This window comes from Pagrus pagrus (assembly GCF_965226575.1).
Source record: "Pagrus pagrus genome assembly, chromosome: 5".
NCBI classification, from domain to species: domain Eukaryota; kingdom Metazoa; phylum Chordata; class Actinopteri; order Spariformes; family Sparidae; genus Pagrus; species Pagrus pagrus.
This window is the reverse complement of record NC_140189.1, coordinates 24735946-24805828: the sequence shown is the minus strand read 5'-3', so window position 1 is coordinate 24805828 and position 69883 is coordinate 24735946. Positions and strand designations below refer to the sequence as shown.

Here is a 69883-nt window from a genome sequence, read left to right as displayed (position 1 = left end):
TTATTGTCTAAAGTAGTAAGTAAGTGTTAAATGTAACTGTAATGACTGTTAGAGTGGTTGGTCAGTAACCCATGTCTCCCTTCCTCCTCCTGCACATGTTGTAAAAGAGAAAAGACATTTTTTCTGGTATCCCTGCCCACTTTATCCAATCAGGACAGAGGAGGTATATACGAGGCAAAGAGAGCTGCCTCGAAAGAAATCAAGGAGTCATGCAAGTGTGGTGACATAGAGAAGAGGGAGGGGATTGCTGACTGCAAAACGGACAGGAAGTTAGCTAATATGACGCCATCTTTAACAGTGGACATCATCTTCTTGAGAGAAGTGGACGTCACAGTGTGGCAGACAAAGACATGCATTTGCTTTTATCCTGGCAATAATAAGATCAATATTTCCTTGTTTTGTAAGAGAGGGTGTAACTGCACCATTATTGGACGTAGAAACAGCGTCACCATCTGACATTACACCTCATAACCACGTTGTGTGACCCATGTTTGCTGCGATACCTCTGTGACCATTACTCTTCTACAAAATTCAAAGATTGTCTTGTGTTTACTATTGAAAAAGGATGGATGTGGCTCTCTTTAGGAGCTGTAGGCAAAAATACAAAGGTCACAACATGATGAATCTACTTCTGTAAAGGCCAAAGTACAATAGTTTCACTCCAAATATGAAATGCGAACCCTCCCTTCAGAGTTCATGTGTTATTAATTTTAAGTAAAACATTTCGATGAATGCTTCCATCTAAACATCCATCTATCTGTCTATTCAATAGCGCAGCTACCAAATCCTTTTCTTCAGTAAGACGCTGACATAAAAGGGCAAACAGGGCCAGTTCTCTCTGTAGCCGACAGGCTTGGCTGCCTTTTTCACACTTCACTGTAAGTTACTGACAGCTTTTCTTTTTTCAGATGACCTTTAACAGTCAGAGTTTTAGGACAGTTTAAGAGCTACAGTGATAAATTATGGTGGAAGAATAGTTTTCTTACTTCTCCTCTCAGTAGCAACAGGAGCCTTATACAGGCCCTGCATGAGCACTGACGGAGAAAATACTGAGGCTGTGTGTGTTCAGTGTGCTGCAAATACAGGTATAATCAACAGATTCAGCTCTTTGTAGAACGACTACCAGAGCAGCATTGACCTCTGCTGGTAGAGCTGAGAAAATACAGATTAACAGACAAAAAAAACCAAACACATTATGCAAACCTGATGAGTGGCATTTGTAACTGCCAAGCTTTAGAAGTAAAGTTAACAAAAAGTCAAGGATGGTGACTTTGAAATTCAAAACACATGTTGTGTTTTCTAATCTGCTCAGAAACATGTAGAAAGATAGATAGAAAGAAGAAAGTACAGAGGATGAAGATTAAAGTGAATCTTTTCGTCACATCTTCTTGAATATCTGACCTTTACATCTCAACAGGCAGCTCAGCAGAATCCAGGCTGATGTGGAAACGATCCATTATGTGCCTCAATCAGACTGGTGTTACGTGTAGCCGCTTAACTAGTTTAAAAAAACTAAATGATCATAGCCATAAAGATAAGATCGATAAGATAAGACTTTATTAATCTCTCACTGGGAAAATCCACGTGTTATAGCAGCTTACAGGAAGATAAGAAAAGTGAAACAAGATAAAAGCGAAGCAAAGATTGAATACACGATAGAATAATAGAAATATAGAATAAAATACTACTGTTAATGAAAGACAGAAAGACAGTGAACGCTCTATTCACTTTTCACATACAAATATGACCAAGGTGGACAGTTTGTACAGAGAAATGAGATTTCACAGGAAGCAAACAAAAATAGCTTGGGATAGTTTCACAGTGCAAAATGTGATGGATGAACTGCATGAGCTGTATATATGATTATGTTCTATTATATTTATTTAGTTATGAGCCAAAGCTGTAAGACCTGTAAACAAAACTCTTTAAAAACTCTTTAAAAATCAGTTTCAAAAATCAGGTTGAAGAAACCTCAAGAGGTTGTTCCGCTTAGAGACTTTAAAACATAACCGTGATGCTTCCTGTTTCATTGTAGTCAGAACATTTAATCCTCCATGTTCCCTGTTTATCTCTACCGACGATGTGTTAAAGAAAAATGTCAGCCTCAGTAAATAATCTTACGCACACTAGCTGAATTTCTGATTTGTTTTCTTCTTGGTTCACCGAAATCTCAGGCTGGAGTTTCCATCCCTCTTCTAGGCCCTGCTCACTTTCTCCTCTCTGCAGACTGATTAAACCAAATCCCTTTCATCACTTTGGTTTCCCTCTTAGTTCCTCTCTGACTGTCTGTCACTTTCCGCGCTGCCTTCGCCCTAAACTTCCCCTCAGCCTCCTGTCATCTCTGAAAACCCTGTAAACATCCTGTCAAGCTGTGCCAGGCTCTAAACAGCCTGCATGATTTCACTTATCCTGTCCATGCAGCCTGCCCTCAGGTGCTTCCCACTGGCATACAAATCCAACCTGCCTGGATGCAGAGCTGTGCGCTCTGTGGTGGTCTGGGCACAGGTGATGGCACCTGATGGCAGCTATCAACAAACAAAACAGTCTTTGGCTGGAAAATACCAGTGAAGCCCTTCTTTTCCAACTCATCACCTGGATTGTTTGTCTGTTTTATCACCTCACACTACTTTAAAATGACTTCAAATCTACTTAATGTCCAAAAATGCTTTTCTTCTTTGCTCCTACAGTTTTAACTCGCTAACTATAACTTTTTTCTTCAAAAAACCTTCCTTAATACATGTGTGGAGGGGATGTTTACACTTTTCTGAGTTGGCCCCTGGAGGTTCTTTAGTAATCAAAGAACAAACTCCCTTCAGAGGAAACTTTCCTGGACGAACAAAACAAGAAAGTTAAAGTGCTGACTCCTGTCAGTCTTCAAAGCGCTCTTCTGTTGGGAATAGGAGGAACATGCAATCTTAATCACCCTCCTCCTTCTTCCTGTCTGTTTACCGGCTCAAGGAAGAGTTTACAAAAGGCAAAAAAAAAACATTCAAATTTAATGTGGCTCATGATATTTGAGTATTAACTTCTGTAGTTTTTAACAGAACTTATTTACCAAAAATCAGTATTTTCTGCTTCTTTTCTTTCCATTTGTGAGTTTGTCTGGCTGCCCAGCAGAGGGCGTCAGATTCCTCTCCCTTACTCTTCATAATTACCGTAATCCCACGTTGTCAGGGCCAATCAGAACAAAAGTGAAGTCGAGTCTTAACCAAACGAAACATTAAATATTCACTGTATCAAAGTGCCTGCTGATGAAGCAGCTCTTCCTCTGATGTTTGATGAATGATGAGGTGGATTTTTCAAACTGAGGGTTTCGCCGACGTTGGCCACGAGGACTCACATGCACACACTGTCGGTCATAAGTGCTTAATGAAATATTCAGCAGCTACTTTTTTTCCTCTCCATCAGATATTCTCTTCAGGTCGCCCCTCTTTGAGTCAGGGGGACTTGACTGCACTTTTGTATTCAGCGTAGGAGAGAGAGTAGGATGCATGAGCAAATGAGAACAGAGAGCAGGGAAGAAAGAAAAATGAGAGGATTGGTGTGTGTGTGTGTGTGTGTGTGTGTGTGTGTGTGTGTGTGTGTGTGTGTGTGTGTGTGTGTGTGTGTGCATGGCTTCACACATGTGAAGAAAGCACACGGGTAAAGCACACAGGCTTTGATGTGGATACTAGTGTGTGTGTGCTTTCCTTTCCACACCTACTGCTGCTTAGCCTCCAAAATGCTGTCACTTCACTTTTAATGCGCCGTAGGGGACACAGTGCATGTTTAATACAAAATATAATGCATAATAAGTCATATGGAAAAGGCTCTCAGGGGAGGAGACACCGTTCTTCCCCCACCAACGCTGTAATCAATCCCCGAGCTGCATACAATTAACACTTCCATCAGTCTCATCTGCTGCTGAGGGAGGAAACAGGAGACTCAGAGCGAGAGAGTCAATAGAGGTGTTTGTATTCAGCTCACAGAAGCCACCGGGGTACTTAAGGTATAGAAATAAGACTTTTGCTGCAGTTAACAAAAATGTAAATTTAATTTCCATTTGTACTTTTAAAGAAACAAACACCCTGGTGTGTCGTGTGCTATATTTTCTGTATCCAGGAATAGTCGAGGGCGAGAGAGCTCAAGTACAGTCACACCCACAGGCAAGGTGATGCCGTCTGTAAAACATTTATGTAAAAAAAACAAAAAAAACAGTAAATATTTCAACCAGGCTGAAAAAATAAATAGATAAAAAGCCTCGTGTTAGTGTGTTTCTCACTGGTTCATGTCCTGTGCAAGCTGGTTTTTAAAGAGCACCGCCGCCAAATGTGTCATCTGTGTATCGACCAGAGGGAGCAGGCTGGATGGTGGCTGCAAACGGGAGTTTTTCACATCTTGACAGGTGACATAAAGTATGTGGATGGCGTACAACAGTGAATCTTTACGAGAGATTGCCTGTGGGAACAGAAAAACAGCAGCCGTGGCCTTGAAGAGAGAAATAGACTGCTGTTACGGAGATAGAGCTCGAGACAGCACAGACTCACCGACACAGGACGCTGTTCTTCTCAGTGTAACATTGTTAGCACCGATCAGTCTGTTAGACCTGAGCAGCAATACAAGAAAGTCACCAGTCATCTTGTTTTAATTCAGCTCAACAGAAGGCTCACACGAGTTGCTGTATCAAAAAGCACATTTTCGCTCTCCTTTAATGTAGCCAGACACAAAGTTGTGGTTTAATTCATCCCGATTTTGATATATCTGTGATCTGTGATCTATGTGGAGGGAATTTAGCTCTTGGCACTTATTACATTAACAAGGGGCTTAACGGACCAGTGTGTAGGATGAAGTGGCATCTAGTGGTGAGGTTGCAAATTGCAACCAACTGAATACCCCTCGCCTCACCCTGCTGTGCGATGGCTTCTAAAAACATGAATGAAAAGAAAAGGCCCTCTAGCGTCCGCTCCAAACATGCTGTTCAAAAATGAAGCTCAGCGTTTGTTCATGCAGGACACAGAAGTCATCAGCCCCAGCTGTAACCAGCTGACAGCCTGCCAATCGGTAACGATGATTCAAGTCAGTGTCACACTAATCACAGCTATTCTCACCACATTTAAATATGGCTCCCTCCTCACTAATAACCGCTCCTACTCAAAAACTGCCACACACCACTGCTGCTGGAAAGCTTGCCGCCTCCACCTTTTTTTAATTTAGTAAAGTCATATCAGGGCTCAAGATTATAAAACTGTACTCATTGTCTTCCTCTGGGCCCTCTCTTGTATACCCTGAGGTTTTTTTCCTGAATTTCGGTCCCTGCTTTGGCTTAGAAGGCTGCTTAGTCAATTCAGGGAGCATCCTTACAGCTGTGCCATCAGCGACAAGCATAACTGTATTTCATTTGTTGCAATAAATGACTAAACCCATGACGAGAGTGTTCCTGACTGAGATATAGCACACGATGCATTATTATTCATTCAACCATTCAGCATTACATTAGACTGATACAGTAGCTAGCCACTGCTAGCGGCAGTGAATGTTGTATATTTAACCCTTTAGTGAACGTAGGTAAAGTTAAAGTGAACTGAGGTGGCAAAGTTCATAACAGGTGTATTAGTCACTCGCATCGACGGTTATGAAGTAGAGCGGTTATAACGAGTGGTTTACAGATCCAGTCTCAACCCTCCTGAACTGCTCACAGTCATCAGGACCACCCCAATAATATTAAACATGTTTGATATTTACGTGTAAAATCTAGATGATTACATTTGTATTTTCTGAGGCGGAAGCAAAACTACCCCAGACTATCTGCATGGTGATACTAATAGATGCCATTTATTTTGTCAAAATTGAGTGAAATGATCCTTTAAGTGGTGATGATATGAATCAGCATTTGTTGCATCAAACCGTTCTAGAGGCAAAATGATCTTATTGGTGTTTACTCACTGGCTGCACATTGACTGCAGTCAGGCCTTGTTGCACAGCCTGGACTGTGTCTGGAGGTCTACGGTGGAGCAGCTGACACATGTTTGGCTTTCTGAGACGAAAACCGACATGTGATTGCCTTTTTTTTGCGGCAGGGATCGGCTGATCTCAGCAGCGTTACACCTCATTCCCACGTCTGTCCGGATCGTTGAGCTCGTCTCCTCCACTCCTCACTCCATTAAATAAAACTGTTAGCTCTGATGAGTCAGACGACACTGAGCCGTTTGAGCCAGTTAATGGCCAGGTGCAGTTTTGTGCCTCCCTCCCTCCCTCTCTTCTGTCCCGCCATCTTGTTTCTGTCTTTTTTTTTAACTCCCTCACTCCCTCCTTCCATCTACCCCCTCCCTCGTCACCTATGTCCCCTCCATCTACTCTGTCCTCCCAATTCTCTGCTCTCATTCGATTCGCCCTCGCCTCCCCCCCGTTTATCTCACCCTCCAAATTCTCCACTCTCATCTGCTCTCTTCCCTTCCTACAGTTATTGCACCCATGTCTCATTTCTTTCACTCCCTCCATGCTTTCCTCCCAATTCTCTCCTCACATTGCCCTCATCTCCTCTGCATGGTCATCACTATGACAGTTTCCATGCAGCCTTCGTCTGATAAGAGCGGGCAGCAACTAACCGACGATTTATTATTCACCATTTTCTCGCCACACGTCCTGCGCTTGTCAACACCTTCTCTCTCTGCTATCAACTTTTTTTGCTTTTGACTACTGCACAGTCGTCTAACCCCCATCCTTTCCTTTCCATAACCCTCCATCCATTCATCCAGGCCGCCACCTCAATCTAGTAAAAGGTCCGTTGTGTAATGGTTAATAAATGATGAGAGCGAGGTAGGCTGGCACTCAGAATGATCCACAGCACCCCGGACAGGAATGAGTAGCAGCACAGACGATGTCAGGCTTAATGTCTTGGAAGAGTTTGGCGCTCGGCCTAATGTGATGAACCTGTTGCTGTTTAGTGTTATTGCAGTGCGAGCGCAGGCCTGCGAAGCTATTTTGGTTTCCTCCGTCCAAACCACAGAGACGTTAATGCTTCAATTACTTTGTCTGTTTGCGTTTGTCGGCTGGGTAGCTCAAAGACTTACGAATAACATCCCTTAAAGAGATTACTGTAGATGTTGGTGATGTGTTTTTTTTACAGCAGATGTGGATATATGTGATGAAATGTCCCAAACTCACTCTCTTTCCTCTGCGATGCTTGATTCCACCGATCCATAAAAAATGCCTAATAAGTTTCCAGGAAAGAAGCATGTAATTTGGTTTTAATTAAAAGTGAAACAGAGAGTGATCAGTCAGTGCACTTTCAATTAATTCCAAATCCTAAGCTAGCATAAACTTGAGTCTTTAGCTCCAAGTAGGTTTTCACATGCAAGGAATTTGGTGCATAACGGTCACAATGAACACAGTGAGAAGAGAAAAGAAAAATAAACAGGTTTTGTAATCTAAGAATGAAAAATGTATGTTCATTAAATATTTACCTGGGTTAACAGAACAGTCCTTTCAAGGAAATCCCTCTTGAAATCAACAATTGAGTCATCACAACTCCCGGAAATAACTTAATAAGCCATCTCAGAGTGTAATCAGTACCGAATCACAATGTTCTTCCAAGAAAATTCCCCCAAACAACATTTGTAACTGTTAAAGAGACAGAGCCCTCCTGTGAGAACTGAATTCATGACTCTATACTGTCTGGGAGCAAAGGAGGACGTTACATGATGTTGTGAAGTCCACAGACAGATGAGGTCAGGTCCGTTTTTGACACATGAGAAAACTGTTAAACATCTACAGACAGTCAGTGTTGATGATCCGGATCATTCCTTAACCTTAATCTAGTGGTTGTTATTTTCTCCATGACGGTCCCCTAACCTTGAAAGAGTAGTCATGTTGATACAAACCATGATCCAATAATGCCAACTGTTTCGGAAAGCAGTGCTCTAGGGTCAGACAACATTAACGTGTCATTCCCAGCATACAGAACATGTATCTAAAGTAAGGAAATTCGGTGATGTTGTGTCAGATTGTGAACACTGTCTCTGTTAAACGACGGTCCCTGACCTTGAATGTAAATTACCTCCTTGATCTTTCTCCACCCGTCCACTGACTCCTGGTCGATAACTTTGAGCCCTTCCTGGCTGATGCTGTGACCTCATTTTGTCTGATGTTCACAGACAGCTGATGTAGTCTTTCACTCTGTTACCCCGGGTTTTTTCCCATTTCATTGAAGTGGTCTCAGCAGACGTTATTGCAAGTGATTCTACCAGCCAAGTCTTCTTCTCAAGGGCTGTAATATCTTTAGGATCTGAGCAGAGATGCAACTTACTATCACTGACGGAAGTGCCAGTAGCCTTGAATCTAAGAAACACGGACTTAACTGAGGATCCAACTATCTGTTTATCCTAAAAATAAAGTGATATGAGTGATATCTTGTAGTTAAGCTCAAGAGCCACTTTGAGCGTCTGCTTGGTTCTGGGATTCGGTACTTTTGAGTAACTTTAATGGAAATCTGTTCGATTCTGTTCTATAGATCGAATAACTGTGCCGTTCCACTGACAGCATCAGTCACTTGGAGGTGGACAACTGGTGATTTGCATCACTGAGTTACAAGAAATTGGCAAACTTGTTCATTTCCAGCTGTAACCTTTGAATGTCCAATTTGTAAGACGTCCCAACTCGTCAGATACTGTCACTTTAGGATGGCAGCCGACCCGACTAACAGTCCCAAAGTGTCACTGTTTGACGAGATGGGAAACTCTAAGCGTCAGTATTTGACAAGTTGGGAATGAGACTCAAAAATCAACTCAATGAACTCAATGCCTCTATGAAGCAAACTGCAGATGGAAGGCAGGGAGTGATTTGTGATACATGGTGATATGTAAAGTGATACACAGCGTCCCTTGGTGATACATAGGAAGCCTTATCACAAACTCATAGCTGGAAAATGCTCATTTGTGCAGTGACCACTTCTTCAAAGGTAACTTCATAACTTTGTGGGGACCTTTTTCCTTACTTTGTAACATAAGTTATCGTTTTTCTTGTCTTTCCTTTGTTGGAGTTTGTACCTGCGACTGAACAATATGTAGGAACGATAACAACACAAATTTCCTCCATCTCGCCCAGTCTGCTTTTCACGTCCGTTATCACAAACACATGACTGCAAACAACCTATAATCTATTTTGTTCCAGTTCTCAGCACGAGCCTCATTAAGTCGCTGTTCTGGAGCTTTTCTCCCCGCAGAAGATTGTGTTAATGTTTCCTCTTTCTGAAGGACTCCTTATCAATGTTGGATGAAAAAAAGAGCGTTATTCTAGTTTAGCAGCTGTTCTGAACTACCGTTATCAAGGTCATTATATTTTATTCTATAGTACTTAGTCACTGATTGATTTCTGCTCCCTTCATATGAGTTCATTCAATGCTGTTTGAAACCTTGGTATTTAGAAAATGTCAACTTTGCTGAGGCTGATCAAAACAGCCTGCTTTTCAGCTTCTCCACCGTGAGGTTTTTTCCTCTCAGTTTATTCAGTGTTTGATCAACCAAAGGCTTTCTCTCCACTGATAGATGTGTATGTAACCTCTCCACTGAAGTTAAACATCATCGCTACAGCAAATCACGCTCTCTTATCTCGTCTATTCAGCCGAGCTTTCAGAGTTTAATCAGCATGTCTTGTGTGTCGCTGGCTGCTGTGGTGTGTATTCAAAAACCTGTTTCTGTCTGCTGATATATTACCACTCTCGCTTGTGTGCGTTTGTGCCTGTGTGTGTGTGTGTGTGTGGAGTGTGTTTGTTAGATTTTGATTAGAGGCTGCTGTTAGATCTGTCTGCAGAGCTAGAAAAGGAGTGAGAGGAGGTGTGTGTGTCGAGGTGAGCTCTTGCATACTCAAAAAAATGTCCCTCACCTTTAAACACACATACGCACGCCTTCCCTGCAGTGCTGCTTTCTCTCACTTTCTTTGTCTATCTTCCTCTCTTCTCTTCTTCGTTTTCTTCCTCTTGTCCACTCCACACCTCAGCGTCACACACCTCCTCCTCCCCTCTCTTGTTTTTACTCTGCATCGATCCTCAGACTTCTGCAGCCAGTAGCTTTTAATGAATGCCGTGGCCTAATGGCTTTATCATTGGCCTTGATGGCCGGAGCTCAGCCACGGCGATGGCTCGGCTGTAAATTGTTTTCTTAACTAAAGCCACGTGAGGAATCTCAATAAGGGGGCTGCGGTCGATGGCGTCCGTGCAGCCTGCCAATCTCGACAGCGGGGCGTTACATGGAGGGCAGCGAGGGGTTAAGCGTGACTGACAAGAGGAGCACACGTATGAGGTGGACTCTGTTATGTGTGGCCTTGTCGTGTGTGTGTGTGTGAGCGTAGCTAGGCTCGAGTGCAAAAACATGTCCGAATACACCGCGTTGACGTCGGCGCTGACATATGCGAGGCGGCGTTCCTGCAAACGTAGTGGTGTCAGATGTTCAGAGCTTTGTCCATGACCCACCCGCCAGCAGAGTAATTACACGCACACGCAGGCACAGACACAAGCTACCTGTCAGATTCGTGCGTGTAGAGATAAAGCAGCAAATACACTCTGCACAGTCGGAGCGTTTGCCTCCTGAATAGCAAAGGGGTACTGATCAGTCTAGCCCTCCCTTATCTCCCCTCACCTCTTGCACCCTTCTTCTCTCTCTATCTCCTCGCCTCCCCTGCCGTTTGTGAATCCTCCTAATTTGTCTCTGTCCCTTCTCTCTCCCTCTTCTCGTCATTTTCTCATTCCCCCTTCCTCTTCTCCCTCGCCCTCCCTTGGGCTTTGTCCTCCTCTCTCCCTCACACCCCTCTCCCTCTCTCCGTCTCTGTCTTTTCCTGTGCAACAGTGTGCAATCCCTCTTTCCCCACCAGACAGACAAAGCGAAAGAGCGACTGAGACGAATAGGAGCAGAAAGAGGGAGCAGAGACAGAGAGAGGCAGATACGTAAAGAGGCACAGAGGAATTGATGGAATGACAGTCTGGTGGCAGGGGACAGAGAGAGAGAGAGAGAGAGGCAGGAAACAGAGAGGAAGGAGGGCGGGAGTGTGTGCGGTGGAGAGGGAGATAGATGGGATGTAAAATAGGCAGCTCCGGTGACAGCGTAGACAAAGGTAGCTTCAGAGTGCATGTGCGCCCTCTATTCATTCACACTCTCTCTCTCTCACACACACACGCACACATCCTCTCTCTCTCTCTCTCTCTCACTCACTCACTCACTCACTCACTCACTCACACACACCCTCGAGCAGAAGCGGCAGAGCTGTGTGGGTGTGAGGCAGCATGAGAAGTGATATCTGTACTTCCACACATACAGCTGGCTGATGGACTAACTTAATTGCATCACACACACCTACTGTACGCACTCACCAGCACACCTTGATTAGAGGCAGGGCAGACACACACACACGCACACAAGAGTACGCAAGCAACCTGTCAGCAGCCAGAAGTCAACATGGGTCTTGTGATGGGAACCTTTTCGATGCAAACCAAGCAGGTGTCCTACCACAAAGGTAAGAATTTATTATTTTTGTTTCTTATGATTTAGACATTTTTACCTCAAGATCACTTTGTGTGTGTGTGTGTTTTTTGTTGTTGTTGTTGCATGTGGCTGTCTGTGCATATGAGAGAGGCACCTGTCATGTTGTGTGTTGGTGCCTTGACGATGGAGTCATGTATGTTTGCTCTCAGAGTCATGAATATTGCACAGGAAGTGCATTATGGGAATGAGCTAAAACGTATACAGAGTAACGATGTGAAGTTGAAAAATGTCATTCATCACCGGTTCGTGATGCAATCTCCAGGCCATCTGTCCTTGATTGAGGAAGAGAAAGAGGAAATTTGTGCGTGCATGTGTATGTGTGTGTATATATATGTGTGTGTGTGCAGCCATGCCATTGGGGATGTCTATAAAAGGTGATGGTATTTACTCCTGTCTGCTCCCCAAACCACCCTGCTTCCTGTCTGCCCTGCCTCTGTTTGACAGGAGGAAACTGGCACTGACACTTGACGCATGCATCCAAATGTGACACAAACGTCCGTGTAGATATTTATTCATGTATTTCACCCCTAAATATGTAGCGTAAGTGTAAGGGGGGCGTGCATTCTGAGTGTGCCGTGGCAGCTGTGTGTGCGAGCGCGCTGTAAATCAGTGTGGTGTAATCCGTCAGCCTCTGGCCGTGGTCTGTCCTGCGTCTGTTGACCTCAAACCCGATGGTTATCGCCAGCAGACACGGAGCTGCATCGCACAGACTGAGGAGACAGAAAACAGGAGTCGGATCGCGTTTCAACACTGTCACATGCAGGAAAAGATGCAGGAATTCCTCACTGGACCATTAAGTCTCAGTGTAAAACAGGCTGTGTGTTACATATTCTTTGACAAACACTGTGGAGGCGATGTAAGTGATGTAAATTATGTGCTGTAAGCCCCTCGGGAGAATGCCTGTCAGCTTTCTGTATTTCCTGTCCTGTCAAACACTACAGTCAGACCACACAGAGTATTTGAAATGGCTGTAAAACACTTTAGAGACCCTACAAATGGTTTGCTGAAATACAGGCATATATAGCATCCTGCGTGGGTTGTTTATTTTAATTCCCGACCTGCGCCTCATTTCATTGCATGGCAACAGCTCTCAGCTGAGACTTGAGATCTGTGCTGAACAGATACTTGAGGCATATTTTCAAGGTGAATGTTTTCTGTCGCCCTAAAATATGAAACCTATGGTGAGAGTACAGAGGCAACAGAGAAAACACATGTCTCGTTCATGCTGTTTTGAGCGCAACCCATTTACAAGAAGGCAACAGTGCTTACGAGGCAACTACGGTGTATTTATAGCCGATGTTGTGCGCAAAATGCTCGCCTCTAGTTAGAGTCACCTCTAAATAACAGCCACTTTGAAGTTCCCACTGTTGTGGTGTGAGGAAGGGGGCGATAGATGAGTAAAAAGTGGGGGAGAAAATTGAGAAAAGTTGAGAGAGAAGGCGAGGTTGCTCCTCAGGGGGCTGCAGTGTGAGTATCAGCGAGTGTGTGTCTGTGTGTGTGTGTGTGTGTGTGTATTCCACCATCTGCTGCAGTGTTATAAAAAGTGGCCTAATGAAAGCAGGGCAGGATACATTTTGCATGGAAGGTTGGCTCATCCTTGATGGCAGCCCAACATGAGGCAACAACCAGCTGGGATGGACCCAAAGTTAACTGGCAGAACTTTCTGGGATAATAAATGTCTTCTTGGATACAATCTGACTTTCTGCAAGGCTGAGTGTGTGGACTGTGACAGACTCGAGCAAAACTCGTGGATCTGATGATTGTATGTCAATTGATAGATTCTGTCTATTGGTGTAGAACAAGGAATCCAAGGGATAACATGTTAAAGTGAGAACACAGGACAGACAATAACACAGTACACTGATAGGTCACCTGAAATAAACAACAAAGATCCAAAAAGAGATTAAAATAAAAAAAACAGGCTTGAAACTTCAATCCCTGTCCTTATGTGTTCCTTTTCAGTCACAATCTTTACATCATGAAAGCATTTCACATGTATAAAAAAGCATGATATGAACCCAAGGATGAGCCTGGACCTGACCTCTAAAAACCCCTCTAGATGGACAATATCAAACTCAGCTATAAGTTGTGACTTCCAGATGAAAGATGAAAAAAACATGTTAAAAAAGGTGCAGCCAGTCAATATGTTTTGACCAAGATATGTTTAGCAGTTCTGACCAGCCGATTAAATATACTAGTGTGCATACTGACTCGATTAGGACTCAAAACAGAAACAAAAGTTAAGGATTTGCACTAGTTAGTTCAAGACTCGGGACTTCACAGCTTCACATACCGTATGAACCCTGGAGAATCAGATCCGGACGTTGATCAGAGGGGCCCTTTCACACATGCAGCACGCAACAGGAGATTATCCGTGTGATAACAATTGTCACCCACTGACACCCACTTGGTTTAGGCGAGGGGTGGCGCCTGAGTAGAGCCTGCAGCAGGAGGAGGAGGACTCATCCGTAGTCCATGTATTTGGACATATCTGCATTATCAATGAAAGAGTGGAAAGAAATATCAAGGACGGCAGAAAATAGTACAAAGGAGCTACACTCCTCTCGATCGCTGTGAATTCTCCAGAAAATGACATGCTCTATTCACACATGGGATCAATTGGACACTACGGAGACTTTCTACTCGAGAGTTGGCAGGGTAAAGTCCTTTAATGCCCGGACATTTGTGTTCACACATACAGCTCGTCTGTCGTGACAATTTTAATGGAGCACTGCACGTGTGAAGGGACCGAAGGCTTGAGACTTGTCACGTGCGAAACAATGACAGGGTAGTTTTTAGACAATCACATTTAAGGTTTGGAAGCCCCTCTGCCTGCATATAACGGAGTGCAGTAATTAAACCATAATGATGGAACTATTTATTGCAGAGCTCCTCGGGTCTTTTCATTCTTAGTCTGACGCAGCGCTGGACTATTGTGGAGCTTCAGATCTGTAGGAGGGTGTTTTCTACTGCACAAGACGACCTGATAAATGGAATTAGCAAACCAGTACACTTTTAAAAGAAGCAGGAGCTTTCCCCCAACGTGCGGAAAATGGGTCTCAAGATAAATCTGAGGTCCATAAAATGATTAATGGGATAGAAGAGGATCACAAACATATTTTACTACACAGAGTGAAATTGATTTAGATTTATGTTTTTTTCTATTTTAGCCTTTATTAATAGTAGAGACAGGCAGGAGACATAGAAGGAGAGAGTGGGGAGCCTCGTAATCAGCGCTTTTATTGTAAAATAGTGAATAGTTTTTATCTCGTTAGCCTTCAAAAAATTATTCAAATTCACAAAAAAAAAATTGAGAAAGGAAAATCACTTGCTGGTTGATTAACGCTATATTAAAGCTAGCACAAAAGGTCACAAGTAGACAAAAATGTGCTAATGAAGGCCGGTACGCAGCGTATGATTTAACCCCCTTGTTGCTCTGGAGGTAGAGCAGGTCAGGTATCAGTAGCAGGGTTGGTAGTTTGATCCCCAGCTGCCACGTCCCGTCTACATTTCAGAGTATCCTTAAGCAAGACACTAAACCCCAGTTGCTCTCCGTGCATACTGAATGAGAGGCACACCATACAGTGCATTTCCAGTCAAAGCATTTTAGAGTGATGAATTGACTCAAACAAACGGTATTTGAGTTGCAATACAAACTGAAGCAGGTGTTTTTGTTTTTGCTCTCTGAATGTAGCTGACCTGATGCTGTGGCCTTCATCAACTCCTCCAGAAAGCAGAGATATAAGCCAGCGTCCTGACCAGCCACATATGGTCATAGGTTGCCGTTAAGGGATTTATCTCAAAGCCTGTCATCACCTGGGGCCAAAAAATACATTTATCCACTGTCACTGTGCACAAACTACTCTGGTCCGATGAAATATTTCCCAGTGGGTGTGTTATAAAGTACAAAACCTGCATCACGCCGACACATTCATCTCCCTGTCCGTTCGCTCCATTTGTTTTCGCCTCCACTTTCATTTCTCTGTACGCTCTCGCTCTGTCAAGTGAATTTTCCCTCTCCCTGCCTTTGTCTTGCTCGCCCTCACCTCATTTCACCTCCTCATTTTGTCTTTTATGTGCTTCTCCCTTCAAGTTTTTCTTCTCGCACTCCCCGAGCCCCTCTTTTCTTGATCTATGGCTACTCGTCTGCCTTTGCTGTTTATCTCAGGGTTTTCTGTCTGTCTCTTTCGCTCTCGCCAACCCTCACATCTCTTTGTGAGTTTTGCACAGAAGATAGCCTTGTTCTGTTCTTAAAGATCACTCCGACTGCTTGAAGCTTTCATGTGGAGTTTTAGTTTGGGGTCGGCAGAATATGTAAATAGAGGAGGGTGTGCGGGTCTTCTGGAGAACAAGCGCGCGTTTGGCTCGATGTTTCCATCTGCTGCAGGGCTACATAGCTGAGGCAAGAGGAGCCCTATTTCTTTAATAGGCTTTACAGTTTCCACCCCTCTCTCTCATCCCTGTACATCAAAAGAAGTGCACCAAAAGGACCAATTAGGACGGCAAAAGAGCTTTATTAAGCACATGGAAACATGAAAATGTGTTTCTGCTAATCCCATGCCCGAAGCATGTGTGTGTGTGTTTGTGTGTGAGCGTGTAATGATGAAATTGTGATATTACAACCTCACATCTCATATTTCTATACACTGAATTCTGTAGTCTGATTATCGCAGGAAGCTTCATTTCTATTTAAAAAAAAGCTGCCCGTCATTTAAGATCCTCTGTCAGCGTTTGATCTCTCAGTGTTGCAAATTAAACCCACATTCAAGCATTTTATTAGATAAAAAAAAATCAATATACTGTTTAAATAAAGATTCTTTATTTGCATAATATTTGCACGCAAATGCTTTGCTCAGTTCTTCAAAGATAAACAACATTTTCCGTGCAATTTATCTCCGCAGACAGCTCAGCCCTGCGCTTGCCTGCAGGCCTTTGTAATACTGGAGCCAATGAGAGAAATGCAGATGATGAATATAGATAGCTACTTAGCTCTGAGTGTTTGGTGTAAGGACTGAATGCACGGTTATGTCAGCAGTGACGCACATCAGGTGACCTAAATTAATGTGACGGCTGAAATGAGACACATGTAAAGTGTAGATGTTGTCAGTGTAGCATTTGACACCACATTACGTAAAGAGTACATGTGGATCGAGCATATGGTTAGTATAGTTTTAGTAATACATGCAGTTAAACAAAAATACCCCATGAAACACTGATTCATAGGTTTGTCATGGTTTTCGTTTCATTTCCTGTTTTTATTTTGAAGGTTGTATCCTTGTGATTCACGTTTTACTTTACACTTCCGGTCTTTGTCTTTTTCCTGCCTGTTTTTCCTGCTCACCCATGTTTTGTTAGTCAATCAGCCCTTTTTTCGCTTTCCTCCTTGTGTTTGATCGGTGTTGCTAGCAATGTTCATCTCGGTTTTGTCTCTGTTTAGTTTCGCTCTTACTTTTTATTGCCTGCCTTGTTTATTTGGAAGCTAGCTATAGTTTATTAAAGCTTGCTTCAGTGTCTTGTGTTTGGGTCCTTTTTGATTGGAAAACGTAACACTTTTTCTTTATATGGTAAAAGTTGGAACATTTTTGCCTAAATGTTATATTAATTATAATTGTATTACGCTTGCATTCCTATCCCAATGTGTACAGTATCTGTGTAATAGAAGCATGAGTGGGTTGAGGTTATGCAGACGAAACAAATTAGTAGCTCTGTTTACATATTCCTTACACGTAATAAGCCCGAGAGGATAGTTTCATGCCTGATTAAAAGAAACTATATTTTTTACTTTAAGACTTGGCAGCAAAATAAAGAAAAATAATTAAAAAAAATAACCCACTATTGTCACACTGGCCAATATTTCTTTTTCCTTAATAACTAACAAACAAGCTTTTAATGAGGGGACCGTGTGTCAGCAAATAAATCTTCACCTCTGAGAAGTAAAAATATGTTTACGGGTTGGAAGGAAGAACAAGGGGAAGAAGAACAACTGCAGTTATTCACTGCATAAAAACACTCCAGTGAATCTGTAAGAAAAATAAGAAAACGGGAGACATGAATCATTGCTTTTACTGACAGTCAGCAGCGTGCAGTGTTTCTCTGTTTTACACTGCGCGCTGACCGTCCAACTGTAAAAAGTATGTAATCTGACTCGTAGGATGTGTGTGTGTTTTTGCATGTGTGTGTGTGTGTGTGTGTGCTCCTGGTTTTGCTGTAAATAATGCATGACGTATCCTTGTGCCCTCATAAGTGTCAGGTCAGTGACTCGCGGTTCACAGTTGTGTCACACACAGATATCTTCGTCTCTACATGTGTATAACAAAGCAACCAAGAAATACAGATGACAACCTTTTTGGGATTCAACACATATTTCTATTTACTATTGTAGCACTGTTTGGCTGCAGCTAATAATTATTTAATTATTGATTAATTGGACGACTGTTTTTGTCTTACACTAGATGTTTGACAGTTAAAGGGTTCCTTTTTGTTATTAATGCCAGTGAGCAGAGTGGAAAAAACCCATCATTTCCGTAGTGGCCAAGGCTTCAAATCCTCCCATATGAGACACTGGAACTGTGAATTTTTTGGCTTAAATTGCCAATAGACGAGTTTTCTGCTTAAACATATCATTAGGAAGTAAATGTTGATTGCAAATTTGCAACGCCTAATCACTCGGTCGATGTTTAGGTTCGTTCCTTATAAATCTCGCTCTCATTATGCAATTTTGTCTGCACCAGGCACAAAATCTCCTGGGAAAATGAAGGCCAACTGGTGATCTAGCCAAGCTGGCAGCCTGGTACATGAATGAATAAACACATGTTTTGTCCTGTGGTAGCTATTCTGAGAAAAACAGAAAGTGATCAAGCTGTGGCGCCAACAATACCCCTCAGAAAAACTACTTTTTAAAAATGAAACAGCCAAGCAATTGTCAAAATAAGATGCGATTAAACGACCAGTTGCTCTAACTTTGTGGACTGAAACACATGAACACGGATGGAGCTCGGCCCTATCAGGAGCTCCACATCTGATATCCTGTCTGTCACTCTGAGTTCTTTCTGTTCCTCTTCCAGTCCTGCAGGCTGATACCTCTTTAAACAACCTCCAGAATCCAGATGAGTATTTCCCTGCTGCTCCGTCCCTCTGCATACGTGTGTGTATCCTCAGGCATCACGTCCCCTGTCGAACTAGTTAGCCTCGAGAATAATGGCGCAGCAGAAACTGTGTCGAAGAGGAAGACGACTCTGTTCGCCTCGCTCACTTTCTCTCTTCAGCTCTTCTCATCGATTCCCTGTTTAAATCACCCTCCATCTCCCATTCGAACTTTATCTCCTGCCTTCTTTGTTCTTCTCTTCCCTCTTTCTTCCCCACCTTCTCTCCATCACCATTTCTCACTCCATCCATCTATCTCTGTCCCCATTTACCCCCCTCCATCCCTCTTCCTCTCCTTTCCTCCCCTCCCCAGATGATGACAGATCAATAGCAGAAGCTCCTTTAATTATTCCCTTTTTTCATAATGTGATGGGAGTCAGCATGAGGCTCAGCGTGCCTCCGCTAATAAAGATACAGAGGAGCGTCTGTGTGGACAGCGGTTGATATTAGTATTGATTTTTCTAATAGACATGTTCTTCCCTGTAGAAAACCACACTGCCCCTGATGAGTAATTGCTGAAGCCTTGTGCAGCGACAAGACAGTGGCACGCAGCAACACGATTGAATTTAATCAAACTGGAAGCTTTTAGGAGGAAAACGGTGAGTTTTCCTGTTCCAGGCCCGCAGCTTAGTTAGCGCCGAGGTTGGTCTGAATGTGCTGTCTTTGAAGGGCTGAGCTGATTCTCTCGAGCTTCTACCCGGCGGTTTAATCTTAGTCAAGATCTTCAGAGTTTCATTTTCTCCCACATATTTTCCTCTCGTTCTCTTTGTTCCTCCATCCTCTTCTCTGGAAATTTTAATGTTTGCGTGTCCCACTCGCTCTCTTCTCTGCCTTTTCTTCCTCTTGATGCCACTCGCCCACTCTCCTGGCTCTTGTTACCCACTTCTTTCTCTTTCTTTCGCACTCTAATCTTCGGCTTGGAAGCTTTACTGCTGTGTTTCCTCCTCCTCCTCCTCCTTCTTCTTCTCCCGCTTCTTCTTCATCTTTCATCGCCAAATATGTTTCCATCTGCGCCCTGGCTGCTGTTTTCCTTCCCCCATATGTGCTGCCATCCTACCTTTTTCCTACTCTTGCTGTTATCTCCTCTCTCTTCTCTTTCTTTTCCTAAAAGTGTGACAGGGGTCTTGTAAAACAGTCTTCAGCTGAAACCTTGCATGCCTGCAGGGAAGCACCCGGCTAATATTATACACACAAAAAACAAACACACTTGCACACGCACACTCTTTCCAAACTCTTGTGTTTTCTCTCTGCCACAGACAGACTTTGAAATGATTACTTGAAGGAGAAACATTTCTGTCAGCTTGTGGAAAAACGGCTGTCAGCGACCGGAGGGAGATAGTGGGGGGAAGGAGATTTGAGATTGGAACAAGCCGGGAACAGTGTTTGAAACGACAGGAACACTAGGCCGGTACGCTCGCAGAGATTTATAGCGCGAGATGGCCTGATAAAGGTGTATCTGCGGAAGGCCGAACGCCGGGAGACAAATTCGTAGATAAGAGAGCAGAGAGAGATGGATAGATATGGTTTAAGGCTAAAGATGAAGTAGGGCGCAGCGAAGATAGGGAGAAATCACTTTGATAGCCTGTAAATTCCTATAGGCACAATACAAAAGTGTTATATAGAAGAGCGAGCCCAGTGTGTGTGTGTGTGTGTGTGTGTGTGTGTGTGTGTGTGTGTAGCAGGAAGTGTTCATGCTCCATGGTGCTGCATGCTGTTAGGATGTCACTAGAGTCCACAGAGACCTCATTCTATGGTGAGCCATTCTTTGCACACACATTTGGTACATGTGCGAAATGTATGCGTGTGCATATGTGTGCTTCTCTGTGTGTAAGCACGCGTGTGTATGTGTGTGTGTGTGGTGAAAGCCTTACTCCCCACTGCTGTCCATTCTGTCTCTCTCGCTGCTGTGAAGAAAAAAAAAAAACAGTCACACATCCGAGCACATTTTCACAGAAGCAGATTGCAGATTTTTTACTCACCAAACTGAGTCTTTCCAGATAAATCTCCCCATATGGCTTCCCGACAATCGCGCCTCGTTCATTATTCACCATCAGCAGATAAAAAGTGCCCCATATTCTGAGCTGTTGCAACATTTTCAGAGGCTCCACTACGGATGGCAGGCTTGATATAAAAAGACAGCGTGTCTATTCTCCAAATCGACTACGGAAAACTTGGCTGTAAAACCTGACATATGCTTCATTTGCAAAGGCAACTGCAACTCTATTCGACATTATGTTTTGCTCATATTGGCAGAAAGCAGGAGCTGAAATGTTTTCATCTTCTCGAATCAAACTGTAACTTTAATCTGAGCTGACAATGACATTTTTTTATGTCGTGTCCTCAGGCTAGGAGCTTTAATGTTTGGAAGCTCGGGAAATCAGCCAGGCCAGTGATGAGTGGATGAGAGCAGAGCATTCAGCAAGTTGCTGTTAGTGTCGGTGTTATTATCTGACACTGGCATTGCTCTCTTCTCTACATTTCTGTGACAGGTTCTTTGTAGATTCAGATTTTACACACAAACATACACCGATCAGCCACAACATCAAAAGGACTGATAGGTGAAGGGAATAACACTGATCATCTTGACACTATGCAGTGTGGGGAAACCCCTGCGTGCCACTTGACACACACCACCCATCAAAACACTCCACGATGACAGTGCCAAAACTGCTCAGGAATGGCTCGAGCAATGTGTTAAAGAGCTCACGGGTCGACCTGGCCTCTAAATTCCCCGGATCCTAATCTGATCAAGCATCCGTAGGACGTGCCAGAACAAGTCCGATCCATCAAGGCCCACCTTGCGACCCACAGGACTCAAAGGATTAGCTGCCAACATGCTGGTGCCAGATGTCCTAGGACACCCCCAAAGGACCTGTGTCCATGCTTCAATGGATCAGAGTCAATTCCAATCCATGACGGGGCCTCCACGGATCATGACTCGTTCCTGCATGTCCCACTGATGCTCGAATCAATCAAAGGATTGCAATCTGGGAAATCTGGAAGCCAGGTCAACACCTTGAGCTCTTTGTTGCAGGCCATTTCTGAGCAGTCTCATTGTCTTGCTTCAGGGGGCACTACCGTCGGGGAGTGGCCGTTGCCATGAGGGGATGTACTTGGTCTGCAACAGTGTTTGTGTGGGCCTCTGCAGGCTCCTTTGTCAGAGGAAGTATTTGAAGGCACAGATGCCACTTATGTAAAGCAATTCTCTTGTGCACTACAGTTGAGCATTTCTTTTCTGAAGAAATCAACAGGCTATCTCTTTGTGCTCAGGATGTCTCGTCTCCAAGTGGTGTCTAAACTCGTTCAGCTTCATGCTGTCTGAAGCTCATATTTTGAGACACACAACACACCGCGGTCTCTCTTCACCGCCCACTGTTGGACTGGTGAAGTCTAGGGCGAGATATGCCTCGTCATATTTTCTTGTCTTTATTTTCATAGATGTTATGTTTGGTGTAGATTCATCCGCTGCTTTAAATTTACCTGGAAGTCCTGTCACAAAATTGTCCATGCTTTGCTGGCAGTGCTGAACCATGCCTCGTTCGTTTAGTATAACTGCGCCCCCTCTGTTGTATCTCCGGGCGCCACTTTGGAAACCGCTTGTGTGGGTGGTGCGTGTCAAGTGGCGTGAATGTCAGGACCCCATCTTTCCCAGTAATGCATTAATAGTTCTAATCCTAAAATATATTAATATCAGTGACCTCTTTATTAGGTAAACCTGTACAATCTGTTGCAGCTGGCCATTAATTCTACCTTTCAGAACTTTATGATTTTTTGTTCATGACGACATTGTTGGGAATGTGTAGATTCAGTTGTATGTTTATTATCAAGGTCGTAGTTAAAGATAAAATATGTAACATTTCTGAAATGATTAGGTCAGGTTTCCATTAGCAGCGGCAGTTGTTTAGCAATGAAGACAGCAGCTCCAATGATCCCACGCTCCTTATATCTTTTGTTTTTGTTTTGGTTGAGAGACCCTGAATACCATAGCGTGTGTTTAAAGGTGGTGTACTGGACTACATAACACTGCTCGGTCGGTCGGTCCACAAAAATGTCCACATCCTTTGCCGACCACAGGAGGCTGAACTGTGTGTGTGAAGGTGTGTTTTTTTATAGACATGCCAATAGGTTAAAAGGGGACCTTAAACAAAGAGGTGCATAACTTCTGTGTGGATTCATGGAACATAACCAAGCCAGTCGTGATATAGTGGTAATATATTGAGGGGCTTGTAAAATTTGAACATTCGCAAACCATTTTTGCACCCTTACAGCTATTGTGAATTTGTGCTTCGTTTGTCGATGTTTGCTCCTTTTTGTTTCTGTGATATGGACTTACACCAAGTTAAAAGTAAAACATCTGACTACTTCTTCCCCCACTAGATCCTTGAAGTACATGGTATCGCAGCGCAGCACATGTTGTTTATCATCTGCGCCCGTCTTCCAATTTGTCTCTTTGTGCTTTCATCATGTAAGAGCGCATACCTTGTTTGTATTGATCCGGCTTTAATTAAAATGTGATTACATCTATGTGTGTGTGTGTGTGTGTGTGTGTGTGTGTGTGCAGCTCTCACAGGCAAGAGCACACACTCCTGCAGTATTATCTGCCACTTGTCTTGATCCCTCTACTTCTCCGCTGTTAAATATCTCATTCCTCACACCCCTTGGCTTTTCCTGCTTTTAATCTCTCTCCCTTCTCACATCCTTGACTTTAAGCCTTCTCTCCTCTTTTCTGCTCTCTTGCTGCCTTCATGCCGGTCTCTCTTCCATCCTTTCTTCATGCCCTGGGAGACAATCTGCCACCGCACACACACACACACACACACACACACACACACACACACACACACACACACACACACACACACACACACACACACACACACACACACACACACACACACACACGCACACACTCTCCGTCCCTTTATCCATCCCCTGTCGGCATGTATGCAGGCGTATTATGGGTGGATGAACAGGAATGATGGATGGAGTGAATGGAGGTGTTGATGGATTGAAGTGGCCTTTTCATGAACAAACCGTGATGTGGAGGTAAAATAACGTGGCTCCCCTGTTTTTTTGTCATGCTCACGTGTTTTCCATCACTCCATAATTCATATTTACCTCTCCAGTCAATTATTTCAGCCTGTATCTATCTGCATATTTGTCCTCCATCAGAGGAAAACAGATGCGTTTAGGTGTGAAATGCAACAGGGCATGTTTGTTGTTTTTCTTCCAGAGTGACTCACAGAGTGTTATCATTTACAAATCAATGGGTACGCTCACATTAATTCATAATTTAGTGAATCAACATCCTGGCGATTTCATCCTGAATCACTGATGCTCTGCTCAGGCTCTTGGCTCGTGGGCGAAGGTGGGAGGGAGCAAAGGAGGGAGGCTACAACCCCCTAATGAAAAACAAGGATGTTGAGAGGGAGGGAGGGAGAGTGTGGGAGAGAAGAAAAAGGGGAGAGAGAGAGAGGAAGAGAGGAAGAGAGGAGGAGCGACATGAGAAGGAGTAGGAGAAAGCATGAAAGGAGGGATGGTCGGAGGAGGGTTTCTGCCAAAAGAGGAGGAGGAGAGTGGGAGAGAGGGAGAGAGAGAGAGAGAGGGGATGAGGGCAAGGGAGTGTGTGTGTGCGTTGTAACCGTCCAAACACGTGACAAAGAGATACAGACTTCAGCACACAGACGCGCTCGTTTCCACGACGGCAAACATGGGGGCTGTGGTGGGCACGCTGACCATGCAGACCAAGCAGAGGAGGCCGTCCAGCGGTGAGGGAACACACACACAAACAAACACACACACACACACACAAAAATCAACATAAATGCAAAATGCCTTTTTTTCCCATTTAAATAAGCACGTGCATGCACAGATATGGAGAATGAAACTTTTACCAACGTGTTTTTCTTGTATGTTACTCACACACACACAAAGATACACACACGCTCACTCCAGTACAAATATACAGCGCACGTACACCTGCTGCAGACCAAAGATTAATAACTGCTGGTGTTTCAGTTAAGATGCAGTGAAAGAAAGAGGGCATATACTCTGTGTGTGTGTGTGTGTGTGTGTGTGTGTGTGTGTGTGTGTGTGTGTGTGTGTGTGTGTGCATGTTTGTGTGTGTGTGTGTGTGTGTGTGTGCATGAGAAAAGGAGAGTGAGAGAGAGAGAGACCAACAGGTGTTCCCAGAGGAAATAGAGTATCTTTTTATTCTACAACAAAGTTGCAGTGCGACAGTGTGTGTGTGTGTGTGTGTGTGTGTGTGTGCGCGCACCTATGTGATTGTTGTTGAGCTTATCTTTTTTGACAGAGCAAACCGAGAGAGGAGAGTAGGAGACGGCTTCTTTGACTGTGTTTTGAGTGTGTGTGTGTGTGTGTGTGTGTGTGTGTGTGTGTGTGTGTGTGTGCGCGCGTCGCTCTGTCTGTCTGGCCGTGTGTGCAGTCGCGAGCACCGACAGACGCTGGTAAACACACGCATGTCGGAGGTATTTGTCACTCCGCTCACACACTGCTTTCCCGTCTCGCTGTTACCTTGGAAGCACGGTAGCCATGGCAACAAAAGATGTCAGTTTTGGGGTGGGGGGGTTGGCGGAGCGACGGGGGAGGCAGGGGAGGGTGGTGGCGTTGATGAGATTGGGGTATTCCAAAGTAAGTCAAGGCCGTGTGAAAGAGACGGAGGGAGATATGCAGATGAGGGGCGAGATGAGGATGACGACCTGTTGCCTGAGAGAAATGCTTCACCCCCTCATTACTCATCCCTAATAAAAGCATGTAAACCTCATTTATACAAATCTAACAAATCCACACCGGCTGCTCCAGTGAATGGGCACGCTGAGCGGCAGATCAGCGCCAGAGTGAAAATATCCCCTATTAATAGCGTGCAGCCATTTAAACTTATTTGTAGAGGCAGGCTATTACCGGTTTCGCAGAGCAAATGAGACCATACAGGACATTTTCCAAGTGAGTGCGTACGGTTCGTTTCATCTCCTCACTGCGCTTTTTTTCCTTCTTCTTTCGCCACAAGCTCAAACAAACACCTTCTCCCATGGGTGTTGAAGAAAGGGGAGGCGTAAATTTGTTGCTATTTTGAATAATGAGGTGGTCATAGACGCACTCGCATTGTGGAATGAAAACAAGCCTTTTTACTCCACAGACCCCCCGCCCCCCCGACAGAGCTCATTGGGAGGAGAGAGGGTGTTTGTGATTCTGGTGTTGTTGGTACTTGAGCGTCTCTCCCCCGTCTCTGCTCTAACATGTCCTCTGTATGCAGGATAAGTGCGTCAGGGCTTGTATGTGCTGTGTGGCGCTGCAGATAACTTGTTATCAGGGACCGTTACACCGAAGCAACACTGAGAGGAGGAGGAGGCTGTAATATTGTGTGATTAGATTCCTACTTGATTGATCCTCTGAGCACTGGCTCATCACCGGCTTCTGAATAAAAAAAACAAAAAGAAAAGAAACGCCTCGATGTGTCTGCGTCTGTCTTGGCTGTCTGTTTTCATCAAGGCTGCTTGTTTGTTCTCTCAACTTTCTTTGTTTTCTGTCGACTTTTCTCGTCCTTTCTTCCCGACAGACACTCTTCAGTATAGTTTTCTCCTACTTGTGGTCTTGTCTGCCCCTGTCTTCTTCCTCGCCTGTCGCGGCGACCTCTGACAACTCACCTCTCCAGCAAAAAAAATCTCCCACCATTTCTCCCTCCCCTCTCCCTTGTGATTTTCTCACTTCTTCTCTGTCCCCATATCTTTGCCTTCCTCGGTTATTCCCTGCAGCAGTGTTGTCTCAATCACCCCTCTCTCGTCTCCTTCTCTGTCACTCTCCTCTTATCTTTCCTTCTTTTTGACTCCTGCTGCCTCCCTCCTCACCCTTCAACCTCGTCTTCTGGTTTCACATCTTTCTCTCTTCCATTTTACCCTGCTGCGTTCTCCTCTCCCTGTTGTTTCCCCCCCTCTTCTCCCTCCCACTCCTTTCCTTCCACGCTTGTTTCTCTTCATCTCACTTCTAATTTCCCCCCCGCCACACTCTCTCATGCCACCACCACCGCCACCGCCACAATCTGCTCCTGGCACCCTCATCTCCATACCTCTCTCTCTCTCTCTGCCTCTCCTCTCGCTTTTATGCCTCCATTCTTTCTCTCATTTGCTCCCTTTTCTCCATCACCCACGCTCCCATTAGCTGGTGTGAGTGCTTATTAAGTCATCTCGTCATTCTCCTCTCTTGGCATCCAGCAGTGTGTGTGCGTGTGTGCGCGCCTTTGTTTGTGTATTTCCTGCAGATTCTGAGTCTAGACATGTATTTACTCAAAAAATCAATATTGGCATGCTGCTATGTGTGTGTAAATGAGCTCTTTTTGAGTCACTCTTTCCAAACATAACCAACAGTGACACACTAATATGTGAGGAAGTGACATTAGGTGGATTTCTGTGTGTGTGTGTGCGCCTCACGTACACACAAACGCACACTGCAAACACCCTCCAGCACTTCAGCTCTCCTTCACAGGCTGAGGATAAGTAAGCAAACAGATATGTGTGCGTGAGCACGCAGGCATGGGAGTGTGTATTGTTTTATGCACACACGAGTGCCTACTTCTGTATCTGTGACCCTTGAATTAATGTGTTCATGTTTGTCTCGTTTGTGCAACCGGATGCATGTAGCGAAGTGTGTGTGGACATGGAAGTCGGATTGGCCTCCCCGTGTCCACTGGCTTGGATGTTGACTGTGCAAAAACAATGCGTCTCGGAGCTTGAATTCACGCCGCGGAACACGATTATGTCGTGCAGCTTTGGCGTGCAATAAATAGGGCTGTCGCAGCCGAAAGCTATTTTTAAAGATGCTCCATCCATACCTCTGAGGAGTGCCTTGGACACTTTTCTTGGAGAGCCACCATTAAAGAGGCCGGTGAGAGCGAGCCCTCTCCGTCGCCGCCTGGACGGCAGATTAGGCTAATTCAGATTATGCAAATGCCACACTCCCTGGCAAGGATTACAGGCCACGGTGCGAGAAGGAAAGGGAGAGCGTGGCGGAGAGTTTTGGCAGAGTGAGAAAGAGATAAGCAACGGAGGAGAAAGGAGGATTGGGCGGGCAACAGAAGAAAGGAAGAGATGGATGATGGAGGAGAAATCAGAGCGAACGTTAAATACCAGCAGCGGTAATTAGAGGGAAACTAGGAGCTAAATCCTGTTTCTGGGCTGGATGAAGTGCATGTGTGTTGATGTAAGAGATGTTTTTTGTGATAGGTTGCTGGCTGGGGAGAGTGACAGGCAGTTTTTCTTGCTGACAGGTCAGGCCACCGGTAAATACTCCAAACAAGCTCTGAAAGAAAAGGGTCCAGGCGTTTAGTCACCGTCAAACTCCACAGCTCATAATAGCTTGTGTAACAAATGGAAGTGAAGCTCTCGTGGTGGCTTTCTAGGTTGGGTTTTTCTGGGTTTTTCTAACCTGCTTATATTGCAGATTCAGTTTCATGCAGGTTTCTAGAACTCACCTACTAAAAAAATGTTAAGAGTACACCCCAAAAGAACTTAAACGTGTTGATATAAAGCTTTAAAAGATGTTTCCTGGATCAGAAGCTTGTGTTCACACCTTCGCTTGGTGGAGCTTGTGTCTCTAAATCCACAGTCAGGTCCAAATTATTAATGTTTTCAAAAGTGAGCCAAACAAAGTGCTTCCTATTCGCTGGGACTGGAGGGGTATAGCAGACGTGCATCATTCACTCCTCAATATTAATGTATGGATTATTGAACAGGCCTCCAGCACAGGCCCGGTGGGTCAGAGGGAGCCTCACTCTGAACTGTGTGATATCAGGAATGTATGAATAACGTGATCCTTGCAATATTAAGCATCTGCTGCTACAGCGTCAATTACATGGGAAAAATGTACAATATGCAGAGGTGGCAAAAGTACACACATGCTTTACTGAAGTAGTACAGAAAAATACTCTGGTAAAAGTAGAAGTACTGATTCAACTTTTTTACTCAAGTAAAAGTACTCAAGAAAGTACAGACTAGAAGTATAAAAGTAAAAAGTATCCCTCTGAAGGACATTTCTGTGCAAAGCTTACTGAATTTCATGTCGTAATAATGTAATTCAAAGACTATTAAACTCAAAGGTAGAATCAGCAGGATTTGTCTGAGCTGTTCATTAACGCAACAGAAATATAGTTGATTGTTTGGTCTCATTCCCAGGACATCAAATCCTGACATTTTGGGTTGGTTAAGCATCCCGAGCAGCAGAAAATTGAGAAAATAAGAAAATCCAGGCAGAGGGCTGCAGAGTCTCTGCAGATAAGAGACACCAACATGCCTTTACTCTCCATTCCTGTCTCCCTCGCTGTCTGTTTCTGTCTTGTTACGTCTTTTACATTGTTTCGTCTTGCTGCAGCTGCGACATGATGAAATCAGTCTTGTGATGTTGGGAAGGCGGCGTGCAACGACGAAAAATAAAAATAACAGATAATTCCCCTCAAATGCCTCAAAACTAAAGTAATGAGTCTGTTTGAAACTGTAAGGAGTAGAAAGTCCAGATATTTGTGTTAAAATGTAGACAGTCAAAGTAAAAAGTTAAAAGTACAAATACCTAAAAAAAAATACAGTACAGCAACAAAGTATTTGTACTTTGTTACTCCCCACCTTTCACAATATGTGAATTCATCACACTTGTAATGTGTTTCACGTTCTCTTCTGTCGGTGTTTCACATGTGAAATGTAAAACTCACTTGTAAAGTGTGGATATGAATCCACTGTGTGTAAATGAATCACATATGAAAAGTTTTCTCCACAAAGCCCGCCTGCTTTGTTTTTAATGTTTCTATTTCTGCAATAAAATAACAGAACTTATCTGAAATGTGAAATGTGAAATGTGTACTATGAATACACAAGGTCTCTTCACTTGTATGCATTTATTGACACTTACTTAGGCCATGTTGAGTAAATTAATCTCCTTTAAAAGATCTGTTTTAAGAAATTATAACATGTGTTGTGTTGAGTTGGATTAAGACCTGGTAACGAGAAGCTTCTCTTAAACTTCAGTTCCCGCCAGGCTCAGTGCAATTAGACAGATAAAAAGTGCAATTACCCTTTTGTTGTTGTTCTAGTCTATAGTTATGTAATGGTGTTTAATGTCCAGGGTGTCCTCTGGGTATGATAAGATTACTTCCTCATTTTGTGTTATTTCTAAAAGAAAACAGAGAACAATTTGTTCATTTACAAACGTTCATTAGTAATTTTATGCAACTTGCACTTAGTTTTTCCCCCCAGGTATAAAGACTTTCACTTTCAAGGCATAGGAAAAAAAACACGTTTTTGAGGGTTTCTTCTAAAAAGGTCCTATTTGTAAGAAAAGTCGATTTTTGAGTCTCATTCCCAACTCGTCAAAAACAAAAACTATAGGATGGGTTGGCTGCCATCCCAAAGCGTGGGAGTGAGACACAAAAATCAATTTTTCTTACAAATAGGACCTTTAAAGGGGCTCTGAGGAACTTCTGTGTTGTGCTAGAAGGCGGCCGTTAGCACGACGTTAGCTGCTGTTGCTCTCTGTTAGCGGAGCGGAGAGAAGCACTGAGACAATGTGCATAAAGTCACATTCTTTGGACCGTCAAGGAAGATCAAACAGGAGTCTTTCACAAAGAAATCCAGTCGAGCAGCGTTAAACAACTTAAACAAAACACCAACAGGCTTGCATAGGCAACCGAGACTGGCAGGTCCCATTTTTCACGTCACGTTACAATCCGCTCGCATACGGGCAATAAAAAAGGGATTAAAACATGTAAACTGCAACAAATTGTTGCATAGAGCCCCTTTAATAATTCAGCGTCCTACAGAACGTGTATAATATCTGTGGAAAAGAGGAAGCTTTGACGGAGATGACAGGAATATTGTTGATTGGTCACAGCGAGAGGCCATTGAACACAATGTACACTCAATCATCCTTACCGAGTGATGTTTACACTACCGAGCATCTTTTAAATGCCTGGCAAATTAAATTAAATGCTACTCTCACCGCTAAATTTAATTTCAGCCGGCACTGCTGCAACAGTAAACAGAACAGTAAATAAAGCAAACCTTCAGCTGACAACTCTGTGGGAAACCTCTTGATACGGCAGAGCCCCCTGCAGTCTGCCAGGCAGCGGCTACACTTGAGCTCGTCGGGCAATCACAGCTCCTTTTAGCGTTCGCATTAAGACCGTAAATGAGTGCCAGCTGGTCACAGAACAGGGGAGAGAGTATTTCATGTGTATTTCATTGTGATTTCAGCCTGTTTGACCTTCCCAGACGTTGCTTTACACTTTGAGAATATAGCACTTACAGATATAGACTTAAGATGAGCTTTTGTTTGGATTTCCTGAGTGTTAGCACCATCTGAGTAAACATATCAGCTAAATCCAAAGTGACTCATGTAATGAAACATACTGCACATCTTCATTAGGAGCTGTGACACACTCTGGTGTCCTCTGTGTTAGTTTCTGCTGCCCCCTGCTGGTACACTCAGGTCCTAGCAGTTTATATTCATACATTACACATATGGCACATTACAGTATTAAGTCCATACAGAATGGATGTTGGGTTATGTGTAATTACTGATTTAAATAAACTGTTGTTTACATTGTAGAGTGAGTCATATGAAGCGACTCAGGCATGTTAAGTTAGAAAAGTCACTTTGTAGTAAATTAAGCCATCTGTTGTTCGGGGATGACTGTGTGTCTTAATGGGGCCAATAAATCAAGGGCTGATCTTCTCACGCACACACATGTACACCAGCACACAGTCACAAAACAAGCCCCATACGGTCGTACAGCAGAAGGTGAGTTTATCATTGTTACAGCGCGCTCAGGTCAGACCCTCGCGTTGAATCCCAGTTCCCAAAGAGTGAAGGACACAGCGACTGTAACAGACAGAGGGGGGAGAGAGTGAGAGTTAGTGGGATGGAGCGAAGGTCAGGATAAAGAGAGAGAGATGCCCACAGGGAGTAGAGAGACAGGGGGATAAAAAGACAGAGACAGAGAGAGGCAGGTGAGTGCTGATCTCACTGTAGGAGGAAGCAGGATGGGAGAAGTTTATAGGCAGAGAGAATAGAGAGAGACAAGTTTAAAAGTTTAAAGATACAAGTCCGAGCTTAAAAAACAACTGGATTGAGTAAATTAATAAGAGGAGAGTTAGCTCCTGGAGGAAGAAATAAGTGATCAAAATGGAAAGAGAGCAGCAGAGGGACAACAGCCTACAGACTATAGCCATCGTCCTGATGTGCTGCGGGGCCGTCAAAATGCTGCACCTACTGGGAGTCATCTCTGTAGAGGGTGAGTCGGTGCTACATCTGCTATCAGTGTTATCCAGCACTTATCCAATCAGCAAAGTTGGAGCAGAGGACGGAGTTTGTGTTTTCACTTCTGTCTGTCTGTGAGCGAGCTATTAGAAAAGAAACAATCTGGATTACTGGTGTGGGAATGTTTGATATGCTGCTGCTGCCTCAGAAAATCGAAGACTGTCGAGTTGTTGACTCTCAAACACATGTACTGTAGGATTAGACTCCAGACTGATGCCATTAACAACTCTCAGTGTAGACTCGCAGTAGAGGGCTTGTGTATTTATTTTCTCTGCTGCTTTTAATATTTTAAAATCATTGTTTTTTTACTACTGATGATGATTCTGCTGCAATACTCAATAAATAATGCTATTACTACAATATCTGATGCCAATCCAGTACACAAAAAACTGAGCCTAAAGCAGCTACAACCAACTGTGAGCCAAGATTTATTTTATGTTTATAGTGATTCTTCACACTACTTTACACCTTCATAAGATGTTTTGACTGATGATGTTGATGAACTCCACAGCTTGTACTGTACAGTACAGTATATCTTATCTTTGTGAATGCTGATGTTTGTTTTGTTTTGCTCTATTAACATTGTTTGTTTTGTTTTACAATAATTTGAATAAAAGAGAGAAATGGGAAGATAATTGCTTTCTGCTCACAAAAACAGCTGTGAACACTTTTCCCTGTGATTATGAGTTCAGTGTTTACTGTTTGAGAAGATTTAGAGAACAAACTCAAACCTGAATACTAACTGATACTGACTTTAACACCTGCATATTAATTAAGTCAAGTCAGTTTTGTTTAGATCACCCAAAATCTAACAACTCTCTCCTCAGACCCACAATATACTGACGATATATTGTGGGTCATTAGTAGATCCTAACTACAGTATAATATCGTAGTTTTTCTACATGCTTAGTTTCTACAGATGATCGTATGCTAATATATGCTAATTGACAACACATCCAAGTGATGAGTGGTTTGTCTTTTTCTTTTCTTTTTTAAGAGGCATAACTACACACTGTACTTTGAGATGAGACGTCCTGTGCTGCGGTCATTTATAGATCAAGCGTGGAGTGTGACGGTGACTGTGCAGGCGATATCAAGGTTCAAGGTTTTAATACGGACAGTAGAGACACGGTGAAGCCTTTCAGATGAGTCCATGAACTCTCAACTCTGTAGGTGCGTGAGTGACTGTACTGTAGAAGGTGCTGTTGTGATGTTTATTTATGTGTACAGTGAACTCACATTGGATCCATGCTTTGAATGCATTCATGAGAATATGTGCATGTGCCTCACATGTGTCATCTGGGTGTTTGTGTGCGTGTGTGTGTCATCATGCTGTATACAGTAGGCTATACCTGAAGCCTGCTGGGAGTTAGGTGTGAATCATCTCACCTTGGGCAAGAGTGTGAACCTCCACCCTGATGTGAAAGACTGAACTGCCTGAGTGATGAAACGAATGGCCTTCAGGGGCAGTGTGCTCATGTGTGTGTGAGCGTGTGTGTGTGTATGTGTTTCACAACTCAACAGAAGTTACACAAAATCATAACGTATTAATGAACCCATAATGTAGAAGATTGGTGGCCACAGTGTACTGAGCTCCCGCTGGATAACATTACCGTACTTTATGTTGCCTATTACAGTTTAAATTTAGTTGCATTTTTTTCAACCCAATCGCCAAAATAAATGTTCACAATGTAGCCGTCTGCAGACCACAGATATGTTGAAACTTCACATTTCTTTAGGTTCACTTGGTTAGGGTTAGGAAAGGATCATGTTTGGGCTTACCTTGTTCCATCACCACAAACACAGCTGGAAACTGTCCCGACGTCTCGTCAAATATTCAGTTTTGCTGCATCGAACGGGGCCAGAAAATGTTCCCACTTCTTCCTACAAATATCCAGTGGTTTCACGCTGACAATCCGCCACCCCCTTTACCTACTGAAATGAAAGTCAGCTCATATATACACAATGTAAAGTGAATATGATATAGATATTCTGGAAATGTTGATATGGTAGTGAAATGTCCCCCTGGCTCCACACTCTTTAAATATATTTAATAGAATTGATTTGTATCCGACAGTCTAGCAATGTAATTTGCAAACTGACTTTGTTGTTCTGTTCTGTACATGCGACATCTACAGTATTGCACGTCTGTCCTGGGAGAGGGATCCCTCCTCTGTGGCTCGTCCTGAGGTTCCTTCCATCTTTTATTTCCCTATAAAAAAGACCTTTCTTTTAATATGGCAAGTTTTTCCTCACTTGAAATCGAGGGTCGAAGGACAGAGGATGTCGCTCTCTGTACAGCTTGTAAAGCCCATTGAGGCAATGTGAATGTGATTTTGTGCCATATAAATAAAATTGATTTGATGGTACACTTGACATGTACAGATTTGAATGTGAATATGTGATGTATGTAACATTTTAATCCGGCAACGGGGCTGATATGGTTTTGTTTGTCACGTTGGAGGTCATGTTACAGGTCTGCAGGCATTTGATGGACAAATTTCAATTTAGTGGTTCAAAAGGATGCACAGTCACAGCTGACATTTAAATTCAATCCCACTTTAGCTCTTGAACCATGATGACAGCAATTCTGTGCAGTTACTTGCATGAAAAGGCCCCCAGATGTATACACTGGGACGACTAGATACTGAATCTAAAAAAGGCTAGGCTGTTGACTGTGGTTTAATTTAGCAGTGAGATGAAGTTGTCTTCGCCTGGCACAATAAAAACGCCGTCCCGGTGTCGATGATTCACTGAGCGAATTGGACTGAAGAGGTGTCGGTGTAATGAAGCTTCACAAAGCACTAATGGTCGTGGCCTCACAGATAAAAATGTTTCCATTTCAAAACTGTTGATGTTTCAGAATCTGGATTGCCAAGGACGGTGTGAACGTTGCACTCTGTGACACTTCATTAAAGCAGAGCAGGAGCCCTTAGAAACACTTTAGCTCACCTACTGTATCTGTAAATCAGACAGTGACAGTTCTGTGGACCGGTGTGATGACCGTATACTTCACATGTAAATGCCAAGAAGACAGAGGAAATTGTACTTAATCACCATGCAGTCCTCTGGATGGGAAACATTCATATTATAAGGATGTATTAGAACATTGCACCTGTCCTCTGTAACAGAAACCCAGCTGGACAGACTGGTCAGTCAGACAGACATTATCCTGAAATGGTCTTCATAAAACACACCATCTTATTACTTAACCACCAGTACTTTTTCTGGTCCGGTGTTTTACTACTGCACATTATGACCACTTTATCATATTCTGAATTTTTATTACGATTTCTATTAAATTATGCACAGTTATAACAGTGTGCATAATTATTAGATTGTAGATTGCCTCAGGGGGTTTGTGCGCACTTGTGCAAATGTGTAGATGAGTGTCTGAGACGGTGAGGAGAGATGTCGTGTTCACCTATAGGCACTGTGAGCCTGCGTGTGCGTGCGTGTGTGTGTGCACGTGTGTGTGCGGTCTCAGAGTCAGTGGTTTGTCCTCTTTCCCCTCCCCTCCAGCGAGGAGAGTAATGAGTTGTTAATCAAAGGGCCGGTGAGAGGAGGAACATGGAGCTGTTAGACTGACCTCTACCTCTCATCCTCTCCTCTCCTTTCCCCTTTTTATTCCTGCCAGATAGAATAAAGATAAGAAAATTCAAACCTTATGTGCGCAGATTATTTCACTGTGTCCTCTTTCCCGGTCATATATCCGTTAATATCTATATTTCCTTTCTCATACTTTCACTCTTTTGTTGTATGCCGAGTATGATTTATCTAAGTAATGTTGTGTTCCTGTGTGTTTGTTCCAGACAAAGCTGACGATGACTTGGAGATGACCATGGTGTGCCATCGACCGGAGGGCCTCGACCAGCTAGAAGCTCAAACGAACTTCAGCAAAAGGGAGCTTCAGGTGCTCTACAGGGGCTTTAAGAATGTAAGTGATCATGCACATTTCATAGGAAGAGACAAAGTAGATATCCACAGTGTCCATGTCTCGATCAGCAGATTGATCGCCTTTGTTTCCTAATATGTGCTCAGGAGATTTGCACGCCAGCAATTCGAGACATAAAAGCTTAAAAAGGATGAAGAAGACTTCAGCAAATAATTCTGAGTTATGTTTGAATTTATAAAAAGCATTTGTGAATCAAAAGACTTACTCAAAGCACTTCAATCCTCTGGTCTTATCCTGGCTTGTGCAGTAAACCAAGCAAAGATCTGCAGCAGCCCCAAGATACTGTAAGTGTTAAATTCAGTCACTCGCATGCCGATGGAAAGTCGGGTGAAGTTTTGTAGTCCAATAAACATTTTCTGGAGCTTCACAGCAAAACTGCGCTGTAGCGTTCTCCCAGACAACTGAAGTAGATGGGGTTTTGTTTAGTACGAATTCCCATCTGACTCTCCATCGGCATGAGGGCGAGTAGATAATGTCTGAATTTTCATTTTTGGGTGAACTTATCCTTTTAAAGTTCACAGAGACATGGAGGGATCAAACATGATCTGTTTGATTGATTCATGTTGCATCCTGGTGAACAAATGAGAGGTGCATAAAAAAAATGACTTTTTGCAATTAAACTAATGCCTCTATAAAAATATATAACCTTGCAAAAAATCATACTCAAGCAAGTTAAACAGTGATTTAACCAACACTATGTTAGAAGTAATTACATTTGATTTAATTGAATCGTAACCGAATGGTCACCGGTTTTCTCCTGGCGAGCCAATTAGACTTTATTTCAGCAGCAGGAGTTTTTCACAGTGTAAAAACAGTGTGGTGCACAATGACCTCATGTATATTTATATTGCTTTACTGTAGCTACAGTAGATTTATTAAAAACACTCTGTAAAGGACTGATGTATCCTAAAAGAACAAATATTCAGATTTCACTGGGAGACCAAATAATGTTGGTTGAGGGCCACACTTGGGTTTGTGGCTGCTGTTTGTTTACCACTAAATAGAATTAATGTTTTACTTTTCATTATTGTAACTAAGAGAACAATATAAATATGCTTTTTAGTTGTAATTAATGCAAAAGTATACAATCAGGTTTCATCCAGTGAAAGATGGGTGATTTTGGTGCTTGTTTTTCCAGCTTACAGCTAAATTAAAGCGCTATATGTGAAAACAGACTCAACAGTGACACCCAGAGTCAGACTGTGCAACTGCAGGCTGATGTACTCTTGGTGATATGAGACAATAAAGCTTTATACAACCTGATAACTATATATTTTACCATAAAAAAAAAGTATCACAAAGAGGTTTGACTGATATCCAGTGTTTAATCAACTTCTGATCCTTTAATTCGTTCCATCTCATTCCACCAGTCTCTCTATTTGACGCGTCCCTCGGGTCAGTATCTGTAATTTCTATCTCCCCCTCCTCCTCACCCTCTTTTTCTGTCCCCCGTCTCTCTCCAGGAGTGTCCAAGTGGCGTCGTAAATGAGGAAACTTTCAAGCAGATATACTCCCAGTTCTTCCCACATGGAGGTAAAGACAGTGTGTCTGTTTTGCTGCTCTTTGTATTGTTTCTATCCAGTGTATTGAAGGCTTTTCTCCCTCTTCTCCTGCAGACGCCAGCACCTACGCACACTTTCTGTTCAACGCGTTTGACTCAGCACATACCGGCTCCATAAAGTTTGAGGTTTGCTTGACTTGACGCATTTTTGCACATAAATACTGGGGTTTTAAAAAGATAATCCTCGAACATCATCTATCAATAAAAACTCCTTTAATAGCTTTTCTTTCTGTCCCTTTTCTCTCCATCAGGACTTTGTGACAGCTCTGTCCATCCTGCTGAGGGGCACCGTCACCGAGAAGCTACAGTGGACCTTCAACCTTTACGATATCAACAGAGACGGATACATCAACAAAGAGGTGAGTGTTTGTGCCCAACCTTCATTGTGGTTCTATGTACATTGTGTATTGTATCGTTATGTTTACGTCTCATTTGTACGTGTGTTCCTCTGTTTCACAGGAGATGACAGACATCGTCAGAGCGATATACGACATGATGGGGAAGTACACTTACCCCGTCTTGAAAAATGATGCACCCAAGCAGCATGTGGATGCCTTCTTTCAGGTAGCAACAGCTGGGTCCTTTATTCAAGTCTTATAATAATCTAAGAAAAGAAATGTTGGTAAGTGACCAAATGAGGAGGCATCAAACACGTGAGGTACATTTCCTGGGGGAAGCAACAGCAGAGAAGACAAACTGGGTAGATAGCGTGCCCAGCAAAACTCACTGTGACCAAAGACCACCGCAGCAAAGAGGGCTGAGTAAATAGACACAGTGGGCTCACAGAGAAGTATTCACATCCTTTATTGAAGAGTATTAATACCACACTGTGAAAATACTGCAACTAAAAGTTCTGCTTTCAAAGCCTTACTTATCAGAATACTTAAGTAAAAATACTCATGAAGAAAAATAGCCCCCGTCAGTGTTTTACTGGGATATAAATGACATCTTAGGATTAATATTACTGCTGCAGCCTGGTGTTTAAAAGGTCTCATATTAATACATATATAACGTTACAACCTCATGGATGTCCTGACAGCTTGTTTAAAAATGCACAGCTTCTGAATACAGGCTGTGTGTATTTCTCTTCTTATAATTTCACAGTATTTAAAAAGCAACTACACCTGCTTTTTAATCAAAACATGGGATTTTCCTTTTCTACGATATGGGACCTTTAAGGTTGTGCTAATTTTTAACTAATTGACTGCTGCTGGGTAGGTTAACCTACAGCAATGCATCATAGTGTATAACATCACCATGTGTTGGCATCTCTCTAAAACTTCTCATGAGCTCAGAAAAATAGTCCTGCTTTCAGCTTTTTGACTGTGTATTTTCCAGCTAATCCAACAAGGTTTTAAAATAGTTGTTTAAGTAGGAAGATTTTCCCAGAAAGGAGCCAAAAAACACAAAATCACCAATGTGGAGATGCATGGTTTTAGGAAAGGACAGCAAAGGTACAAAAAACTGTAATAATAAAATTGTCGTATTTGTTTCTGTGAGTGTATCTCTGGTTATATCTTGATATCTTACCTTGGACAAAAAGCTTAACAGTGTGTGTTTTGCTCTCCGCAGAAAATGGACAAAAACAGAGACGGCGTGGTCACTCTGGATGAATTCATCCTTTCTTGTCAAGAGGTACTTTTTTTCCTTTTCTCTCAAAGCTCTCTTCTCTCTTACACAATCCTGACGACCCCTTTATCTCACAATAGGCCTTTTTCTCCAAGGACAACTGGACACGTCGCAGTAGGAAAAGCACAGGTGTAAATGATAAATTAAACGGCTGAACTGACTTCCATTTATAGAACAGAGGCATAATTAATGTTATTAATAACACCTGTGCTTTTCCCACTGAGTGTGACAAAACGTCTGCTGTGGAAAAGATCTGTTGTAGCTTTTTGGCACATCAGTTTTGCTGACTTTTTACAAATCCCTTATTTGTATTGCTGGCTATTAATTATGGCCTTTGTTACCTTTTATATCAGCGTGTTTATCTGCAGAGATCACATTTTACAGGCTTTCACTGCCCCCTAGTGGCCAGTAAACTCAATTAAAAGGTGGTTGTTGGTTGACCTATCTCCTCACTGCTCAGTTTCTCAATTTTCCATCTTCTCTGCACAGGATGAGAACATAATGAGGTCTCTACAGCTCTTTGAAAACGTCATCTAGACAACAGAGAAGAGGGAGACGAAAGCACAGAACGAGCGAAGGTAACAAAGACGAGAGGGAGGGATGCACATGAAAGAGGAAAGGAACAGCTTGGCTTGCAGTTGAATGAAGGACCTTGTCACTCTGTGTGGGACGGCTGCCACAGGACTTCATGGAAGGCGTCTTGCTGTAACAAAATCAAAAGGCACCGAGACCTTCACTGGTTTTGGTAAATGTCTGTAAGACTTCAACCCCTCATTTCATCTCTCTGTGACCATTTACCTCGTCTCCGTCTCCCTCGTTTCTCGCTGTCGTCTTGGACATTGTGTAAATACTGATTCTCTCACATTTGGCCCAGTACTTTTCTGAAATATGTAAACTGAAGCGCATCGTCATGCAGGACTGGAGTCGCTAGAAGCAGCTTAGCAGTGAGATCAAACAGATGCGAACCTTGTGCATTACAGGCTTAAAAAGTGGCTGCTTTTCATCATGAATCTCTGTGTCCAATACGACAAATGTGAGCAATATCGTGAAGCATGCAAGACGAGAGGCCTACGGCATATTTTAACGTACGCGTGCCGCAAAAAAACTCGGTGGCATCATTCTCTTTTGCTGAGTCACAGAGTCACCTCATCTGTTTACAGGCGTCCACCAAATTCAGACGCAGGCCTGTGAAGGTTTGCGGAGCTGAATCTGAGCTTGCAGCAGTCTTAACGTCTCGTGAAAGCTTCTTGGAAAGCCCTCCGTACTCCTACTGTGTGTGTTCCAGTGGTGTCAGCCAGTGTTTCAATGTCGTGCCGACTCAACTGTAGATATCTAACCGTCGTATCTGTGGCTTCTTCTTCTCGCTGTGTGGACTCATGCCCGTCTCGTCTGCGTGTTTCTGATTCTGACTATCTGTCTATCTTTCTGTCAGTTTGGATATAACTGTAACGATTCTACCTTAAATAAAACAAAGAGCCCGTTAAGAGGTTTACTGGCACACAGATGCAGAGTGACACAGGGACGTGCATGTGTTCGTGTGTGTGTGTGTGTGTGGTGTCCTGATGTAAAGTTTCCGTTTGCCTGATTAAAAAATTTAGTGTCGATCTTTCAAAGCATGTAGCTTCATCTCGTGGACACCGGTCCCGCTCAAAGTGATTCTGCTAGGGAGGAGAGTTTTGTCGTCAGTTGTGTCTGTTTAAAAAAAAAAAAAATGTCGACCAAACCTTTCACTGTGAGGGAGGGACAGACGGAGGAGGAAGGGAGAGAGCGAGGCAGCAGACGAGAGAGAGACCTTTTCACTGACTCTGAAGGAATGGAAGCCATGTTTCAAACAAGAGCCATCGCTTTGAAGATTGAGCAGGACAAAAAAAAAAAAAAATACAGATTTATAAATGATTCACTGTCATGCCCACTCACTGTGCTACCAGTAGTGTAATAAAAAATCCTCGCCGAGATGTGCTGCGGCTCGTCTCAGATGTACCAAGACATGCTGACAGACAGGAAGACAAACAGATAGACAGCTCGAAACTGTCAGAAAAGGGAAATCATGTGTGTATTGAAAAATTGTATAAAATCATAAATATTTATCAATAAACTTTTCAAGAAACAAAATGAATCCACGTCTGCTATTTTTTTTCTTTTTACCTTGCCGCTCCATGAGCTTGTAAGTATTGTGTGTTCGAACCTCCAAATTGTTTTTTCTCCATAAAGAGCACGAGCGAAAAAAAAAAAGGGGGTCACAAGAATGGTTTATACTGTTATTTACACATATACAATGAAAGTACAAAAAGAGTTGTACATTCGCGCCTCCATTCCAGAGGACACGGCCCACAAATAAAGCAAGATAATGTGCATATGAAAAAACGTCACCACCATCACTGAACATGCATCACTCCCTTTATTACCCAACTTACAGCCTCTTTCATATTTTCTTCACTTCTCTCCCCTCTAATCCTGACATCTATTTCCCTTTTATTACCGCTCGCAAAAGCATTTTCTCCATAATTTAACTTTTTGGGCATCGTTTTCTCTGGTTACGGTGGTGCACCACACCTGCGTATGCACAGGTGACCGTGGTGGTGCTTTGCAGGTGGCATTTATAAATGAGATTTACGTAAAGAGGGGGGATTTTTTTGCATTTTTGTGCAGACATTTTTGTTTTGTATTTTTAATGAAACAGCAGGAGATTTATTTAAAACTCAGAAACATGTTTTTTATGCAAATACTCTCAGTAAAGGCCTTTGTTTGGCCTTTTTTTTTTCAAAGTGGAGCAAAGTTGGTTTCAGATTAAGGATAGGTTGCCTCGAGGGACGAAACCTTCACAAAACAACCGCTCAGGTTGCGTTTCACTGTCGCCTCTTTCAGGTCTACAGGGCAAATGTCTTTCTGCGTCTTATTCTAATCAAAAGAATAAGTACAAGCATAACAGCACAATCACATTGTGACAAGAAATTTTAACGAGAAGTTCTGTTTCCTTTTTGGATTTGAAAAAAAAAGTCTCTCGGTTCCCGAGCACAGAGTCCTAAGATTTATTCCAAGAAAGTTTCTGCTTCACTCACCATCACTTCAGGTCCATATTCACAACCATCCACTCAACCGGCTGTGCCCAGGTCTCCAGTTTGTCTGGTCCAACTTTTTTTAATTTTTTTTCTCCATTTCATGGATCAAAGTGCGTCCCACTGTCCTCATGTAGGTCTAATTGATTTCACCTATCCTCCCAGGGGTCATAGATGATGATGCCTATTGATTAGAGCAGGGTGCCTGGTCTCTATTCCCTCTCCTCGGCCCAGGGTTGGAGGTTCTGCAGGGCGTACAGGGAGGAGTTATGGGCGCACAGTGGATCCGACACCGCTGATTCGCTGAGGGACTTCTGGAGGGCGGACTGCTGCAGCTGCAGGATGAGGCGATTGGCCTGCTGACGCTCCGCCTCCCTCTCCTCGGCTGTCTGTCTCCTGATAGAAAAACATTTAAAAAACATTTGATAAATGAATAAATAGATTAAAAAAAATAAAGTGTGGTTGTGTGTGATTTAATGACAGCGAGAGAGAGCTCGGAACAGAGGTGTGAAGAATCGCAATAGCTGCATTAAAAGGTGGTAAGTGCTGAGAATAAAAACAAAAGGATGTCCAGAGAAGCATGAAAAATAGAAAATAAAAAACATGTCTTTGACGTCCTGTTGTAATGTGTAATTATTCTACATTTGGAGATGAAATTATTCAAGGCTTCTTAATGTTGTATAAATTGTGGGAGAAGATCAAGAACAATAAATAAAAATGTCATGATAATAAAAATATTAAAGGTGCCGTTGTTAGTTTGTTGCTGTTTATGTTTTACATAAAGTTTAATTTAATTCTTCTGTGTCGAGGTCAGTTGACAGGAAACTGCCTGTGAGGTCATCTAAACGAGGAAAGTTTGATTTCTTTAACTGGACATGTTCGTGGAAGGAGACTAAAGTGTCCTAATTACTACACGTGCAGCGTGATGAAACTCAAATTCAAGAGAAGTTGGACTCGAACACGAAACGTCATACCGACCTCCACTTGGTCCTGCGGTTCTGGAACCAGGTTTTGACCTGTGCGTCCGTCATCTTCAGACTCTTGGCCAGGGCTGCCCGCTCGGCGCTCGCCAGGTACTTCTGCCGGTGGAAGCGCTTCTCCAGCTCGCAGATCTGAACTCTGGAGAAGGACGTGCGGGGCTTTTTCCGCTTGGGAGGCGTCCGGTTCTGGTACGGGTGTCCTATCCGCCGGGTGACGGCGAACGGCACCAGAGCCGCTGCGGAAACAAGAGAGAAAGAGAGAGACGCACCGGTGAGAGGAAGAAGATGAGGTTTTATAGCCACAGCACCAAACAGACTAATTCACTCCCCACTCTGTATGGAAATTCAAGGCCATACATCACAGATATCTGCCCTGTTTGACAACAATTCCCTATTTAGACTGTGTAAGCCTGGTGTGAAAAATGTGAGGTGGAATTTATAATGAAAGATGAGTCTGGCCGAAGTGTTGGGATCGGTGCAATTATTAAAAATAAATAAACGCTCATCTTCAAGTTGTTTTAACAGATCATGTCTGTATTGGTAATTACAGAGAGGACAGCAGGCCCATCCATCTCCTCTTTACTGGCTGTGTTACAGGCCTTTGCTAATAAAGGCTCCTGTTAATCTCCAATAAAACGGGCTGCTGCTTTAAAACAACTTTAATCTGCTTCATCTGCAATCTGACTTTCTTTACATTTTGGTTTAAATACAGATAAAATACTCCAGCGTTTCAAGTATTTTTTCTTACTTTTCTTTATAATTTAAGAAGTAAATCGTGTGACAGCCCAGTTTTATTCTTATTTATCTTGAATTGAGCCTTTTGATAACATTATATATAATAACAATAACATTTAAGTTCATTTTCACTGCACAATAAATTATGACAGAGCATGTTGGTGCAGTTTTGGTTTTTATAAAAGCAAAGCTTGGTAAAAGCAGCTGTGTTCATTTGTTTTGCTCATCTACATGATGTATAAATGAAATATATTTCCTAAATCAGTAACACAAGTCGTTTAATAATAAAAATAATCTATAAATGTAGTTTTCTCTATTATTTAAAATAAAACATTAAACTTGTGTCCTGTTTCTTCTGTTTTAAGCCGTTTGAATAATTCAAGTAAATCTCTGTGAGCCTTTGCAGATATTTGGCCCAGGTGTTCGTGTGTTTTAAGTGTTCAGCAGCAGTAACTAACGTTTTAAACATTATAAAATATTAATGAGGGGGAACCCATTAGGTCGCACAGCTGGCCTACCTGATATTCTGTCCTTGGCGAACCTGTTTCCTATCCAGGGGAAGCACAGCCCTCCAAACCCGGGGACAGCGCCCTGCACGGGGGCCGGGGGTCCCGGGGCTGTCATGGGTCTGTGAGCCGGGACTCGGATCACTCCCCGGCTGCCCAGACTCCTGCTCTCCCCGTATGAACCTGAAGCCTCCACCGGAGGCATTATCCCGGAGAGGGAGATAGACAGCGCGGTGTATGAGGGCGCGCTGGCCCCGGTCGGGCTTCCTAAACTGTAATAACCGTCCCCGCTGCTTAAATCGGATCCACTTTGTCTTCCAGCCGTGCGCCCGTTCTCCGGCTCCGTACCGGCTCCCAGGATCTGGTCGATGCCGAAGCTGATGGGCTCGTGATGGGCCGGTTTGGGAGGAGGGCTCGGCGCGCTGGGTGCTTGCTCCATCCCCGTCGCTGTGTCGCAAAAAGGACGGAATGAACTGAACAAGAGGGTTTTTTTCAGGGGGGAAAATTCACAGCAGGGTCAAACTGAACCAAAAGTCATCGCCAGTAGTGTCTCCATCGCTGTCCAGAATCCAGCGTGTCCTCGGTGTCTCTGACAGGCCTCTTTCAGAGGACTGGGTCCTCTCTACAGGCTGTGGTGAAAGTTTGATGGGCGTTTGGAGAGATGTGACGCTCTGTCCTCCTCTCAGCGCGTCAAAACGCTCCGTCTAGCAGCTCCGTCCTCCTCCATCCCTCTCCACCTTTCATTGGCTGGCATCAGAATGACTGATTGAATGTTAATGGGGGTAGGCCCACGATTTGGCACAATAACCAAGATTTCCCATAACCACCACGGGCGTCAGATTGTTATATATACATATGGTAAGATATGGTGTTTTAATGCGTCGCGCGCGAGTCAGCGCGTGATGTTGTCGTTCTTTTATCACTGTAATGGAGAGAGTAAAGAGAGAGACAACTTCATGGAAATTTATGTGGCACATGTAAAAGGATCGCAGCGGGGATCACAGAAGATCAATGTTCCTTTAAGCTTCTTTGGTGACGAACATCTGATATTTTATCGTCTCAACCAAACGGTGTTTTGTCAGTCATCTGTCAGTGTTCCGCTCGCCTACATGAATGTGTTCAGTCTGAAGGGCTTTATAAGTTTTGCAGACAAATGACATCAGATGCGAAGAAAAAGAAAAAAGGAAAAAAACAAAACTTTTACACACCTTAGGCTCTGATGAATTGATGCTTCTGTCCACTTCCACTTTGAGGCTGGAGACACAAAGTGCGCATCATTTGTCCTCTCGCTGTCTTCAGTCTGGATCATTTGACACATGTGGAATGTGCGGGAATAATAAGTTCACATGAAAACCGGTTGAAAGCTATTAGGCAGCGCTTTATGACCTGGAGACTATTTATCACGGATGTATTATAAAGCAGAGAACAAAAGGATGAAACGTCTCCCTCAATTTATATTCCTTTTAATTTAGATCTTCCTCGTCGTCCACGCCTTGCAATCCAATGCGGGGAGTTATTTTTATGTATTTCTTTTGACATCCTTTTGGCTGCACTGTGGCGTTTAATATCCAACTGTTTAAAAATGTTAGAACCCAAAACTGAGGAGATGTTTTTCCAGTATTTATAAGGCGACAGATTTAAAAGCTTTAAATGTTCACACCCACAGAGAAGAAATAATGTAAAATCACTGAAAATAAAAAAGCAGCAAAAACTTCAGTTAAATGTGCTTTTTCAAAGAGAATGAAAATAATTTCACCGGTGCGTAATTACGCAAACTGAACCTCACGTCTCTCTTTAAAATAAAAGGACAGCAGCCCTCCTTGAACACTGGCACTGACTCCCCAGCACCTACTGAGCATGGCAAAGCTTAACAGTGGCCTTGTTTGTTCCTGGTAGGCAGTGCCACATTAAATGGCCTGACAAGGCAAGGCCATGGGCTACCTCAGATAAAGTGTCCGGGCTCTGGAAGCTGCTAACCGCTCAGATTCAATGTAACAGGCGCCCAAAGTGACCGGATAATCACATTTCCACTAACTTGTCTCAGGGACAGACAAATGCGCATCGGGTTCGGATGCGGCAGGTGGCTTTTTAGGCTATCACGTTACAGTAACCAACTAATGACGAACATATTCATTTAGTGACGATGGGGGTTATATTTGTAGGCTTTTAAAAGATCTGCCCAACCTGTTCATTAATCATCGTTTTTGTCTGAATGTCTGAAGTATGTAAATAATTAAATTTTAGTATCTGGCTGCTGCTTTCATGGCTGAATTTTATGCAGGTTATTATCAGTCTTAGTGTTTCTGCATTCACGATCCATTTTTTAAGAAAATGCAGAAATTTTATTGGCTGCGTTAAAAAAAAAAATCTTGCAATAAAATGAAATGTGACTGGTTACATTTGTGAGATCATACGCGACAGAGTCAAACACAAATGCAAAGATACTGTACTGTGAAGTCTCATATATATATAGGCTATATATAAATATATAAATATATATATATATATATATATATTTTTTTTTTTTTAAAAAAGCATCCGCTTCTCGCCCTTCACAATAAAGTCTTATGAAGCAATATGAGATTGGACAAGGCCCGAGGTGTTTGTTTGGCAATATGGACAGACTCTGGGTGTTGGCTGGTCCACCCCGCCATATGTGAGCTCACCGGTGGCTTTTGATGGGGGAGAATTGGTCTGTTATAGCTGTCATCTTGGTGGACATTTTTATGTTTCTCTTGATGACATTTGCAAAAAAAATAAATAAAAAAATCGCCACCAGGAAGAATATTGGAATCGAATATGCATATTTAAATTTCTGTAATCGATTTACAACAAGGCATCTGCACATTGAGGATGACGCATCCCTGTGACGCTTCATTTAAAAAAAAAAAAAAAAAGTTAATAATTATTGTTTATCCCGACAGTCCCTCCAAGCCTGTCCGGAGCAGACGGGGCCCCACTGGTTGCAGATGTTGGGTGTTAGTAATCCGGTGTAATCCAATGATTATGAGTGATTATGACACATTAGCTCTGACCTACCGGGATATCACCGTGACACCGGTTATCCAAAACACACCAGGAAGGAGCCTCAGCCCGCCTCCTCGCCAGCCTCTCTCAATTTACTGAAGGCCTGGATGTTTGAAGACGGTGTCGGATCGTTTCATTGCTTCGTGATTACAGCAGAAAAAGGTAAAAAATAAAATAAAATCAAATAATTGACACCAGGAGTCCACTTAGAAACACACGCACCATCTCCTTTAAAAGGCAGCCTTGAGGTGATCTCGTTCAGGCCAAAAATATTTAGATAACTCTGTTTCTGAGGAGCCTGCAGCCCGCGCCAACAATTAAGACGCGCATCAATCCTCGTTTTTTTTCCACAGGCAATATAAATGCTGACACCCCGATTCCAAAAGTCCAAAAAGAAACGACAACAAAAGAGTGAAAGAGTGCGATTTGTTTGAGAAATTACCACTTGATCTGCATAATCGGGGGTCTGGGCTGCAGCTCGGTACCCGGGGGCTGCGTTTTTATTGCGCGTCTCTTCGCCGTTATCAATTTCAGCAGCGCGCCTGACTTTTTAAAAGGGGGACGAGGCCGGCTGCTTCTGAATAATGAATGACACGCTTTTATATTGTCGCTAAAGTGCCCGTGATGTTACAATATGAAAAGGCAGCGGTAAGTAATAGTGCATTTAAAGGGGATGTAGTGTATTATTATGATGTAAAAGAGAAGGAGAGAGGCGGTGGAGAGAGGCAGATGAGTGGAGAGCAGCACCCGGAGAGAGAGAGAGGGAGAGAGAGAGGGAGAGAGAGAGAGGGAGAGATTGTTTTATTACAATAAGAGGAGATGAGTTTGCCTCGCAGCGAAATGGGGACCAGTTAATGAAACTTTACCGCAGCTAACGATTTCCCCTCCCTCGCTCTAAAAACCGCCCTTATGAAATATTTAAACTATTTAATATAGGTAGTATTAAGCTGAAAGACACTGGCATGGGCCATCTGACAACATTTACAAGGCTGTGGATTTTTTAAAGTTGGGTAAACAAAGCTTTACGGCCCGCTCCCCCTCAGCCCACATACAACAAAAGTCGTGCAGTAAATCACGCTCGCATTGAGCAGCAATACAGCTAAAACGTGTTATACTGTTGGGAGACTTGATTTGGGTCTAATTTAGTGCTCTTTGCTCCATGCATCTTTTCACACAGTTTACAGGCTCATCCTATCAATATTGAGCCTGTCTTGTCTATAATGGGACGGATAGCCTAGCGTGGCCCCAGCGAGGGGGGCGATAGTGTTTCATATTGACATGCTCAGTGGGATTGTTGGATGAGAAGAGAGGAATGGGATCCCCCATCAGGGACTCGGTCAGGGCCATCATCATCCCTGGGCTGTCACTGGACCACTGCTCTGTGCAGCGTGTGGACGCAATTCATCTGCCAGACACTTAAAAAGCAGATAAACCACGTAAAATGTCACCGTAAATGTCAGATGTATGGCTCGGTAGATGGTGAAGGATTTTAATTAGCAGATATGAAGGCTGTCATCCTGAGAGAGTCTCTTTATTGGAGTCAAAATGTTGATTATGAACTGATGATTATAAAAATGTTGTGGTGGATTATATTCTTCCAGGGTGATTTTCTTGTCCACAAATCAGTCATGTGAGCTTTCCTTCTGCAAGCATCAGGATGCACATTTAACCACATAAAGATGCCACCCCCCCCTCCCCTCCTGACATGGTGGATATCTGTCTCAGTGAACATCACATTTTTGGTACACTGGAGGAACCAATACGCTTCGACTCTCTGTGTGTGCGTGCGTGAGGGGTAGACCATGTAAGCCTGTAAGTCTGATGGTTGAATGCATGGCTGCCTCTTCACGCTGGTTAAAAGTCATGGAGGGAGGGAGAGGAGGATGGAGAGGAAGAGGGAGAATGAGGGTAGAGAGATGGAAGTAAGTAACCGCACAGACGGAGAATTACAGGGATGGACGGAGAGCAGAGAGCAAAAAAAAAAAAAAGGAAAAAAAAAAAACCCCAGGATGGATGAGACGGAGATGTGAGAGAAAGAGTTAAAGCATTAATGGGGGATCGTTTGGGGCTGATGATAATTGAACACATGGCTTGAGTTTGGACGAGAGGATTCCCATAGCGTTGTCTCGTCCGTCTCTGTCTTATCTCTTCTGAGTGCTAAACTTTCTCTGCCGTTTTTCGTGGAGACATTTTTAACCCCTGATCACGCTCAGCGGCTTCCAGAGGGATCCGCCATCGACAAAATGACTGATGCAATTAATAAGTGCGTGTGTTTGCTGTTGCTTTCATGACTTATGGCTGATTTATGTGCATGTTTGGATAGCCTGCCACCGCAGGTTTGTGCTTAAGAGCAGCTGAGCACTCCTGAACGCCCCTGGCCGTGGCGCTAATGTGTTAATTCATTACTGCTTGTAGTCAGTTGCATTGTGTCAGAGCCGTGTTTCCCGTCTCCCTCTCTGTCTGTGTCCTCTCCGCTTCATAAAAGCCGATTATCTTGCGTGTCGCCGCCGTTCCACCCATTCTCTCCTGCCTCTTGACCTCCTCACCCCTCCTGTTGCCTGCCCGCGGGGCGCTCATGCAGGGGAGGAGGGGAGGGAGGGACAGAGGACCAGCTGCCACCAGCCATAGTGCTCTGGTGCCTGGCAGAGGGAGCTACTCCAGCCCCCTGCTTCGCTGGGCCTTCTGGCCCCTCAGGGTGGAGGGGGGGCCACCAGTCTCATGCCACCAGCCCCACCTGTCTGGCCCCAGGCGCAAGGAGTGTGACCGATTAGACACACTCAGATATACACAGGCACACATGCGTATTACCCCCAAACTCTCCTCTAACTTTGATTTTGGCCTGTGTGCTCAGAATGCAAGTAAACCCTCATTTGGATTAAAACAACTAAATCAAAAATGCTTAAAAACATTCAAATTCGGCTCCACACACACTTCCAGGTTTCCTTGATGCACATGCTCGCACACACACACACAGACACACTGCGCCCCTCCTCGTGCACACACTCACACAGAAATACACAGAGGCACTTTGCTTTGAGGCGTGAAAGAGCGAGAGCTAAGTGAGGCCACTCCACAGTGCTATTCTCTATATTGATTTCCCATTATCAGACCCCAGTCCCTGTGGAGTCATTAGTGCCGGGATCAAACAGACAGACAGAGAAGGAGACTAATACCAGTCACTTACACCAGCACAGGGAGATCACCTTACCTCCCTGAGGGTAGGAAGGCCAGAGAGGAGCAGAGGAGGAGAGGAAACGAGGGAGGAGGAGGCGGAGGAGGGGGGATAGTGGACGGACGAGTGCAACGGGCTAACAGATGGAGACGGCAATGTGTAGAGAGAGAGGAAGAGGGAAGAGGTGGGGTTTCGCAGTGGAACGTTCACGGGCAAATGGCAGACGCTCTTTGATCACTTTATCTGGCCTTAGTGTTTGGTCTGTTCCAGCGGAAATGTCTTATCTCGCTTACTCGCTCTCCTCCTCAGCTAAGCACCGACAACGTCCCGAAAACATGGCCGCCTTTTTGTTATTTCTCAATTCAAGTTTTTTCCACTGATGCGTGACTTTTCTCTTTTGTCCAACCTTGTAAAATGTAGCCAATAAAGCTCCTCGCCCTCCTTGCTGTCAATAATTTTATGGTAAAGATGCAATGATGAATGGTTTTCATGTAGCCAGCAGCTGGCCCCACACCTGAGAGAGACAAAGAAGGAAGGGAGCGAGAGAAAAAGTGAAAGAGGAATATAAAATGTGAGATGCTCATTTTGGTCCCTTGCTTCATAATTTCTGTGGATGTATTTATTCTCCATGGATTCAGGGGGAGCAATGAATTCGTAGTATGAATCAACACCATCCATCTTATTTACTTCTGCCTGCCAGTGAGCCCTGGAAGTGGTCAGGCTTTACTACACACACACACACGTAGGGACTGAATCACACACACACACACACGGCTCAGACGGGGGTGACCCTGGCCTGACCCCCCTGCTGACCCCCAATCTGTTCCCCAACCTCACACCATGAGAGACCGGGGCACACCGGGACGGGGACACACACGCTCAGAGACACACACATACACGCTCACACACACACATTGGCATATTGCACAATGTGTGATGTGATGGATATCTCCTCAGACAGTACCATGTGTGTGGGCAGTGTGCGTGCGGACAGTGTGTGTGTCTAAGTGTGTGTGGTGCCTTACCCTCTGCCCCCTCCCACTGGTGTTAATTGATTCTTGGTGCGCTTTGCTGATTGGTGTGAGGACCCCTAGAGGCGGGCCCAGTCTCCACCGATGCCCCCTCCCCATTTGTGTTGCACCTCTCTCACACATGCACACACACATGCACACACACATATACATACAGTACACACAGATATACAGTGGATTGTATATCTCTATATACTGTACATGTCCACGTCTACAAACTGTTCAAAACACATGTGTTGACTGTGCGTGCACTGGTGAGAAAACACACACACACAATCGCACGCACTGACATACACTGGCACACACACACACACACACACTGATGTCTTTCAGGGGGTTTTCACACCCCGGTAAAGAGGAAGCTGGCTAGCTGACATGAGCAGATTGTGGATCATATGAGACGATCCACACAGAAAAAATGAGTGTCTTAGAGGAGATTCATGAACAATATACTGTAGGTGGGCATAGGTGTGTGTGTGAGTGTGACTGAGTGTGTGTGTGAGAGGGGGAGAGCGCCAGAAAGACAGTAAGAGAGATGAATCTCCGGTTATTAATTTCCAGCCGCGGCCCCTGGGTGAGATGTTAATATAGGGCTGATTGTGACTAATTTCTTATTAATTGCCATCAGCGATTACACAGTGGCCAGTAATGTGGCTAATTTGTTGAAATGAATTTGGTTTTCCGAGGCATTTTAATTGCTGCAGGTGGGCAGCGTCCTCTGTTCACTGTCGCTTTTGTTTTTCAGCAGGAAACTTTTGAAGTTGTGCTGCCGCTGTGTGTGACTACAGAGTGAATTATACTGTGGCATATTACTATAACTGTAGACGATGTGTACACATGTCTGTGGATGGGTTGTGTTTGTGCCTCTCCGTCTGAAGACGTGCACGCAAACAAATCTTTGCAGCATCATTGTAAACGCCGTGATATATCTTATTCATCAGGTTTATGCATCCTCCTACTCCCATATATCTCTACACGTTCATGATCATTACAGTGGGGACGGAGGGACATTTAAGTTGTTGCCTTTGTTTGTTGAATGTTTATAGCTTCCGTTAGCACAGCTTCAACGACCACTGAGGAACCAGTAGATACAAAATCCAAATCCCCCTATAAAAGAGGAGATGCCCTCTGGGCAGCCATAGCTCATAGTTGGCCTGATTTAGTGGCAGCCAGGAATCTGGGCTTGAATAAAGACAGAGAGAGCGAGGGCAGAGTGGGAGAGAGAGAGAGAGAGGAAAAGATAGCTCCCTGTGTGATAAATAGCCCCGGCTCTCTCTATTGCATTAGCCGTCCGGGCCGATAGATTGCGAGCCCAATAGACCCAGACGTATGCGATTGGTTTCTCATATAAAAGTTGCATATTAAATTCCTTCACAGGACTGTGCCCCCCAAGCATGAAGGAGGGAAGGAAGAAATGGGAGTGAAAAAGCAGAAAGTGGAGAAAGGAATGGAAGAGCAAGAAAAAGGCTTTTTATGAGAGGGCGAAACGAGAGGCAGAGAGTTGGGGAAGCCGGGGAAGAAGGGGGAAAGATAATGGCAGGAGAAACTTGATGGTGGAAAAGACAAATGGTGATGTCATGTATTTAATAGGTCCGTGGATATTGGGCGATGAGTGCGACCGAACGTCCATTTAATCAGTATTGCTTCCCAATGAAGATTTCTCTCTTGTTTTGCGCTCGCTCCCCCCTTCTCCTGTTCTCAGCCGTTTTCCACAAGCTAACGACCTCTCTAATTGTTTCCAAGCTCATTAAGATGCTGATGTTTTAATAGTAATTAATCCGTCATTTGCCTACATGCAAACACGGGCCACTGAGGTTTGTTCATCGCCGTTTCAATACACTGATAATGCAGTAGCCTAGTCAAAGGAGACAATATCCTGCTAATTTAGCTCATCACTGTTAATTGGTTGTTAAGTGCCTTTAATTACCAGGCAGGCTTTGGGATTTAGGTCGGCAGAAAGAGGGGGATCGCTGTGATTGTCCCTGCCGCTGTAATGGATCTTGTGTGAACTTTGAAAACTGGGATAAATGACCAAAGGGTGAGGAGAGACACACGTTGACCCTGTTCTGTTTCCTATCGCCACCGCTTTCACTCTCATTTCCTTTCTTCTTTTCCTTCCTTTCCTTCGTCCTCCTGTCCCTTCCTCCATCTCCGTCTCACTCCCTATCTCTTTCTCCGTGATATTATTAACTCATTAAGTTTTTTTCATTATTTTTAATAAAAGATGAGTTATGGCTTTAGCCTCACTGTGGCAGCGCCCCCCCCTCACACCCTCCCCCATCCTCCCTCCTCTCTCCCTTCCCCTTCAACCATTTACTCCTTCCCCTCCTTCCTCCCCCCCTCCTCCTCCTCCTCCTCCCCCATTTTCTCCTTCCTTCTTGGCCATATTGTGCCTCCTCCGATACATTTGACCCTTGAACTGCAGTTTCTGACCTCGGCATTAGTGGTTACAACCTTCTGTCCATCTTCTTTGCTTTCGCCACAGTCACTCACATCTATCAATCATCTCTCTTTCTCATAGCGCTGAGCAGTCTTTAGATGGCATTCATAAGATTTATGATTCATGATTCTCTCTTCTGTGTGTGTGTGTGTGACGGAGAGAGAGAACAGAGGGAAGGAAAAAAGGGAGAAAGAGACAAAGACAGAGACTGCAGAGAGAGAGAGAGGAGGAGAGGGGCTTGTCGATGACACAGTTGAATAATGACAATATCTATGATTGATAGCTTATACAGAGCTGGTGGTGTGTGTGTACTGTATTTGTGTGTGTGTGTGTGCGTATTAGAGTGACAGAAAGAGAGAAAGAGAGTCTATATGTTCTGTTTTTCCCCACATTAATCTGATGTTAAAGAAGCAATGATGAATGGTTTTCATGTAGTTTGAGCTGTCAATGGTCACTCTGAAAAAGAGGGACGAGGAGAGAAAGACAGAGAAGTATCAAGTGACCAGAATTGCCAAGGGACGCATGATGTTTATGTAGGAACTGTGGGACTTAGTGAGATGAAAGCATAATAAATGTCTTTCAGTTAGAGAGGACGGAGTACAGAGACGACCGAGTTATTAACCACTCTGCTTTTCAGCCATGAAAACCCTAAATGAGATATTTGATGCATCTGAATGTAATTTTCTTCATGCTTTTAAAAGGCACTTAAGTTTTACATTTGCATTTGTTATTGTTTGGGAATAATATACTGTCATGCCACATACACACGGCATGTGATTCTGCGCAGAAATGTCGAGTGAAGTGGGAATCTTCAGAGTTGCAAATTATTTTATGTGATTCCTTGCTGATCCACGCTGGATGAAAATGTCCTCGTAGTTGCATATCTGCATTTTCACAACAGTGGCAGTAAAGCTACAAACAAAGGGTGGATATTTCATTTTGCTATTGTGGAGAACAACAGACAGAAACATTTCTCAAGAGCGATCCCTGAAGAGGACACCAAAGGTGCTGCCACAAGTACAGTTGTGTTAAAAGTATATATCGGAAATGCTGATGACTACTATTTAACTATATTGGATGATAAAAAAAGTAAATAACTTAAGGGTTGTACGTTGAAAGACACAACTTCCAAGTAGAAGTAGTGAACGAAATAAATTATAGTCTGGTTATAACTGTAAATGTGTTTTATTGTATTGAGTGCCAGAAGTAAAATTAGTTTTGGGTCCCAATTATTAAAAATATGTTTTGCATTGATAATTAGTGTTTTCAGTGCTTATTGGTATATTATTTAAAATTCTATATTTACAATGATATAGGCTACTGAGGGGGACAAATTATGTGGGGACTCCCCTGTCCCCACATAATTTCCATGTACCCTCCATGTTACTCTCCTATTCAACACAACACAGCATGATGTGGGTATGATACACCCTTGAAACGGTCAGGTTTAGGAACCAGAACTACTTGGTTAGGATTAGGTGATGATGTCGTGTGTGTGTCTGTAAGAATGCAGCTACAACGGTTCAATTACATGGCAGCCGGAAAAAAAGACGTGATGTCAGGTTACTGATGGAGGTAATAAATAAATATTACTCAGAGTGATCCTTGACTGTAACAGTGGTTGAGAGAAAAGCTACAAGTTGGCATCTTGCAATATGACAATTTAAAGTATGTATCATGTAAATATACTGTATACTGTATATAGTGATAAAACACAATGGATTAGAGTGCTGAAGGGGTGACGTAATTTTTTAGGCTCACACAGAAGTTAGCATTGCCCTGGTTCCCTAGACAAAATGCATATAGGATTTGAAAATGAGCTCTGTGACAAACACAAGTTCGTGTTACACTCACCTTTTTTTCTGAAAGAATCTTCACAAACCAACGCCACTTTGAGGATTTTTGAAACACAGATTCAGTCACCAGAAGTAAAAAGCTAAAGCTAAACGCGTGACTTCAACATCACCACTACCGAGCCTCTTGGAGCTACTACACTATAGCATATACACTTCACTATAAATTGATAAATCTACAAGTTAAGTTAGAATTAGAATAGTTTGCAACTACAGTCTGCCTGTAAAGACAGATTAGTGAGTATCAGAGTCTCTGTGTTCGGCATGGTGATGTTTGACGTCCCTGACAACTTCTGTAGTGTCATTTAGCCACTTGCTAGCAACTGGCTTGTTTAAGACACGCAGATGCCTCATAATTCATGTGTGGGGTATTACCTGACTTTATGTTATAAAACACAACATGAAAATCTCACAAAATTCTGTTAACAACAGACCTCATTACAGGCATTTAACCAAGCACAAAAGGGAACTGGTCGTGAGGGGTTGGCATTACTTTACAACTCGTCTGTAGACATCAGCTATAGTTGTTGGGGTCAGGGTGTAAAATACTATGTTATCAACTAAGCCAAACAACTCAAGTGACAGTAATAAAAGTGTTTGACACTGTACAGCCACAGCAGCACAGTGTAGTAGTAGTCAGATTTCAAACTTACCTTAAAAACGCATGACAGGAGTATAACAGGAGGTAGCTTGACACCTGGATACAGACTAAAACCTGCTGGAAGGGTAAAAATACAAAGCATCCAAGCATCATCAAACAGTCATGAGGTGCAGGCCGACATAAAAGTAAGTATTCTGTTGTCCAGTAAATTTCATTGTTCAGTGTTAGCTTGTGCTTATTTGTCTAAACCAAGGCTAACTTGGCTAAACCAAGCTAGCATTGATAAGGTTCAGTTCCCATGAAGTCAGAATTGACGTTGAAGTGATTTAGGTGAAACGTATAGAGAAAGTATTTTCTGCTCTGCCTCAACTACAGACAGAAAGCTTCACTTACCGCTAAAGTAACTGCTAACTGCCGCTAACTAACAGCTGGCCCACGTTTACCTCCGTCAGTGTGGGGGATGTTTGATAGACCTGGCAACTTGAAAATAACATTAAAGATTAAAGTAGGTGCTCTACAGATATTGAGCATAAACAAATGTGTAATCAGCATAATTGCTTACATTGGTGTAAGCAATTGCAGAGTGCATATTGCATAAGGGTATTTATTAAGATAAAACTTTCAGCAAAATCTGAACCTATCCTTGAACCTCAAACTGCTCCAGTGGAGTTAATCATTGGTCAACATTTATGGCTGTTGATGTAAATGAGTGTAGAGCAGGAAGTTCCTATAATGGAGGGGTAGAAAAAAAAACACATCTGTGGAGCTGAATATAAGGAATGACTATCCTAGTTGTTATGAATACCAAGTAAGTATTTCCATGTGGCTGAATGGGTTGTAAATCCCCCCAACACTTGTTTTCAGCTGGTTCCTGGCATGCAGATAGATATTACGTACCCTTCTGTGTCAGTCCTCAAAGGAAATAGCTTGGAGTATGGAGAAGGTTAAGTGTTAATGTGGCAATAGTTTGAGGCGATGTGTGCTGACAGCTGTGATGAATTGTTTCCATTGTACTTGTATTCCTTTACACTCGCACAGTGTTTTCTGTATCATCCCACATGATAATCCCTATCCATACTTAACAACAGCCCATCTGTATTGCCTCCAAAATGGTAGTCTCTATTATATTATTTATTTAAGCTGGCTCTTTATTGGAACAGTATGGTTGTAATTTTCCCTTTTGGAGGAACACATGCCCTTTTCAGTCCTTTGTTATTTTTACAGTATGATACAATACATATATTTTCCAGCTTTATGCCACTGAATGAGCAACTGTAAAGACAAATCCTGCATTTTTCAAAATAGACACATTACATACAGTAAGGTTGCATTATACACATTCAAATGTCACACATTTTAACACAGTCCACATGAATAGATAAGTGTAATAAAAGTCCATTTCTCTCTCTTTTTTTTGTGAAACATTCATTTCCATTTTATTTGTCCAGGTTGAAGTTGTGATCCTTTGTGTTTCCACTGGGGCGCACTCTTGAGTCACCATAAAAAATGTAATTCATGAAATTGATGACCAACAAGTTAATCGGCTGGTCTCATTTGTTCCTCCAGTGCATCAATACTATCAACAGTTAGCTCAAGAGCATATCCGCATGTTGCCCTGTTTGATGGTTGGCTGTCAGACAACCAGACTTTTGGCTCCATCCACGTAGAAGCCTCATCATTTGTTCTGACCTGGGATGGAGGCTGGCTGTGCGCATAGAGTAGTTCTTGCTGATGACGTGTGGAGTTGCTGAGGTCCGATGTTCTTCCATTTTTGTTTGTTAGATTATAGATGGTGTGATTGCTAAAAGACACAAAAAATGAAGAGGATCAGAAGCTTGGCTCTCTGCTCACTTTGGGTGTACAATATGCAGGCAGGAAATAATCATTCTCGTAACCACTGTGGCCCCTGCTCTGTGTCTTGAGATTAGTGAGTTTGCTCAAACAACAATCAGATACAATAAAGAACATTGTGCACACATGATGTTTATCACTCAGTAACTGCTGTGATAAATACGTTTTTGTTTTTAAAACATTACTTTCCATTTAGATAGATAGATAGATAGATAGATAGCTTTCTTTGTTCACAAAGTGCAAACAAAGAAATGAGAGCAGGACGTGAAACTTGATAATGTGTCTCCTCTGTGCTTAAAACACAGTTCTTGGCCTAATAAGCATATTGCCATATGGCCTGATGCGATGCGGACGACACCGCTAGGATCTGAGTGTCACAGTTCATTTGTTTCTGGGCCTGACACGGTCTGTGGGGGCTATAGGGATGTCATGTATATCTACTTACATGGTGTGTTATGGGGTCTTCTACGGTGGCACTGAAGGCTTCCAAATAGAGGGGCTGTAAATCTCTGTCTGTGTTTTTGTCTGTCTGCTGCTCTGTTTTCTCTGTTTCGGGCTGATGGATTTCTGCTTCTTGGTTGCAACCACAGTATAGTGAACACAACATCCACCTCACCGGCACAGGCTCAGCACGACCTGGGCCCATAGAGAGGAGTGAAAGATGAGAGAAGTACCACACATATGTGTGTTTGTGTGACTGTTTGTGTTTTAAAATAAAACAGCAACATAATATATTATCTAGTGCAATTACCAGTCTCTTCAGGAAGTTACAATCATTTAGTTTCTTGCGAGTTTCACGTGTCAGTTCAGTTCACTGTGCAAAGCATTGACCCACACATGTGCGTTAACAAACTCACTGTCTTGTCTCTGGCTGTGAAGATGCAGACGTGAGACTAACAGCTTACATTTACCAACAAAAATTACTGCTGAAGACCATGCAATGCAAGTCCATGATGTTCTGCATCAAAGTGGGGATAAACTGTTTTGCTCTATGTGCGACATTGTGGTGGAACACAAATGATAGTCATCAATTGACAAACATTTATCCACCCCCGAACACACCCGGAGAACGGCTGATATGCGAGGACAACAGACAAGACAATTCACGATGACGGAGGCTGTTACATCCAGATTTATTGCAAGCGCTGACAGAGTCAAAGTAAGTTTGATTAAATATACATGGATAATGGTAATGTTAATGTAGTCTAACTTACAAAGTGATAAGAGGGAGCTTGTCTGTTTGCATGAGAAACTCTGTGTACACTTGTGTGTGCATGTGTGTGGCTATGATTAGTTTTGTGATATTTGTATATTACAAAGAAATATAAAAAAATTTAATTTGCAGTATTTAAGTTCAATTTTCCATTTCTGAAAGAAACAGAGGACGTTTTTGTGATAAACAAACACTCCTTAGGTGAAAGAATGAGTGCAAACAACTCAACTGCAGTATATACTGTAGAGGTCCCCTCTTCGATAGGTAGACATCGCTCATGGATGCAAGTCCCCCCTTTATTTAAAACAAAGTATTCTGTGTTTGTTTTTACAAAATGACCAGAAATAGAGGTCCACATTTGGCAGTGTAGAATGAGAGTCCACTGTTGTCAATATAGGAGTGCAAGTGTGTGTGTGTGTGTGTGTGTTTGTGTGTGTGTGATGAAGAAAATAGTTTAGAAATAAAAACTCTCAAAGAAAATGTTTAAATACTGTGTGCAGGTTTCATTCAAAATATATAGCGAATCAGAGATGAATAGTGTGTTTGCATCACAAGTTTTCACTAAAACAGCCATAAAATGTGGCATTTTAGACCTAAGACTCCCCCAAAAGACCACAAAATCCTGAAAGGGTTGAATTGCAGTACATACTGAGAGTGCTGGTCACATACAGCTAGTTTAAAGCACTGATCACTGAGCAGCCTCTCTCTGTGAAAGTTTTTCACAAGTTTTTGTCTCATTATGAGTGTGTGATGTAGCATTTTCACCCCAATTTGGGTGTTAAGTATCACTCCTTTTAGAGTAGTTGTATTAAATTTGATGCATGAAAGAACGTATATACTGAATTATAATTTACCTTTCGTTGCCATTGACATCCATGGCAGCAGTGCCATTTGCAATTTGGACGGTTGCCGTGGCTGTCCTGCTGTTTATTTCTTGAAGCATGAAGTTTTGATCTGTTTGACCTGCCCTGCAGGTGGGAGGGGTGAGACCACACAGCAGTGTCACCTCTGTGAGCTCATCTCTGGCTGAGAGGGGGACTAGGAAAGGAAGAATAAAAAACTGGGGATAAGATCAGAATAATGTATTTGATATGATAGCAACAATTCTTTGGTCAGAAATAAATGTTCACTCAGAAATGAAACCGATTCTGAAACTAAAGAGCATGAAACTTGGCAGATATCCCTGCACACTTAAAGCTCTTTCTACATCTTTACCTGCTGTTACAACGGGAGATGGCTGTCGGCTCCTCCACCCACTGTAAGTAGGGCATCGACATCTTAGTAGACGGGCGTAAGCTGACCTGAAGTCTCTGTTAAGGGCTCCATAGAGCATAGGGTTGAAGGCTGAGTTGGCGTAACCCAGCCACAACACAAAGGGGAATGCTGGTACTGTGCTAGGGTCTGGATGCTCCTTCAGGCCCAATACCGTGAACAGGATGAAATACGGCAGCCAGCACACTACAAAAGCCCCTATCACTGCTGCTAGTGTCACTGTGGCTTTGTGCTCCCGGAAAGCCACCACTGTTACACTGGAAACCACAGTGGTGCTGGTGGAAGGATTGTTCCTACAGTTGTAGGTGGTGATGCAAGTGGGTCGGGCACTGATGATGCGTTTTGCCTGTGCCCGTGCAATGCGAAGTATTCGGAGGTAAGTCCAGCACATAGCTATCAGAGGCAGGTAGAAAGTGAGGAGAGAGTCTGTCAGTACGTAGGGTCTGTTGAGTTCAAAGCGACATCTCTTTTCTGGAGCCCAAGGCCCCTGGTTCTGGACTGTTCCATTAACGGTGTTCCAACCCATTTGGATGGGCAAGAAAGACACAGCCACAGACACTGTCCAGACGCTGGCCATGGCTACAGCAACTCTCCATGGCAGCACCACCGAGGTGTATCTCAGAGGCATTGTCACAGCCAGGTAGCGGTCCACGCTGATGGCCAGGAGGGTGAGGATGGAGGCGGTGCACAGCATGACGTCCATTGAGATGTAGAAGTTGCAAAAGACGGGTCCAAGCGGCCACTCTTCGTTAAGCGCCAGGAGGGCCGAGAAAGGAAGGACCAGGAGGCCGAGCAGCAAGTCTGTCACAGCCAGCGACACGATGAAGCAGTTAGTGAGGCAGCGGAGGCGTCGAGAGGCGCAGACAGCCAGGCACACCAGCACATTACCGCCGACAGTCAGGAGGATGAGGAAGGACAGGAAGACCCCAAGTATCACGCTTGACAACATTATTGCTGGTGCTTCACTGGAGACAAAGTGATGACATCACTGCTGGAGCTTCATGTGGAACATTGTTGTAGTTTAAACCTAGACAAGAGGCCTCACTCTTAATAATAAGACTCAAGTTCATTGATAATGTTTTTAAACATGTACACTCAGAGTGTTCGGGTGCTCCCTTGTATTAAGGTGGAAACCATCTAACTTGAATGACTCCATGGTCAAATGTGACTTAAGATCTATGTGTGAGCCCTCTGTCTACCAATATTTCCTCTCTCTTAGCTGCTGAATTACTTGACAGTTTGCTGTTCTTGCTGGGCCTGAACCCTACTAACCATAGCTTTCAACTCGTGTGTGTCTTAACCACATCAGCATTCCCATTCACAACAATATTCAGCAAAAAAGTCCTGCAAGAGGTGGGTTGAACAACATTTGCCTCCTCACAAACACTGCACCTGAGAATTGCGAATCAGCACTATGCTTCGCTATTGAAATGTCTGTGATGTCCGTTGAACAGCTTTCTGTCTGTGTGGCAGACTCGTAGTGATCCATGGCATCACTTTGGCATCAGCAGCATCTTCTATGGCTGTGGTGACACCTAGTGGACAGAGAGGAGAAACACAGTTAGTAATCAGCACAGTATTTCCTATATTCACATATTTCATAGTCATGTTTACACAAAAGAGAAAAATAACTTAGTGTTTGGTTATAACCATAACTTATTAAATGTAATTTATTGATTATTAATCATTGATTTATTTCAATCCGTTGGTCCAACAACAACAACAAAAAACAAAACAAAACAGTTTGTTTAGACAGTATTTCATTTGTTTGTGTGTTTTCTGTCTGCACAGATAGCCTTTATTAATACAGTACACTAGATGATGGAATACACTATCATGAGCTGGATAATAAAAATACAAGATAATAATACAAGAATAAGGTTATAAAGACACAAAGTACAAACTTGGCGCCAGGTTTGAAGTAACTGATAAAAATGATAAATTAGTAATCCCAGACAGAATGACTCACAGTTAAACGGAAACATTCACAAAAATCTGCCTTTGGAGCAATAAACTCTGAAGAAATATGTAAAACCACTGTTTTTATTCTCTGATAACTTTCTAATGAACTGTGTTGTGACATTTAAATATTTATTATTTAAAGACAACAAGATATAACTTTTGCTGAATGGCGGAAACTGTGGCTAAACCTAAACCTTATTCTAGCCTTGACATTAAAACCAAGTCTTAACTCTCACACAATGATTCGGAGAAGTAGTGATAGCTGGTTCAGATGTCCCCCACAATGTAGATATGTCCTCATCACAATGGTTTGAATCTGATATTGGTCCTCACAAAGATAGCGATACAAGAGTGCACACACACACTTTCACACTCAAACTAAATTTAGTCTTGGCTTGCTGAGATGTGAAACGAAAAGTCGACACAGTGTGTCTGACTCAAGCGTTGCATGCATGATTTATGATGGTAGAGAATTTAGTATGAGACGGCCACTGTACTAATTAATCCAGTCACAACATATATCATCAAATTAACTATGGTGGGTTTTTTTTTAGTTTTTTTTAAATGCATGTTCCTATTAAATGTGTAAGTGTTTGTTTTTATGTCAGTTCAGTTTTCGTGATGAAACAAGCAAAAAAGAGCTGCCATTTCAGACAGTCAGCTAATGGGAATTCCAGTCTATCTATGATAAAACCATAAACCAAGGCGGATGAGCGTGCTCGTTGTGTGCACAGTATTTGTGCAGTATGTGCAACTGTGTAAACAGCTAGGCTGACTGTCTCTGAGCAATCTGCTGCAGCTGAGGTGATGTCACGACTAGTTTGGTCTTCAATACTATTAAATATGATTCACAATTTGATGCAATCATGTGGCAACGCTTTCAAGTGAAACCCTGTTTGATTCCTCTAAGTCTGAAATGGAAATCTTGAGTCAGGTTTCAAGGGGTTTAGTCTGGCTGATGAAAGATAAGGAGCAGATGAGTTGAATACCAATACAACAAATTCCCATGAATAATAAAAAGGTTGGTTTTAATCAATGGGCAAGTAAATGTTAATTCTTTAGTTAATTAGTATTGTTATATTTTTGCAATAACTCACTAGGAACACTTCAGCCAGTGAGTCACAATACCTGACCCTGTACAGAAATATATCTTTACAAGTGACTTACTGTCTTGTGACAGTCTGACTTCTGGAAATATGTCTGTGTCTGAGTTTTTATGTTATTAGTCACACAGGCATGTTGTCAGTAACCATGTGCACGACTTCACTCATGGTCTTTTACTACAACAGTAACGGTAATCTATCAGAAACATATCTAGTATTAGTGTGATGAACAGCAACACCAACAGTTTCTGGTGATTTATAAAACATTTGAAAACAGTTTACTTCTACTTCTTATGGCATCAAAGTATTCTGGGAACCTCCACCCGACTACCCCTAACACGCTTCAGTATAATTATTTACCTTACTGCAACTTAACTTTAACGTAATTCTCTTGTAGATATTGTCAGACTTTTTGTCTTTTTTTAATAGACTTCGTTGGGAGGGTTGCACAGTGTAATTCGTCCTCTGTGAACTCATTCATTAATGGCATGTGAGCAGAGGTTTTGAATGTGTGCTTGGTGGAATGAGGGTAACTACTTGATAAGTAAGGATGTGTGTGTGTGTGGAGTACATGTGTTTGCGTCAGTGGGTGGTGGGTAATGTTTGCCCGTCTATTCTCTAGCACTGTAATGGGTATTGGGACATTTGCCAGACCTGGTCCAGAGCCACTCACTTATCACCTCAAAGAGAGAGAGAGCGAGACGTCAGAGGTGGACACACTGGCTTCACATGAAGACGAGAAGAAAGAGAATTGGACTATTTAATCAAGAGAAGACGGAAAGAAAGGTTTTTAATTAAATCTGGGTCTACAGAAACCAGACCACCATCTCTAATCTTTGAACTCTTCTAATCTTCACTTCTTTGTTTTTCGTGGACACATTTCTGTCACCGACTCGCTGCTTTGAACTTCATCTAGAGCAAACACTGATAACGCAGCTACTAACGTATGAAGTGCAGCTCTCAAATGCACATGACATCTCAGCCTTTTATATCTGACAGCTGCTCTGACTGACTCACCGAGACCACACGTTTCAGCCGTTTTCATCATTGAAATCTGCTTCTCACACTGTCAGTCACTCTATCTTTCACTTTTTCTCACACGTACACTTGCTCAAACAAACAGTCGGAACAAGTTTGGCTCTGATCCAACAGTGGCCTGTGAGGAATGTCCACATATGGACATGAATTACAGTTACTTGAATTTTATCAATAACCTTGTCTCAACCTCGGGATTAATGTATATGAGGTATGTAAATGTGTTATCTGCCCTCTGCTGAATGCTTTAGTTCCTTTTCCCATGTTACAGTGCGTCTGTGAGAGCATAACCATATTAGTTTCCTGTGTTTATTTCTGCATAAACATTTGTGTTTTAATAAAACTATATTAATATACAACACTGCCCACTTACCAAGAACCACAAAGTAAGCACAAGACTCATTTAGTCCAAGAAAGATGCAAGTGACTTGGGTTTATTTTATTTTTTTATCCATGTCAAGTCACTGTTAGTCTGTGCAATCTACAGTAGAAAGTCACAAGTCAGTTATGTAGAGTAGTGTGACATCCCCTTAAAGTAAATAAAGCATCACTCATTCAGACAGAGCGCTATTTGCTTACTGACCATCTGTTTTCTTTCACAAATATCTCATTAGTTGTTCCTAATGGAATACAATGGTGAGTGTTACTGTATCTGTATATATAATCACAGACTCTCACTCGTATGTAGGTGTTAATGCACATACTACAACACAACCCACAACACATGTCTCTGTAATCTTTGAGGACTGTAATGGATCATAATGGCTGCTGAGTGCAGTGTTTTCCACAGGATGTAAAGGCTGCTCTACTTATGGAGGTTTTCTGCAAGAAAATGCCGTTTCATGTTTTCAAGAGACAACAAAGCGTTGCATGGGTTTGTGGTTTCGAAGGAGATTGCACGAACGGTTCGTCCCAGGACGGGTCTATCTGAGGTGACACCCAGCAGTTGACCGACATAACAAAGTGATTAACTTTCAGGATGGCTTCCTATCTTTGTGCCCTGTTTTCTAGTGCAAAGAAAGATGCAAACGAGCTGGAAAAAGCTTCATTCTCCCCCATCTAGACCTGCCATTACTCAGTGAGTGGTCTGGCGAAATGAGCCCAATTTGGGTATTGAGATGAAAGGCGCGCAGAAGAGAACTTGGAACAGTGGCTCTGGACCAGACACGGTCTGAGCTCGGAGATGAGTAATGAGGTTATTTACCTCTCAGCTGGGACTCGCTGCCTGATTTGAGATTCTGCAAATACCAAGTACTCATTGTGCGACCTTTTCCACCAGCCAGACGTGTCTTATTAGAAAACACACAGACGAGGAATATCTTCTCTTCGGTAGCCCGATGATCAACCATCTGTATTGTCACAAATGTGAAGTAATGTGTTGGAAAATGTTTACAAAGAGTCAGAAATTGATTCAATTCTACTTTTACAGCTCATTGCAATATTGAGATAAGCTCTGATCATCAGCAGGGCGTGAAATTAACTTTATCCGGTTGCTGCAGACACAGTAGTCACACAGTAGAGACAGTAAATAACTAAAGCCTTCATTCATTCACCCATTCATTCAGCTCATTTAAACTAAAACACAGTTAGCTGATGTGCCACCTAACGGTTGGCAGGTGGTATGTTAGTGTCCAAAGATGACGCACTGAACCAAATCACTTGCCTCTTCTCTACAGTGCTGCTGAAATGTGTTGAGAAGTACATGCAATGACTCCATGTACTTTTTAGTGATGTACAATTTGTTAGACAGCCGCAGAGTGGCCAAAAGATTAGACAAATTCAAATGTGAAATGTGGCAGGAGCTGCTGTTGATTCTGCATCTATCATATTAGGAAAGCTGTAGATTGTTTATGATGGATCTATGTTGAGAAAAGCAAGGAATTTTAATTGGTACAAGGTCATCAAACATTTAATTAGTGGGAACATGCATTCTGAGGAGGCCTACAGATGTTGAAAGCAAATTTTCCCTGCGCGCAGCATTCATAAGAGCTTCATAATTCAATCAGACAAATGAAGGCTTCATCTATCCTAATATAATTCAGTTGAGCACTAAATACTTGGCTCAGTTACTTCCTCTGCTTTGCAAAGTAATCTATAGCAGTCTGCATTTTTGTGAACGTGCCAACGCCTCTGTGAGTTTGTGTGTGTATGTTTGTGTGTGGAATGGGTGGGCCCGTGTGTGTGCGTGTCTGCGCCTGTCTTCCTGTTTGTCTTTGTTTTGTCCTTGACTGAGAGACCCTGAGAGAGAGGAAAGTGGTCTGGGATGGTGGGTTGCTTGGTAACAGTTGTATGTCCTCCTGACCAGTTGAGAGAAGCTGGCGGATCTTGACGAAGCGTGAAAATGAAACGCACCGAGCGACAGACAGGTGGCTGCTTTACACAGACAGGGGGATCAGATGCATAAAATATGTATAAACACTAACAGCATGTATTACTGTGGCACAGACATGTGCCAGTGTGTCAATCTTGACCTTACCGCACCTCTGTTATGCTAACATTACAGCTTCTGTATGCTGTGCTTAGACTTAATAAATGTCTAAGTAAGTAGACACACTCAAAGACATTTGTATACACAACACACACTCATACAGGTCCAGAGTCAACTTGTTCCCTGTCATATCTTACTGTTACACTTCCCTGCAGCTATTTGAACAGGGAACTTTCTGCTGAGCTGCTACGCACGGTGTCTGGTTCCCTGACCAAGTCATGACACTAAACCACATCCTCTCACTATTCTGGTGGATGTTTCGGTCTATACAGACAGAGCAGATTCAGTAGTTGCTGACTTGGGTAAACCCTTAATCTGCCATTATAGTGATTTAGCTTAGTGTCAGTTTATGATTTTTTTTTTTTTTTACATTTCATTTTTATTATGTTAGCATTAACGTGTGCAAGGTTGACATTTGAATCAGACGTGGCATATCACGTGAGCTGGGGGGGAAGGGGGTTGCGTTATTACAAGCCACAAGGCTGCCAAACGGGCAGCTGCAATTCCAGTCTGTGGGGACATTTCCAGCCATATTAGTGGCGACCAAAAGCGGATATTTTTCATGGGAAGTTGCACCATTTCCAGCCAGTTTAGTGGCGACCAAAAGTGGATATTTTTCACGGGAAGTTGCACCATTTCCAGCCATTTTAGCGGTGACAAAACAGGCTCTATATCGTGGGAAGTTGGACCCTAGTTAAACCTAGTTCAACCCTAACCAAGTGTTTTAGTGGCTATACCTAAGCAGGCAAAGCGTGAAAGAAGTAGGAACCTGAAAAGTTGCAACATAGAAACACTTTGTTTGAACTTATGGGGTTTTGAGGAAATGTACTTACAGCTTATATTTATTCTACTGATTGGGTTGGTTCCCCATTCTGCAATAAACAGGATGGTTTAAGAACAGAGGATGTTGTTCACTGAACAGATTTGTAAAGCCCATTGAGGCAATGTGATTGTGATTTGGGGTTTTATGAATAAAATTGATTTGATTTGATTTGGTTAGCATTGACAGTGACAGCCACAACTTCTGAACATATAGAATAAAGAGCATCAGCTAGAGAAAGTCAACCGGTATCAACATAAAAGCCAAGGAAGAGAGCTATGGATCTCTATTGATCTGTCTATCTATGGGTCTGTCGATGTGCTACTATGAAAATTCACACACTGAAACAAATGAAAGGTCGAAAGGTGAAGTTCAAACACAGAAAGTATGTCAGCAGTGTAACAGATGAAAGATAAATTAGCTCACACACACGCACGCACACAGTAATCTTACTTCCTTATTTTCAGTACTGATTAAATGACCCCTTTGTATATTTGTCGTTGGGTTCACATGCTTACACCACACTCAGCAGAACTCTTCACAACCACAATCCTATGATTTACGTTATAACACAATTGTTTCCTAACAACTGAGCCGCCAGACATTCAGAGCAGGAACTAGTGAGCCTGTTCGAGGTTGCGTGTCACTAACCACATACTGCTTCTCTCTGTCACATCTTCTACTTTCCTTTGCCTGTCTTTGCATTAAAATGCTTCAAATTGTAACTCTAACAAAGGCAGAAATGCTCCAAAATCTAATATGTACAAGTCATAAAACAGATTAAACTACATTCGTATTGATTGTGCTGTTAATTAAATAAGGCATTTATCAAATATTTCACAATTATTAAAGCAATATTCTTGTTTGGCTGCAGAAATGGAAACGGCAAATCATTGCAGACTTACGGCAAATATTGAGTGAAACTTAATTATCCTGTCGCAGCACAAACACAGCTGGATGGATTATGTTTTCCACTCACAACTCATTCAAAGTTTGGTGACATATTCAATAGTACGAAGTAGAAATGTATCAACTCACCTCTGCTGCTTTTCCTCTTCTGTGACGACTGCCCCCGCTACTCTGCTCTGCTCCCTGAGAGAGCAACAGTCTCGCTCGTGAAATGTGTGTGCGCAAAGAGTGTGTAAGTGTATGTGGGAAAGAGAGGAGAGAGAGTAAGTGAGGGAGCACCAGTGACACTCTCTCTCTCTCTCTCTCTCTCTCTCTCCTTTCTTTCACTCTCTCTGCGCTGCCTCCTATTATTCTTCTCTATCTCTTTGGGGTAATTTGCTTTTGAAATTATTCTAATAGCTCTTCCATTCTCTTATCGTGCCTTCTAACTTGCATGTGCCAGCTGCTGCGATAAAGCAGCTTCTTTTCAACAAAACGTTGCCTTTGGAGACCGCGCTGAACTACCTGAATAATCCGAGCAACCTGTTGCATTCAGTCCTGGTGGAATTGCTTGTTAATAAGTCCAGTATGTAGTGGAGGGAGACACAGCAAGGCATGATATTGATGCTGGCATTTACATTTTTTTCTTTCTTTCTGCTGTCTAAACTGTACACAGTTGAATAATTGAAGGACTCCTCAGAACTTCATGGATGGATGGCGGCCGGGGAAATCTCT

The 69883-nt window shown here is 43.0% G+C and overlaps 3 protein-coding genes and 1 long non-coding RNA gene across 6 annotated transcripts; 1 reads left to right on the top strand and 3 right to left on the bottom strand.

Moving 5' to 3' along the window:
• Positions 1-10854: 10854 nt before the first annotated feature.
• Positions 10855-41231, top strand: kcnip1a (Kv channel interacting protein 1 a). Of its 2 annotated transcripts, none has more exons than XM_084353301.1 (8): positions 10855-11481; positions 35783-35907; positions 37389-37458; positions 37542-37612; positions 37738-37845; positions 37946-38050; positions 39059-39121; positions 39605-41231. In XM_084353301.1, the coding sequence occupies exons 1-8, from the start codon at positions 11424-11426 to the stop codon at positions 39650-39652; spliced, it is 648 nt and encodes a 215-aa protein (XP_084209427.1). In that variant the 5' UTR covers positions 10855-11423; the 3' UTR covers positions 39653-41231. The 2 variants fall into 2 exon arrangements, with proteins under 2 accessions (XP_084209427.1, XP_084209428.1); XM_084353302.1 differs by lacking the exon at positions 10855-11481 and adding an exon at positions 24267-24421.
• LOC311257590 lies at positions 37683-39107 on the bottom strand. Its single transcript, XR_014622638.1, has 3 exons — positions 39017-39107; positions 38000-38090; positions 37683-37806 (listed from the first exon to the last, which is right to left on the bottom strand). It is a non-coding gene; the product is annotated as an uncharacterized lncRNA (long non-coding RNA).
• Positions 41232-41359: 128 nt separating the features above from the next.
• tlx3a (T cell leukemia homeobox 3a) lies at positions 41360-45092 on the bottom strand. Its single transcript, XM_084353300.1, has 3 exons — positions 44405-45092; positions 43150-43387; positions 41360-42567 (listed from the first exon to the last, which is right to left on the bottom strand). Exons 1-3 carry the CDS (start codon positions 44829-44831, stop codon positions 42384-42386), a joined length of 849 nt encoding a protein of 282 aa, XP_084209426.1. The 5' UTR covers positions 44832-45092; the 3' UTR covers positions 41360-42383.
• Positions 45093-57661: 12569 nt separating this feature from the next.
• Positions 57662-69361, bottom strand: hrh2a (histamine receptor H2a). 2 transcript variants are annotated; one of them, XM_084352831.1, is made up of 5 exons: positions 69299-69361; positions 60796-62387; positions 60435-60618; positions 58813-59003; positions 58228-58317 (listed from the first exon to the last, which is right to left on the bottom strand). In XM_084352831.1, exons 2-4 carry the CDS (start codon positions 61799-61801, stop codon positions 58994-58996), a joined length of 1200 nt encoding a protein of 399 aa, XP_084208957.1. In that variant the 5' UTR covers positions 61802-62387; positions 69299-69361; the 3' UTR covers positions 58228-58317; positions 58813-58993. The 2 variants fall into 2 exon arrangements, with proteins under 2 accessions (XP_084208956.1, XP_084208957.1); XM_084352830.1 differs by lacking the exon at positions 58813-59003 and having other exon boundaries at positions 57662-58317.
• Positions 69362-69883: the final 522 nt, after the last annotated feature.

Bases quoted from the DNA above. Each gene is read 5' to 3' on its own strand.
- kcnip1a (XM_084353301.1), top strand. From the start codon at position 11,424: ATGGGTCTTGTGATGGGAACCTTTTCGATGCAAACCAAGCAGGTGTCC. The intron at 37,459-37,541 runs GTAAAGACAGTG...CTTCTCCTGCAG, and splicing joins CCAGTTCTTCCCACATGGAG to ACGCCAGCACCTACGCACAC. The intron at 37,613-37,737 runs GTTTGCTTGACT...TCTCTCCATCAG, and splicing joins CCGGCTCCATAAAGTTTGAG to GACTTTGTGACAGCTCTGTC.
- tlx3a (XM_084353300.1), bottom strand. From the start codon at position 44,831: ATGGAGCAAGCACCCAGCGCGCCGAGCCCTCCTCCCAAACCGGCCCAT. The intron at 43,388-44,404 runs GTAGGCCAGCTG...TTGTTTCCGCAG, and splicing joins CGCCAAGGACAGAATATCAG to CGGCTCTGGTGCCGTTCGCC. The intron at 42,568-43,149 runs GTCGGTATGACG...TTTTTCTATCAG, and splicing joins AACCGCAGGACCAAGTGGAG to GAGACAGACAGCCGAGGAGA.
- hrh2a (XM_084352830.1), bottom strand. From the start codon at position 61,801: ATGTTGTCAAGCGTGATACTTGGGGTCTTCCTGTCCTTCCTCATCCTC. The intron at 60,619-60,795 runs GTAAAGATGTAG...TTCCTTTCCTAG, and splicing joins ATCTCCCGTTGTAACAGCAG to TCCCCCTCTCAGCCAGAGAT. The intron at 58,318-60,434 runs GTAAATTATAAT...TGTGTCTTTTAG, and splicing joins GATGTCAATGGCAACGAAAG to CAATCACACCATCTATAATC.